The 68,294-nt window shown below is 43.8% G+C and overlaps 1 protein-coding gene across 1 annotated transcript; it reads left to right on the top strand.

Annotated features, from left to right (window-relative positions):
- Nucleotides 1-24,115: 24,115 nt before the first annotated feature.
- Nucleotides 24,116-43,280, top strand: LOC108800201 (zona pellucida sperm-binding protein 3-like). The gene is made up of 9 exons (XM_018572159.1): nucleotides 24,116-24,298; nucleotides 26,212-26,324; nucleotides 29,284-29,387; nucleotides 29,461-29,638; nucleotides 29,713-29,833; nucleotides 29,913-30,004; nucleotides 33,319-33,467; nucleotides 34,338-34,456; nucleotides 42,594-43,280. The coding sequence occupies exons 1-9, from the start codon at nucleotides 24,143-24,145 to the stop codon at nucleotides 43,278-43,280; spliced, it is 1,719 nt and encodes a 572-aa protein (XP_018427661.1). The 5' UTR covers nucleotides 24,116-24,142.
- Nucleotides 43,281-68,294: the final 25,014 nt, after the last annotated feature.

Genomic DNA, 68,294 nt, shown 5'->3' with positions numbered 1-68,294 from the left:
GGCGGTCTGGGTCCGTCTTTGCGGTTGCAGAGGGTGAATCTTCGGCGTTCACTGTTGCAAACAGTAGGACGCCGAAGATTCGTTTGGCCGCGTCTTAAGGAGCCTCGTGCGCCTGCGCCAGGAGGAGGAGCCAAGGGCCGATGTGCGCGTGCGCCGGAGGGAGCCGCTACAGCCCGTTGTGCGCATGCGCGGTCCCGGATCGTGATCCCGGGACGTAACGAGGTAGGATTCTTACACCTACATGAATACATTCCTAACATTTTACTATATATATACTGTGTGTGTGTGTGTATATATATTGTGGCAATGTAAGCCAATACCACGGTGTTAGGTGGCCTCAAAGTCACCCAGGGTTCTCAGCCAGAGGGGCTGAGTGGCTCCAGGAAGACAGTACGTGTACCAGGAGAGAACTGCCTTTTCAGTTATTTCCAGGTTGTCTGGATCATAGTTGGGATCCTGGAGCCAGGAGATTTCTTAGAGCTCTGGGTGGGATGAAATCTCCATTCCTGGGTCCATGCTTTGGTAGTGACCAGCACCTGATTGTGCACCTGTGTACATCCTTCATGAAGAGTGTGCTGGGATGTGTTCAGGGCCCCACCTGTGAGTCAGGAGAGCTCCACCCTGGGGAGTGTTGGAGTTGTGTGCGTGCAGGGAGCACACGGACACAGACCACCTCGGGTGCATGCTAGACGCACACGGAACAGCCAGGGGTGGCTGGGAGAGGTCAGGAAGGTCGGTGACCCGAGGACCTGCGGTATGCTTCCATTGTCTTTATCTTTGTATTATTTTTAGGGCTAAAAATAAAAATATTGATTTTTGTTTTTTGTTTTGATTTAAGTAAATAAGAAAATTTGCAAATAATTCATATATGTTACTTGCTACAGAAGTTGGTGAGTTTAGCTTTAGAAAGGTTTCAGAAGGATGGCCTACTCCTATGCTGTGAAGAGACCTGAATAGCAAAGGTCTAAGAAGGGACATCCTCCCTTCCAGGTAGCAGAGATGGATGCCCCTTATCTACAATATTAGAGGAAGAGCAGAACTAGTGCTGGGCTTCCTTATTAGAAAGCCCAGCATCCCTGTATAGTGTGTTTAATTATAGAAAAACAAATAATGAAACAACAAATAATGAAAATACATAAACCATTGTACAAATAAAAAAAAAAAAAAAATACATTGGTCAATATGTATATTTCTCTTTTCTCAATGCATTAGAGAGCCCCTCACAACTAGACTGAAGACTCATGCTCAAAATAAACCAATACAGAATGAAATATTAAATATCAGGGGCTGTTTTTATTTTAAGGACTTGTACAGGACCGGATTTCCCACAAGGCCAACCGGGGCCTGGCCTTCGGGCAGCAGGGTGTGGAATCTCCCGACGCCCGAGACATGCAGTTCCGGGCACCGGGCGGGTAGTTGTTTTCTACATTTAGCCCTGCTTTGGGCAAGCAGGGCTCTTCAGAGCATAGAAGTAGGCCATCCTTCTGAAAACTTGGACAAGCAGGGCTAAATGTACAGAGGGGAAGCTGCCGCTTGTTTTGTACAAGTGATGTCGGCGATATCGCCAAGATCACTTGTATACAGCCTGCATACAGGGGGGCTCATTGAAGAACCTGGCTGGGGGGAACAGCAGAGAGAGTAAATCCGGCCCTGGACTTGTTGACACATCATATTATGCATAGGGAACAGACATGTCATGCTCTTTCCTTCACAGGAGCGCGATACGTCACTTTTGGGGTATCTCTCCGGGCTTGCAGTAATGGAATAACATAATTAAAGAAAAACATCACATTAAAGGAGAACTATGAGGGGAGAGATTTCCACTCACCTCATAGTTCTAGCCGACATGTGACAATGAGACTGTCACAGGTCGGCTCAGTAGATCGGGAGGTGAGCGAACACATACCGGCGTTCGCTCACCTCTCGATCCTGTCACGGCTCTCTGCCGTGACAGGGGGAGGGGCTGGATTCCCCTCTCCCCGCTCCGATCTGCCAGCGCTGACTGGCGGAACGGAAGGGGGCGGGGGGCTGTAGCTTGCGGTATACTGAGCTTAGGGTAACGGGAGGACGCTAGTTTGTGTCCTCCCGTTACCCTAAGGAGATCTATGGGGAAAAACACTGACCCCATAGTTCTTTAATCTGAGCTTTATGTAATCCACAACAGCACGCACAGACCACCTCACAGGGTCAGTAGAACTGCATTATGAGTGTTCTTCCTGCTGTAAAACTTTCATCTCCCTGCTTCCTGAATCACCAACCACATTCAGACCTCTGGGGAAGGCGCAAATCTGCTTAACAGAGATAACAAACCCCTTAGTATAATATCTTTGGCATTTTTTTTTTAATAGAGTGTATCTAAAAATGTAACAACAAATAAAAACACTGTAGATTGCAAATATATACAGTGTGAAAAAAAGTATCTAAAAATTTAAATCTAAAAGAGTCACAAGGGGAGTGCGGGGGTGCGGCCAGCACCCAGGTGACACCATTGGAGGGGTGACACCAAAATGACTGACAGTCATTTTGGGTATCACCCCCCCTCTGAAAAGTCAGGCGCTCGGTCATGGACCGAGCGCCCGACAGTATCAGGAGAGAGGAGGGGACCCGGTGGTACCTTATCCCACCGGGTGACGGTCCCCTCCTCCCTCTGACGGCGTCCATAACTAAGATGGCCGCCGGCAGGTATCAGAAGATCGCCGCGCCCGCGCGATGACGTCATCGCGCATGCGCGTTGTGACGTCTCGCGCATGCGCGGTGATGCTTCGGTGACGCGGGTGTCAGCCAGGCTCGGGACGCCCCTGATATAGCGCCAACAGTTTGCGCAGCGCTTTACAATATAAGGAAGACATTTCAATCACAATATAATTCAAGACAAGATGGTGAGGAGGGCCCGGCCCCTGAGGGCTTACAATCTGTTTAAGTTGGAACATTATGAAAGTAGAACTATGACTTTCCATATTACAAAATCTTCTGCAGCACTTACTTATAAAGCATCTGCACTCCCTGGATTGACAGCACTGCCTCTGTTCCTGAAAACTCCCACCATGAGCTGCTGTGTCTGGTAGGCCTTGAGTGTGAGCCACAAATGAAGGAGAATTTGGCTCAGGCAGGGGAGGTAAAGGAAGTTTATTGTTTAATTTTTATCTTGCTGTTCATATTTACTTGAATTAAAAAATGGTTAAAAGTTTACTTATTTTTAAAGGTGTTTCCACCAAAAGGTTTCCATTGGGTGGAGCCTGGCGGGCTAAGCCAGCCCCTAGTTTCTTATATGTCTTGGATACTCCAACAGTTTGCTAATGTACACAACTGACCAGAGGATGATGGTAATGAGGTCTGGGCACCCTGGGCACATTATTTTAAATGTGTTATTACCTTGTTCTGTTTTGGTAATAATTCTGCCATTTAGCTCGCTTTCCAAATGGTCTATATTGTTTTAGATTTTGAAATGATCCTACCAATTCCCCTGCAATTCACCTTTTAGTGAATAAACCTGCTATTTTGAAAATATTGTGGAAAAATAATTTCTGTAGCACAAAAATGTTTACACGAGTGGGGTTTGTGGGTGGGTGAGGCTTGTATATGGGCAGAGCACAAGGGGGCCCCATAATCTTATATTGCCCAGCGGCCACAGGCATTGTCAGTCCGCCCCTGGCCCTGTTTCCGTGCCAGGTTTTTCCCCCTGTCCAAGGTGCTTACCTTCCAGCCTATTGCAGGTCTGCAGCTAATCTACTCTTGGTCTCTCCCGTATAGAGCCAGTTCACCTGTTGCTCAGGGCAACAAATCAATTTACTAGCTGCTGAACCCCCTGTTTTCCTAGTGTTCACCCTTCATGGTTCTGGAGATCTCCAGTGCTTCCTAGGTTCCTTCCTGTGGGTTGTCTGAAAGGCCTGCTTTGCTGAACTGCTTTTGTGTTCTCACCCCCCAGCTCTTGAGTGTCTGCTCTATGTTTCTACCGGCCTCTCCTGTGTCTCAGCACTTGGTATGAACGAAAAGCCCGCACCCGAGAGTTTATAGAGGACCAACAGGTGCTCTTCATTGCCCCAAACCCCCAGAACAAGCTGCAGTCCACCTGGGAAGGCCCCTATCGGATTCTTCGGAAACTGAATAACACTAACTACACTCTTGCATTAGATGACTGAGGAAAGTGACAAAAGACTGTTCATGTAAATATGATCAAGGAATACCATGAAAGGAGCCTACCAATCCTTGCTATTTGCCCTCAGGTCGCTGAGGTGGAAGGGGACACTCTACCAGATCTTCTAGAAACCACCTGCAACCAAGCAAATGTAAGCAAAGTCCCGCTGGGCCCACAACTAAATAAAGGGCAACAGGAAGACATAAGGCCTATCCTCAACCAGCATGGGCCAATTTTCTGCTCACTGCCCAGAAGGACTACAGTGGCCACCCATCACGTGGAGACCTTGGAGACCCAACCTATCCAACAGGCCCCTTATCGAGTCCCCGAATCTGTCCAAAATACTATTAGAATGGAGCTGGATGAAATGTTAAAATTGGGAGTTATTCAGCCCTCCAGGAGCCCCTGGGCCTCCCCTGTTGTCCTAGTCCCTAAAAAAGATGGCAGTATAAGATTCTGCGTGGACTATCGGCGCCTCAATGACCATACTGTCAGCGACGCTTATCCCATGACCCGTATCGATGACTTGCTCGACCGTCTGGCTGGGGCCCGGTATGTCACCACTTTGGACCTGAGCAAGGGCTATTGGCAAATCCCCTTAACAGTAGAAGGTAGGGAACGCTCTGCCTTTATAACCCCCTTTGGGCTATATGAATTCCTCAACATGCCATTTGGAATGAAGAAGGCCCCTGCCACTTTTCAGAGAACTGTGGACCAACTTCTGCACAGCTGCTAAGACTTTGCCTGTGCTTATCTGGATGACATTGCCATCTTTAGTGAGACCAGCATGTGAGCATAATTTTAGAAAAAAATTCTGGTGCCAACCTCACCGTCCGACCAGATAAGTGTCAGATAGGAATGGCAGAGGTACAATACTTAGGTCACCGAGGGGGTAGGCTTCGCCCAGAGCCCGCTAAGATAGAAGCTATTAGAGACTGGCCCATTCCGCAGACTAAGAAACAAGTCCTGGCGTTTCTGGGAACTGCTAACTACTATCGAAAATTTGTTCCTCATTTCAGCACAATAGCCAAACCCCTGACGGACCTCACCAAGAAGACAATGCCCCGAATGGTAAGGTGGACCCCGGCCTGCCGAACATCCTTCGAACAGCTGCAAGATGCCCTCACCCGTGACCCTGTCCTAGCAGCACCAAACTACAAACGAAGATTCATTGTGCAGACTAACGCTTCTATGCATGGCCTGGGGGCCGTTCTCAGCCAAGTAAACGAGGATGGGGAGGAACACCCTATCGCCTTCCTTAGCAGGAAACTACTAGACAGGGAGGTGGCCTATGCCACCATTGAAAAATAATGTTTGGCTGTGGTATGGGCACTGAAGAAGTTGCAGCCATACCTGTACGGACGTGAATTTACTGTAGTGACTGACCATAATCCCCTCACTTGGCTTAGTCGAGTTTCAAGGGACAATGGACGCTTGCTGCGGTGGAGCATAGCACTACAGCCTTACAACTTCACTATCCAATATAGGCGAGGTGGCCAGCACCAAAATGCAGATGGGTTATCCCGTCAGGAGGATCGGTAACCGTTAGGGGTGCCTGGCCCATGTACCAGCCAGGTGACCCATAAGGACCCCTGGCTGGTACATGTTTAAAAGGGGAGAGGGATTGTAGAGAGGGGGGCCCCTGGCAACCCTGAGACCATTTCTCTGCTCCCCAATCCTCCCCAGCTCCTTGTGGGTTTCCCCTTCCTGGCTTTGATCTCGGAGACAAAACCAGAAGATCAAACCTGCAGACCTGTGCTGGAGACTGAGCACTTCCCCCTGTTTCCCCTCCCCACCTCCTGTTGACTTTCAAAGGCAGAAGTCTGCAAATCAAAACAGCAGGGGGCCTACACACTGGGCACCGAGTTAAGACAGTACACGTCTGCTGTTTCCCTCCATTCTATCCTTCCCAGAACAAAGGACACATGAGGGGGGTGGGGTTAGGTGCTCAGCAACAGCCTGTGTACTCCCCCTTCCCTCCCCTCTCATGCCGGCCCCTCCCGGGACCTTTGTAAGTGTTGGCGGGAAAGCTGCATGCTCTCTTCCTCGCTGACTGGTGGACTAGAAGCTGCGCTGAGGCCGGTCTCTGTCTGTGGATTCAAAGGGATACTTACTTAACCCTGCCTGTTCTGCTCCACTGCTGCTGTGAGGCCTGCTGGGATCTGTTGTTCTACCCTTACTGGATGTACTCACACGGTGCCTTGTTACCTGTTGGATTACCCCTTGCTGCACCTCTGACCTCTGGACTACTAGCATTGTGACTCTGGATCTACTCCTTCCTTGGCCCGTTGCCTACCTTCTGGGTTGACCCTCCCTGTGGCCTGCAACCGTCCAGGTCCTAGCCCCGGGCTTTGTACCTTGCTTTGTATACCTGAATTCCCCAATAAACACCCCGCACGCCGGGTTCCGTGTGATTTGCCTCGTTGTATTCTCTCTGCGTTCCTAGATCGTCACACCTGTACCAACCTATCACACACCCCTTCCCCTGTGTTGCAGTAACCTGTATTCCTGAGTCTCCATGCAATGCACGTTCCTCTGTGTGCTTCTCCTTGTGTATCCTGAGCCACTGTGCAATGCATGTTACTCTGTGTGCATCTCCCTGTATATTACATAGTTAGTCAGGTTGAAAAAAGACACAAGTCCATCGAGTTCAACCTATCTTTGTGCCACTGGTCTGACAGGTGGTGTGATATCGAGGATGTAACTGTCCACATTTTTTTTAACTTTAGGTACTTTAGTTGTCAGCTTCTGTCATCACCCTCAGGCGCACCTGCCATCTGCAACCTGTCAGACATGTGTCACAGAGTCAAGTTAAGTGTTCCAAATCTTCTCCTCAGATCTGCTACAGGTCTGATAGAGGGTGGGCGGAAACAGAAGCCATGAACTGCCAGAGTGCCCAACCTTTGCGGCCTTGGGACCCAGGGCCCCGTGCTAGTGACACCCATACTTGGAAGATATAGCAAGCATTCTTGAAGGAAATTGAGCCCAAAACTGCAATATTACATTGTAAGGGTGCTTAGCCACCTCTCTGCTCATGTTTACTTATATAATAAAAATGGATACAGGTTTATAAATAGTTATGCACATAAAATAATGTTTCCAATCATCTCCTAAGGTCCTATTTATGAAGCAGCTATCTCGGTCAATCCTTGTTTATTATTCCTTTTCTTGTTGTGCCATCATTCCATGCTATATGGCTGTTTTCCCGATGAGTCTGAAGACCAAGTTTTTTGTGTCTTCATTGTCCTGTGCATGTACCCCTAGACACATATCAGAACTCAGTGGCCTCAGCAGTTTTCCCTATCCATAATATGGGGCTATCATAAGTCTAAGAATCTTGGTCATCGAAGATTTGTCCTGCATGACCGATGGAACGTGAGTTTCTTTTACTTATTTCTTATTTTAAATGGCTAGTTCACCAAGAAGTGATGTTTTAGTTACAGATGGAACCTGGCGGGCTAAGCAATTCATTGTCCATAACTGACAAGGAGATGATTGCTTAACAACATAAGAATTTTTATTTGCCTGAAAGGACCTGTCAACCCAGAAGTAACATTCAGGTTTCTGATGTGTTTTGCATACTCTAATGGCAAGATCTCCCTGACATAGTTCCCAATTCTACTGCATAACTCCTAAATTAGATCAAGCCCACCTGCAAGTTTTGGGTGTTCCTGCCCACATTTATATATTATTGTTCTAACATCTCTTGTTGTATTCGGAGACGGAGAGAGTGCTCCAACAGAGTCCCCAAGAAAAAAAAAACTGCTAGGTGATCTCACATCTACATAAACCTGCAGTATCAGTTCTGGATAGACTGACCCTGTATGTGGCCATTTCCGTAAGAAATTAAGCTTGGAGGATCTCTATTTGATTGCCAGGTGTTGAAAATGTGAATGTAATTTGCAATGGCCCCTCTAATATCTTGGTTCCTCAAGGTGTAGATCAGAGGGTTGAAAAATGGAGTCACCAGTATGTATAGTAAAGACAGGTTCTTTCTTGTATTGGAGGAACTGATTGTTGGAGAGAAAACATATATAGCCGCCAAGCTTCCAAAGTACAGACACACTACGGTGAGATGGGAGCTGCAGGTAGAGAAGGCCTTCTGTCTCTTGATGGAGGATGAGATCTTCAGGATGGTGTGGAAGATGGAAATATAGGTGCCTGTGATGAATCCAAATGGACAGACAAGTAGAGGGGTAGACAACATGAAGGTTACCAGCTTAGTAGAAGAACTATCAGAACATGAGAGTTCTGAAACAGGACCAATGTCACAGTAGAAATGATTGATGGTATCTGGACCGCAGAATTCCAACCTAGATAAGAAACCAAATAGTACAAGTGACAGCGTAAATCCTGCTGACCAACATAATGTGACAATCTGAAGCTGAAGGCGAAATGTCATGATGACAGTATAATGTAATGGCCTACAAATGGCCACATATCGGTCGAAGGACATGGTGGATAGCAGCAGGCACTGAGTGATGGTACATACCACTAGCAGGTAGAAATGGGTAAAACATCTTTTCATGGACATTTTTCCACCACCTACCAGTGTCAGCCATAACATACCGGGCAGAAGATTGCTGGTGAAGAGGATGTCAGACAAGGACAGCTGGGTCAGAAAGACATACATAGGAGAATGAAGAGTCTTGCTGACCGTAACCAAGATGATAACAAGGCCATTTCCTGTTAGAGTCATGATGTAAATGATCAGAAGGAGGACAAAAACTAGAATTTTGAGATCATGGAGGTCTCCGAAACCCAAGAGGAGAAATTCCGTGACCGCCGTCTGGTTCTTCTCCACCATCACCTGGAGAGCCCAAGACAGCAGATACAAAGGACTTAAACATTTGTTTTAAATAAAAGGCAGAATAGTGGGAAATCTGTGAATTATGGACAAAGAGCACAAAACAGATTTTACTTTGTACTTATTTTTAAAGAAATGTTTGAAATTTGCTTTAATATAAAATCATGTCACTGAGTATGTTTACTTAAAGTGTATTTACACTTTTGCTTCTCCTTGTGTATCCTGAACCACTGTGCAATGCATGTTCCTCTGCATGCATCACCCTGTGTATCCTAAACTAGTGCAATGCACGTTCCCCTGTGTGCGTCTCCCAGTGTATCCTCTGCCATCGTGTACAGCCTTGGTTCTCAACTGGTGGGTCGTGATCCAAAAGTGGGTTGCAACCTAGTGTTCAGTGGGTCGCCACATGCCTTCTGCTTTTCTAGGTGAGAGACACCTTGGCCTTCCCCTAGCGCAGCACCATCAGTTCTCGTGCCGAGCAGCCATTAAAAATATGCTGCCCGCCCCTGCATATCAACTTGAGGTGGGTTGGGCTGGAAGTATGGCCACAAGGGAGCTCCATCTATACACGCATTGCTTAGGTGCTTGGACTGGAGTGACATCACATTCTGGCTCCCGGCACCACTACAGGGTGCTCAAGGGAGAAATATACATTGCCGAGCAAAGCATTGCTTTACGTTTTTGCCCAAACACTTACAATCATCATGTTTCATTACAGCTGCTTCCAAGTCTCTCAGCTCAGCTTCCCTAAACTTCCTGTCCAGCTTCCCTAAGCTTCCTGTCCAGTACAAGATCACAAAGGACAGAGCAGTCTCCAGCAACTGTTCATCTACTAGCTTTGAGAAGGAAGGAGGGAGGAAAGGGGGCCAGGGGGAAGTATCTTGATTTGATGTGTCTCTGTGTTTGTGGAGACACATACAGCCTACTAGCACACACAAGAGTGACGGCATAGCACTCTGCTTGAGAAAGGAGTCTGCTCTAAAACAGGAAGTCGGGACCAGAGCTCAGGGGACCAGCTGATTCTGCAAGAAACTAAAACTTTTAAACATCATTGTAAGTGATTTTATCAGCATTTCAAATAGATTCAAATCCTTTTGACTTTAATATCTCTTTAAGACTTGAATGCAGAAGCCAGGATTGCAATCCTTTAACCCCTCACAGCCCTCCCTAACATTACAAAGAAGGAAAAGCGAGTAGAAGTTTTACCCTTAAGAAGCCAAGAATCCCTAAACCAAGTAAAAACTATTTAACAATTTAAAGAGGCATTTTAAAAATATATTTTTAGCCTGTGGCATGTGAATAGGAATGGGTAACAATAATAATAATAATAATAATAGCTTATTGAGGGTATGGACTGATGTGAATGTGCAAATATCTAAAGCGCTGCGTAAATTGTCGGCTCTATATAAATTATAATCGATTATGTCGATTAGTTGTTGCAGCCCTACATCTGAGAATGTATTATATCTTCTTTTTCTTCTTGCATTCTTTTATCTTTGTATTAAATGCAGGGCTGAAAACTTAATTTTTGAAATATTTTATTTATTTTCAGTTAGGTAAATATGAAATGTTGTAAATAAACATTTCATATCTATTATCCATGGTGATGTTTCAGTGAGATTGATTACTGCTTTGTTGTTAGGTGACCTGCATAGGAAAGGTCTAAGAAAGGATTACCATTCTACGAAGAGGTGAGTAGAGATCTGGATGGTGGGAGGCCGGTGGATGTGGTATATCTGGATTTTTCCAAAGCTTTTGACACGGTACCACATAAAAGCATAATACACAAGCTGAGGTCGATGGGCATAGATGAAACGGTGTGTACATGGATAGAGAACTGACTACAGGAACGTGTCCAGAGAGTATTGATCAATGGCTCTTTTTCAGCTTGGTCTATGGTTGGGAGTGGCGTGCCTCAGCGATCTGTGCTAGGCCCCATACTATTTAACCGGTTAACTAATGATATTGAGGGAAGGTGTCAATAGCCATGTTTCCGTTCCGTTTGAAGACGATAATAAAATCGGCAGGGTAATAGACACGGACTTAGACACTATAACATTACAGGATGACCTGGATAAAATAGAGGAGGAGGCAACTATATGGCAGATGAGGCTTAATGTCGATAAATGTAAAGTAATGCATTTTGGGGTTAAAAATAGGCAAGAGGAATATACATTAATGGGAACTCCACTAGGGAAGTCATAAATGGAAAAAGATCTGGGGGTCATGGTAGATCACAGATTGAATAATAGCTTGCAATGGCAGTCTGTGGCAAACAAAGCGAGCAGAGTTCTGTCTTGTATTAAAAGGGGAATGTACTGTAGAGACAAATCTATAATTTTGCCACTTTATAGATCTCTGGTTCGGCCTCATCTGGAGTCTGCGTTCCAGATTTGGTCACCATTCCACAGAAAAGATGTCCTTGAGCTGGAGAAAGTCCAGAGAAGGGCAACTAAACTAATTAAGGGGATGGAGGACTAAATGTCAGGGACCATAGCACCTCCAGGTGGCACTGGAACTTGGTCCTGCAATTTCGGTGCCCACCTGCAGGTGTCTCCAGGCAGCCAGGGGCTGTCAGGTACCAGACCACCACTGGGTGGTGCTGGAATCTGCAATTCCGGTGTTCACCTGTGGGTGTCTCCCAGATGTCGGCAATCAGTCTCCACCTGGTGCTGGCCTGGGAGGGTATTTATCCCCTTCTCACCGTGAGGCTGGTGCCTCAGTATTATCTCCCTGACCTGTAGCCTGTTGCTTGTACCCTGTTACCTCCTTGTACCCTGACCCCCGACTCCTTCCCTTGAGGTATCCTGATCTGTAGCTCCCCATGTTCACGAGCCCTGTTATTGTCTGTCTGTGATTTTGCTATTTGTATTTAGTTTGGCTATTTTATGTTACTGGTGGGTGTTGGCGGGGTTGTTTATGTTTATATGATTTTGGTATGTCTAATAAACTATAAGTTCATAAGCATAATCTGGTGTGGTCACGTATTTGGTCCTCCAGTACAGATACCTGCATGCGGTGTGGGGACACCCGTGCACGATATCCTGACACCAAAGCTATGAGATGAGGTTACTAAAGTTAAACTTGTTCACGCTAGAAGTGAGGAGATTAGGCGTGGACATGATTTTGATGTACAAAATGTTTAGCGGTGATAGCAACATCAGCAATAAACTGTTTACTGTAAACTCCCTAACAAGGACTAGAGGCCACCACCTAAAACTGGTGGAGAAAAGATTTAACCACAAGGAGCGCTTACATTTTGGAACTTGCTGCCACAAGCAGTGGTTTCAGCAGAGAGTATTGAATCATTCAAAAATCAATTAGATACCTTCCTCAGAGACCGTAACATACAGGGGTACAGGTACTCTTAGAAACTAGACCACACAGGGACTCGTGTACACACATACACATGCACACACACACACACACACACATACAAAGGTTGAACTTGATGGACCTGTGTCTTTATACAACCTCAAATACTATGTAACTATGGACACCCCTCCCATGCAGGAAACCATCTATATTTCTTTTTTGTAAGAATAGTCAACAAGGGCAGAACTAGTGCTAGGCTTTCTTATTAGAAAGTCCAGCATCCTGGTGTAACATATATATATTTGTAAAATAAAGATTTTTTTAAATAAAAAGAATGAAAATATATAAATCATTGTATAAACTTTCAAAAAAGATATATAAAAATTGGCCATCAGTGCATTAGAGAGCCAATGACACTTGGGCTGAAGACTCATGCTGAAAGTAACCCAATATAGAAATAAATTGTAAATAGCAGGGGTGGTCTTTATTTTAAGGACATTATATATTATATTTTGCATAGGGAACAGACATTTCCTTCAAAAGAGCACAATACGTCACTTTTGGGGTATCTCTCTGGGCATGCAGTGATGGAATAAATTAATTACAGAAATAAATCACAGCAATCTGGGTTATCTGTAATCCACTCCATCAACAGCCCACACAGACCACCTCACATCCTTCATCAAGAGACAGACGTCCTTCTCTACCTACCTCACTTTACAGGGTCAGTAGAACGGCATTATCAGTGTACTTCCTGCTATGTAACTTTCATCTCCCTTCCTCCTGAATCACCACTCACAGTCAGACCTCTGAGGAAAGCATGCATGATGGTGATGGCAAACCTCTAAGTATACTATTTATGTGTCTAAAAATGTTCCAATGAATGAAAGCCATGTAGATTCCCCCCAAAAATGTAAGTATCCCAAAAGGTGAAAATAAATGCCTTAAAAATATAAAATTTAACACCGATAAAAAAAAACAACAAGTGAAATCTACATGTGGAAAAATGCCAAAGTTTGGAAGTAGCTAAAAGTGGAGTTTTTCTGTGTGACTATTAAGATATTCAGCTAATAAAGAAAAAACAAAAACATCATATATAGGAAAAATATCAAAACATATAACAGTAAAATAAACTTATGTATGAAATTAAATTCAATTGTGTACACAATTAAAATAAACGCATTAAAAATACAATAAACAGAACTGTCACCTGATAGATATTCCTCAACCAAATAATTTCAAGTTTATTTTTGTACCTGTTATATCAGCATCTGGTATCATAGTAAATCTTATCCCTGTTCTTCTCCGTGGTTTATATTCATGTCTCTTACAGCCAAGGGAATAAATCCCCTGAAATCAGACAGAGTTGATTAATCATTGTGTATTGTCAGAGGACTGTTACATACAGACACTGCACTCAGGAAATAAACACATTAATATAAAAAAAAAAAGAGGTCTATGTTTTATGAACATTAATTTGTATATAATTGCCTTATTTTACATGCACATACTTTATTGTTCTTTATTGTTCATTATGTACTATAATAAAGCAGAATAGTGTAGATTAATTTTAGCTTTCAAGAATGTGAAAAATTTAGGAAATCCACCACAACATTTCCCTCAAAATGTATCTACATCCGAAGATGTGTTTAAATTGTAACAATATTAAAGTAGAACTATGGCATCCCAGTAAAAAAAAATATATCTGCTGCAGCACTTAAAGGAGATCTATTAGGTGAGTGATTTCCACTCATCCTCAAAGTTAGAGCTGACGTGTGACGAAGAAGCTGCCACAGGTCGGCTCTATCGATCGGAAAGTGAGTAGAAACATGCCGATCCGCTCACTTATCGATCATTTCCCTGCAGTGAGCGGTGACTGCCAGTCACTGCTCCCCGCAGGGATTCTCCCCTTCCCGCTCCTCCTGCACTGAGTGGAGGAACAGACAGGGGAGGGGGCGGGCACAGCTGGCTCTGCTTCTAGATAGACAAAGCCATCTGTCACTCACACAGCTGGGTGGATCTCGACAGTGATGTCAGGATCCATTCCGGCTGCGGCACTCACAGTATATCGCGGGCAATAGCCTGCGATATACTGAGCTTTGGGTCACGGGAGGAGGTTATTATATGTCCTCCCTTGACCCTAAAGAGAACTATGGGAAAAAACACTTACCCCATAGTTCTCTTTTAATTATAATGCAACTGCACATTACCCTCTGTAAAGTCTCACAAATGCCTGTTGATCCTGCCAATGAAGTTCACCTAATGCAGCTTCCTGTAATGAGATGGCGATGATGCTGCACTGCTCCTAAATTCAGAGCAGAGTTGTCACCCTAAGGTAGGCTGGGTGTCACATATCTGGTTGGAGACCGGTAGTTGAGGAGGCTTCCCTTGTGGCTCGTGTCTCTCAACCCCGAGGACGGGGGCAGAAAGTGAGTGACAGCGAGGTGCCAATGGTGGTGTGGGACACTGTGCTGGATAGAAGTCCAGGATCGGGATCAGGAGTGAAGCTGAGGTTAGGCTGAGCGGGCAGTGAGGTACCGAAGCAGTAGACAGGAGCGAAGTCAAGGGAAGCCAAGGAGTCAAAACCAGCCGGGCAGCAAAGTACAAAAACAGGAGGCAGAGGGAACAGGCCGAGGTCAGGAGGCAGAGGAAACAGGCCGAGGTCAGGAGGCAGAGGAAACAGGCCGAGGTCAGGAGGCAGAGGGAACAGGCCGAGGTCAGGAGGCAGAGGGAACAGGCCGAGGTCAGGAGGCAGGCAGCGATGGGGTAGTCAGGAGCAATCCGGGTTAGGCACAAGAATGCAGGTGATTAAAACAAAGTGGCAGGAACACATGGAACTTGCTGAGGATCATCCAGCAACTAGGGATATGGCCGGCTCATTTATATAGGCCCACCTGTTAGAGGGAGAAGCATAATTTCCTGTGCGCCAGAGGTGAAGTGAATAACATTGATTTTCTCATTACAATGGCCCCTGGAGGAGGGTGGAACAAAAACTATTTTCCTGAAGTTGAAAGAGGAAAAAAAAATAGGCCAGCAGTAGGATTTGAGCGTCTTTGACAAGAGCCAATTGTGATGTCTAGATCAATGGTTCTCAACCCATGTAACCGCTGGTCCCACATTTGTCTTTGGTCATTAAGTCGCGACCCAAGCCGCACTGCAATGGAACGCACTGCATTAGGGTACCGTGCGTTCTGGTGCGGGCCTACGAACTGTGGGTGGGAGGCAACTTTGGGGTACCATTCACGCAACACACCTCCCACACCAGAGGGCATGGTAGGTGCGATTACGTGGTACAGCTCGTTAATCGCACGGGACTGTGCGATTATTGCACTGTACTAGTGTGAATGAGCCCTCAAATACACTGACATACATACCACATCAACCACAGACACAATCACACACTCACAGTTAGACATTCTCAAACACACACATACACAATCCAAAAAAAGTTTAATTTAAAAAAAAAAAAATGTAAGGTTCACCCAGTTTCCCTACCTTATGAGAACTGGAGTGGATCCTCAGCTTGGGGTCCAGTGTGGGCTGGTGTGCTGTGACGGAGCTCCATCCATATGTGTATAGCTTGTACAGCTCCCTTGTGTGCCCTGTAGAGGTGCCGGGAGTCAGAATGTGATATCACTCCCTTCCAGGCACCTCTGCTGGACACATAAGGGAGCTGTAAGCAATGCACGCATGGATGAAGCTCCTTCGTGGCCATAGCCCCATCCTATCCCACCTTAAGTTGACACTCTGTACTAGGCAGCATGTTTTAATTGTTTTTTGGCACGAGAACTGACCGGGTTGCGCTAGGGGGAGGCTGAGGAGCCTTTTACCTAGAAAAGTGGAAGGCATGCGGTGACTCACTTTTGGGTCACAATCCACCAGTTGAGAACCAAGGGTCTAGACGACCAAAAGTGATCCAAGGAAGGAAAACTGGGGAACATCTGTGAGATGTGCTGGAAAAACAAGTCGGATCCATTGAGGCCGATCACCTCACAACACACAGGACTTAAAAGATCTGCTAATGACAGCTTGATGCCAGATACCACGGCATACCTTCAGAGGTCTAATGGAGTCCATGCCTTGATAGGTCAAGGCTGTATTGGTCAACCCAAAAGTGAGATTTCAGTGGGCTTGTAGTTTCTTATGTGTCTTCCATACCCCGATATTGAGATCTTCCTGAAATAATTCCTAAATCTCTGCCATAGTTTTCTGACTCTTTTGGGTGTTTCTGCCCACCTTTGTATGTTCCATCAACTCCTATTGCATTTGTAATATACAAAAAAATGACAGGAAGAATGAGAACCTCTCACAATGGACAGAACACGTGTGCAGTTCTGGGAAGTGATAGGAAATTAGGAAATGCCCTCTTAGGCAGTTGCTACCAGAGCAATTGTCCTCTTTGGAGTACAATTGTTCTAGTGACATCTGTAAATGTTGAGATTTGCCATCATTATATGTCTCGATGACAATCTACCCAAGGTAAATCTACCCTGAGTAGATGAAGATAACCATAAGAACTTTTCAAACTGAAATGGCCTTGTTTTTGGAACACACTTCCGCTTTCTCATGAATGTATGAAAGGAGGGGAAAAAGGAGACATTTAAGGGATCTAGTATTCTAAAAAGATCAAAAATATATTTTTTTTATTGTGTATCAACAACCTTAAAATAAATATTACACAATCAAAAGAGTTTGCAGACATTAACATATCCAAGTTGTGGATACAACATTGATACAACAAGTATATCCAAATATACACTTTATTGCCAAAAATATTGGGACACACCTCCAAATCATTGGATTCAGGTGTTCCGTGACATTTCCTTGCTACTAAATATTCCACGGTCACCTGTTACTGGGGTTATAACAAAGTGGAAGCAACTGAGAACAACAGCAACTCTGCACAGTGCGCAGAAGTTGCCAACTGTCTGCAGAGTAAATAGCTACTGACTTCCAAACTCCATGCGGCCTTCAGATTGGCACAACAACAACAGAGTTGCATGGAATGGGTTTCCATGGCCGAGCAGCTGCATCCAAGCCTCACATCACCAAGTGCAATGCAAAGTGTGGGATGCCGTGGTGTAAAGCACGCCGCCACTGGACTCTAGAGAAGTGGAGACGTGCTCTCTGGAGTGACCAATCACGCTTCTCTGTCTGGCAATTAGGAAACTGCGAGCCCAGCCTTCTCGTCCAACATCAGTACCTGACCTCACAAATGGTCCAACATTCCCATAGACACACTCCTAAACCTTGTGGACGCCTTCCCAGAAGAGATGAAGCTGTTCAGCTCACTTTCCAGTCTAGTTCTGTTGTCCTAGATTGTTCCCTTCTCCTGCCTTCTCCAAACTCTTCACCCTTTTGTGAACAACCCTGTAAATGTACAAGTCTACAATATATTATATATACACAGAAGCCCCAAAGATCCCTGAAAAATTATTTAAAAAATTGAAGTTTCAATAAAAATTAAATAAAAAAAGTAGAACAAAAATTTTAAAGTTTAACACAAAATATAAAAATTTAAATTATATGTTATAAATTTTGTTTAAAGATATACATTTTAAACACAAAGAATTTGAAAAGTAAAACTTACTTAAAACTTGCTCTTCCCTTGATGTGACTAAAGGTGGAGTACTCCTCTGAGCCGGTCTGATTATCCAGATATATAGTAATATATCCATTCACCATTTTTAGTGGAAACATGAAAAAAAAAAAGAATAATTTTAAACTCAATAAGAAATAAATAAAAAATAAAACTAATTTGCATTACAGGCAATGAATGGCATTAAGATTACGCCGATGATCCCTTGAGTAAAATGTTTCTTTGTAAAATATCTAGATGTGTTATACTTGGCATAAGAGCATCAAGTATGATAGTAAATTGTATCCATGTTCTTCCCAACTGTTTATATTCCTGTCCCTGAGAGCTAAGGAACGCCAACTCTACGAGGGAACGCCAATTCTAGTAATGAGACAGAATTGATTAATCATCAGCGGACGGTTACATGCAGACTCTATTGACGCGCTTAGAATATAATATTGCATAAAAATCCTTCCTGTAGTAACTTTATACAGAAATTAGTAAATGACTGATTATCCTCCCGATCTACTGAGCCGACCTGTGACAGTCTCATTGTCACAGGTCAGCTAGAACTATGAGGTGAGTGAAAAGCACTCACCTCATAGCTCTCCTTTAATCTCACATGTATCTTTTATTCATTAAAACAATGTATAAGACTGCTGGCGATCTGTCGATAGTAAAAACTTATCGAGTTGTGGGACCGCATGACTTCCGATTTCCTCTGTGCAAACCTCGTAGTTCTAAGGAAACCGGAAGTAATGCGGTCCCAGAACTCGATAAGTTTGAACTTTCGATCGATCACCGGTAATTTAAGTTCTGAAGTCTGAAGTCTAAAGTTTTTTTTTTTCATTTTAAAAGTTCAATCTCACCTCAACTCCACTGATCAGGACCTGTGAGGTGAGAGACCGCTTTCTCCGACGTCCATAATGACCGCGAGAGCACAGGGAGCGAATGAAAAGGCTGGAAAAAACAAATATACAGAAAAAAATATGTGAATTTGGCTCCAAATACCGGCCCCAAGTGACGTTAGCAATCGCGTCACGACTGACTCTCTGCGCATTCGCAGTAGCCTTCTGCCCACACCCCACCGCCAAGCCGCACACAAACCGACCTGAAGGAGAGGGTGAGAGCTGAAGGATCCTCATGATGCAGGTACCTGAAATACACCCCCGACCTGCCGGCCATGTCAGTGGGATAAGGAGGGGTGGTATGCCCATCTTGCGGCCCCCATCCATCCGATGACGCTCCTCCAGGGGACACCCTTGCTCGGGGGCAGAATCTTGAGGACTTCCCAGGGAGAGAGGCTGAACTCCCCTGTGGCTATAAAAATAGTGAAATATGCTGTATCTCTGAACTAGCAAGACAATACCCTGTCCTAGGGGGACAGGAACAAAAAAGACTGGGGAACTCGGGCGTAGGAGGGGCTTTTATAGGACAGGGAAGTACAATTCAACCCTTTTGTTCCTGTCAACTAGGGGTCGGAGGACTAAAACCCATTTGTCAGTGCTGCCATGGATATGAACAGGAAAATTAGGACATTCACCATAAGAATATTTTTCCCAAAATGTATACCCATCCATGGATGCATAATGTCTGAGTTACCATACAAAATCTCAGGGGGAACTAAAGATAAAGTACACTAGACCTGTGCACTGCCAAAAAATTAGTTTCGTTTTAAATTCGGATTTGTGTTATTTCGTTTTTCGGGATTCGGGTGTGAAAGTCAATTCGGATTCGGACGAAATTCATTAGCGGTAGTTCGTTCGAACGTTCGTTTTGGTTTCTTATTCGTTTCGTTCATTCGTTCGTTCGTTTGCAGCAAAGTGACATTTGAGGGGGAAAATGTTTTTCTTCAACGGACGAAACGAATAAGAAACGAAAACGAAACGAACGTTCGAACGAACTACCGCTACCGAATTTCGGAAACGGAAATTCGGATTCGTTTGCATTCGTTATATCTGTAATTCGGATACATCCGAATGTCCGAATTTCCGAAAATTCGTCCGAATAGCAGAAATGATGAATGAAAATGAATCTGAATTTCCCAAAAGGAAATTTCAGACGAAATTCGTTAGCGGTAGTCTGTACGAATGTTCGTTTGCGGATGAATTTTCGTTGCAGCAAAGTAACACTAATAAAACAAAAAAAAATGTATGCCACTTTGCTGCAACGAAACGAAAATGAAACGGAAATTCGTACAGACAACCGCTAATGAATTTCTTCCGAATCCAAATCCCGAAACGAATGGACTTTTCCGACCCGAATCCCGAAAAACGAAATAACGCAAGATCTGAATCAAAACGAAACTAAACTAAACTAATTTTGTTGCCGGTGCACATGTCTAGCCACTGGCCACAGGTCTCCAAGTCAACTTCTCAGAGCCTCCAGCCATCAGCTACAACCTCCTTCAGAGAGTGTGAAACATTAAGAAGGGATCCCGATGGTCATCAGATGTGACCCATTGCAAGGATGAAACCAGTAAAATAATTATTGTGGCTTTAGCCTTTGGGGCCAGGGCAGAAGGGAGATGATTTATACTGGAATCATCTTAAAGCAGATCTGAAGCCAAAACTGTTTTGGCTTTAGTTGTGGATAGAGTAAGGGAGGGTTACAACCTCTGTTAGCTTCTTTTGCCATCTGCAGATAGGGTAGATTTCCCTTCCTGTCCAATAGGCACAACAGGAAGTCTGGGGAAATCCATCCAAACTGAGGGACATCCCTAGTGGTCAACTAGGTCCCCATTGGAAGATTTCCCACCTATTCCTCTTCTGGTGACAACCCAACATTTGGGATCTTATCAGGGCCGGTGCTAGGATTCTTGCCTACACAGGCAAGGTGCATTTTTGCGCCCTCCCCGACCCCCTGTAAAAACAAGGCATTTTGACAAGTACTTGTACTTGTCAAAATGCCCCGATGTTTGCGCTATGGTTTTTTTTTTTCCACTTACCTTCGGCGCGGGAGAGCAGCGGCGAGTCAGCGCTGGTCCGGTGGGAGGAGCTCCAGGTGGGGTCCTAATTTAGCTGGCCGGTGACTGCCTGAGGTGCCGCGCATGTCGGGATCCTCAGGCAGTCGCCGGCCAGCTAAATTAGGACCCCACCTGGAGCTCCTCCCACTGGACCAGCGCTGACTCGCCGCTGCTCTCCCGCACCGAAGGTAAGTGGAAAAAAAAACATAGCGCAAACATCAGGGCATTTTGACAAGTACAAGTACTTGTCAAAATGCCCTGTTTTTTCCGCCCTCAGGCGGCCGCCTGACTTGCGGTAGCGCCGGGCCTGGATCTTATTCACTTTCACTTCTCATTCTTTTACAGGAGTAGGGGTAAAAACTATGGGTTTTACCTCTACTCCTGATCTATCATTCTATCTATCTATCTATCTATCTATCTATCTATCTATCTATCTATCTACAGTAAACTCTCGGTTATCTAGTATCTCTTATCTAACCAGAAAAAAATCCTCTGTGTACTCACTGTTCTGCTGATCTGAGACTATTTGTCTTAATTTGCTTTGATTACTGCATACTGTGCTCAGTTCCCGGGTCTGTACACCTGCTGTGCCCATTATGAGGGGTTCCCAGCATCCCTGTGCTGAGTTCCCGGGTCTGTACACCCGCTGTGCCCATTATGAGGGGTTCCCAGCATCCCTGTGCTGAGTTCCCGGGTCTGTACACCCGCTGTGCCCATTATGAGGGGTTCCCAGCATCCCTGTGCTGAGTTCCCGGGTCTGTACACCCGCTGTGCCCATTATGAGGGGTTCCCAGCATCCCTGTGCTGAGTTCCCGGGTCTGTACACCCGCTGTGCCCATTATGAGGGGTTCCCAGCATCCCTGTGCTGAGTTCCCGGGTCTGTACACCCGCTGTGCCCATTATGAGGGGTTCCCAGCATCCCTGTGCTGAGTTCCCGGGTCTGTACACCCGCTGTGCCCATTATGAGGGGTTCCCAGCATCCCTGTGCTGAGTTCCCGGGTCTGTACACCCGCTGTGCCCATTATGAGGGGTTCCCAGCATCCCTGTGCTGAGTTCCCGGGTCTGTACACCCGCTGTGCCCATTATGAGGGGTTCCCAGCATCCCTGTGCTGAGTTCCCGGGTCTGTACACCCGCTGTGCCCATTATGAGGGGTTCCCAGCATCCCTGTGCTGAGTTCCCGGGTCTGTACACCCGCTGTGCCCATTATGAGGGGTTCCCAGCATCCCTGTGCTGAGTTCCCGGGTCTGTACACCCGCTGTGCCCATTATGAGGGGTTCCCAGCATCCCTGTGCTGAGTTCCCGGGTCTGTACACCCGCTGTGCCCATTATGAGGGGTTCCCAGCATCCCTGTGCTGAGTTCCCGGGTCTGTACACCCGCTGTGCCCATTATGAGGGGTTCCCAGCATCCCTGTGCTGAGTTCCCGGGTCTGTACACCCGCTGTGCCCATTATGAGGGGTTCCCAGCATCCCTGTGCTGAGTTCCCGGGTCTGTACACCCGCTGTGCCCATTATGAGGGGTTCCCAGCATCCCTGTGCTGAGTTCCCGGGTCTGTACACCCGCTGTGCCCATTATGAGGGGTTCCCAGCATCCCTGTGCTGAGTTCCCGGGTCTGTACACCCGCTGTGCCCATTATGAGGGGTTCCCAGCATCCCTGTGCTGAGTTCCCGGGTCTGTACACCCGCTGTGCCCATTATGAGGGGTTCCCAGCATCCCTGTGCTGAGTTCCCGGGTCTGTACACCCGCTGTGCCCATTATGAGGGGTTCCCAGCATCCCTGTGCTGAGTTCCCGGGTCTGTACACCCGCTGTGCCCATTATGAGGGGTTCCCAGCATCCCTGTGCTGAGTTCCCGGGTCTGTACACCCGCTGTGCCCATTATGAGGGGTTCCCAGCATCCCTGTGCTGAGTTCCCGGGTCTGTACACCCGCTGTGCCCATTATGAGGGGTTCCCAGCATCCCTGTGCTGAGTTCCCGGGTCTGTACACCCGCTGTGCCCATTATGAGGGGTTCCCAGCATCCCTGTGCTGAGTTCCCGGGTCTGTACACCCGCTGTGCCCATTATGAGGGGTTCCCAGCATCCCTGTGCTGAGTTCCCGGGTCTGTACACCCGCTGTGCCCATTATGAGGGGTTCCCAGCATCCCTGTGCTGAGTTCCCGGGTCTGTACACCTGCTGTGCCCATTATAATTTGGCCCCGTAGCTGTCACATGGTCTGATATGGCTGTGCTCACACGCTTGATAATGTACATGTTGTACATTTTACAAATTTAGGTATTTCCAGGCAAGAACATGGAATGCCAATGTGGGTGATGTCCATCCAGCCTTGAGATTTACACAGCTCAGACAATGCATGCCATAACCCTATGTTAAAAACGCCTGAGACTGGAAGCATGTTTACAGCACAGTATGGATTCAGCTTAAGGACCCATTCACACTGACATGAGGCCTGAATACATTTGTTAATGAGCCCTGTACATGCGTCTACAGACATAAAACACACAGGGCAAATATATTATAACACTGCTGTTTTCTGTTGAGCGCGTTCATGGAAATAGATTGGTGCGCACCTCATAGTGCATACAACGCACATGACAGGGGACTCCCCAACAGGTACAGAACACTTAAATGAGCCCTAAGCCTCCCATGAGGCATTGCAAGGCACTGATGGCCACAGGCATGACTTCCAAAAGCAGAGGTGATAGGATTTGTAGCTTCACCGCAGCTGGAGAACCGTGGTTGCTTACAGCTAGTACATGCTGATAGTGCAGCTCACTCCATGCGGTGCCATTCGTTCCATCCGTTTTGGGGATAATTTGCTACTTTCATGGCATTTTCCTGTCTAGCTCCAGTTGAATGAGGTGACTGCCAGCAAATGGTCAAAATCAACCATGTAACTTAGGCCTATGCTGAGTGAGCCAGCCATTTGGGTGTGGTAATGATCTGCCCCAGCTGGGGGTATTACTTGCTGGTGGGAGGGGTATATATATATGGCAGATCACTCTTCCTTCATCCTTGTGCTGTGGCTCTTGTGTCCAAGATGGGTCTAGGTTTGAGGAATTGCTGCAGTTGGCTGGTGCTGGTGTCTCTGGTTTATAGCGTGGAATGTGGCTGTGCTGGCGATTGTGGTTTGGTGAGACAAAGGCGCCAGTCAGATTGGTGGAGGAACTACCAGCAGGTTGTACCTCGCCAGAGGTCTTCTCAATGGGGATCCAGAGGGCTTTACTGGGGAGGTAATCAGGGTGTGCTTGGAGCTTTCAGAGGTGGGATTCAGAGGGGTTCATCCGGTGAACGTGGCTTTCCAACTGGAGATTCCCCCATCAGCCTTCAGTGTGAAGAGGACACCATGATGGTCCGTGTCTATAGGAATTTTTATGGGACTGGAAAGCTAGTGAATCCTTCTGACCTGAGCCTTGGACCCCAACGTTGCAAGCCAGACAGCCAAAGTACTGAAATGGTGGTCTTCCAGGTTAAACTTCAGGACTGTGGCAACGCTGTGCAGGTAATCTCTACACTTTAACATTTCACATCCTGGTTTCATGAATGTTGTATTTCAGTGAATGCAGTGACACCCATAGCATAGCACAAAGTGAACCTGTAGATGGTCCCTATACAATACTCTGTCCACACAGGCTTCAGCTGGTATGTGCACAGCAAGCTTTGAATAGCTTTCTTGAAGCCTCTACAGCACACTGTTGCTCTGCTCAGCCTATGATGAGCACATATCTTCATGGGAGTGCTGACTGTCACTTTAAACAAGTTGCTAGCAAGCAGGCGTTTGGTCTTCACTTACTGCATGCATTTGTGGTCTGTGGTTGCATTAGTCTTGGTGTTGCTGCCAAGCAACTGGGGTTCTTTGGCCAGTAATGGCAGTGCCTGTATTTACACAGTGCAAGGAGACTCTATCCTGACCCTCCATAACTGACAAGCTTTCAGCTGCTATAAAGGTGCTAATGACTCCAAGTCGGTTGAACTATGCAAGGCCTACCGCTATCTGCAGCCTGGGTTCAACTTGTGGCTGCGCCAGCCTGTTATCTTCTGCTCAGGCTACTGCTGTCCTGCCAGCATTTGCTCTTTCATGGCTGCTCACTCACCCAGAGGCTTCACAACTGTTGATGTTGCGCTGACCTGCCAACTCTAACCCAGATCTGAGCAGCCAGCACAGGTTCTTGCTGTTAGCAGATCCTGTTAGAAGAATGCTCCAAGCTACAATGCTGAATCACTTGTAAAATGGCCACCATGATCCATTGGGTTCATGTATGTTGAACCCAATGCAATACAGTGGATGGTTCGCTTGGAGATGCTATACCACCTTAGTCAATAAAGAGATTGACTGGGCATTATACTGGAGTGCGAGTGACTTTTTGCTGGTTTTATGTGATAAAACAGAGGGCACATGAAAAGCAGTGAGGGTCTATCTAGGAATGAGCATCAGAAAAACGGAGGGTTTGGCTGGGACTCGACTGGCTTTACACAGCAGGGGAACTTGCCAATTGTGGCTCTACATTACCACTAGGTGTCAATAGATGCACAATATTGATACCATAACCACCCTATAGTAGGTGGGACATGATGGGCACCATAGCTCTTGGCGAGGTGAAGATCAACCATGGGGGTGGGACAAGCAAGTACAGGGACAAAACTACATATACCAAAATTATGATGGGGAGGGTGCAGTGACCTCCCTGCTGTGAATCTAAACAAACTACAGTATGTCTAAACCAATGAATGGTTTTAGTCGGTACATTACTAGGTGCCGGAGCTTTGGGGCAACCGTGCGCAAAAGTCTACAAACTTTTTTCCTTCTGATGCAATGCTGATTTGCTTTTCTCTGGGGCAGTTGGTGCAACTAGAATGCTCCTAGCAGAAATGTTGGATGAAAAGACCTTGTCTAAAATCAATTTATCTTGGAGCAACATTTCTTGCTCTGAATTCTGCTTTTGTGGTGGATTGCCCTCAAGTGGGGACCAGTGGCCAACATTTAAGTAAGACGCGGTTGTGCTAGGGAGTGGACACTTTCCGGAGTATCCATTCCCTTTATGTTCAGAGGCACATTGCAAGAGGCAATCCTTTATGGAAATAGACACACTGTGCAAGTATTTCAACTCTTTTCAGCTTTAACCTGCTTGTGGGGTTTTTTTTTTTTCCTTCTGTACCAAGGACTTTATAGGGGATGAGGCTATTTCCAAAAGTGACAAGACCTGTCCTTAGATAAGAGGTCTATTATTCATCTAAAAAAATGTAATTATTGGGCTGTTCTGCTCATTGACCTGAAGAGGTGATCAACATGTAAATCCTTATCAGCGTGTTTGCTAGGTGACTAGTCCTTCTGGAAATGTGGAGGTCAAAAATGTCTGGGTTCCAGGTTTCTCTGAAGTAGAGCTGCTGTCTAATGTTCTGCTTTTCTCAGCACAGATGACTCAAGACTGGGTGATCTACACTACCAACCTGACCTACAGCCCAACCTCCTTGATTCCAATCATCAGAACCAACCCTGCAGTGGTCCCCATAATTTGTTACTACTACAGGTGAGTCTACAATAGGGGTGCAATTCATGTCCTAACCAGTTTCCTCCTGGATGGAGGTTATCTGCCCTTTGTCCCATTCAAGGTATTTCCCTCCTTCTGTCCTGTAGATACAGCAGGGAGTGAGTCTTTTCAATGAGGCATATCCTCTTTGATGTCTCTGGGATCAGGTTCACGCAAAGGTTCAACTTGCTGGACATGTGTCTTTATTCAACCTCATACTATGGTGACCCACTATTGGCTGTATCCTTAGCTTTGTATCCTGTACCTATAATCCAAGTTCTTCTACTGCAGTGATAAAGAAAGTGTAATAGTTGGAGGATCAGCAGTGACCATTACTTATTACAGGTATTTATATAGCGCCGACAATTTACACAGCACTTTACATAGTTACACATTCACATCAGTCCCTACCCTCAAGGTTGGCCCTGTATGTATGTATGTGAAATAGGGACCTTAGATTGTAAAATCTAAGGTCCCTATTTCACATGCATACATACAGGGCCAACTTAGGGCGGAGCCAATTAACATACCAGCATGCCTTTGGAGTGTGGGAGGAAACGAGTACCCGAAGGAAACGCACGCAAGCACAGGGAGAACATGCAAACTCCTTGCAGATAGTGACCTGACCGGGATTCAAACTGGGGACCCCCCAGTGCTACAAGGCAGAAGCGCTAACCACTATGCCACCTTGCTGCCTATGATAAAGTTTTTATGCAACTTCATGGCTTTAGAGCACCTTATGGTAAAGATCACAGGCCTAATTTTTTGTCAATCTGGAATCTTTACCATGTCCTTTTGGTGCTGGGGTGATCATGCTGCCAGTACAACTGGTCCTCAAGTCCATTTTTGTACAAATATGCTGCTTTTGCATGCTTGACTTTTGAGGTATTTATAGGCATGCTTTAGGGATGTGTTCTCTATTCTGGCTTTGCTATCTTGAGTTCCTGTCCAGTAACTGGAATGGAGCTTTCATCCTTCATACTAGCTAGACATGTGCACGCTACAAAATTTAATTTCTGATGGATGAATTTGTTTTGTTGGCGAAATTAGTTTTTTTACTTTCAAACTAAATCCATTTGTTTGCTATCAAAATGCACTGACAGTTGATTACAGCTCTCAGACCCAAGATAGTATGGAGTACTTGCAGTGAATTAGGGCTAGTGCTAGTTTAAAAAAAGGATCTTGGTCATGGCGGTAATCTTAACTGGTGTATTTGTTACTGTGTCTGAGTGCTGTAGTAATTGAAGAAATTAAAGGATAATTATGAGACGAGTGAAAAATCACTCAGCCTCATAATCTCAGCCAACCTGTGACAATGAAACTGTCACAGGTCGGCTCAGTAGATCGGGAAGTGAGCAAACACATACCGGCGCTCGCTCACTTCTCAATCTTGTCCCTGCAGAGAGCCGTGACTGTCACTTACGGCTCCCTGCAGGGATTCCCCCCTCCCCTGTCCGATCCTCCAGCGCTGGTACAGCTGGCTCTGCCTCTAGATAGGCAGAGCTAGCTGTCACTCACGCAGCTGGGCGGATCCAGACACAATTGTTGGGATCCGCTCCGGCGTCTCAGTATACTGAGCTTTGGGTGACGGGAGGACTCTAGTTTGTGTCCTCCCGTTACCATTAGGAGACCTATGGGTAAAAGCCTTAACCCCATAGTTCTCTATGTAACTCGAAGCCCAAGTGGAAGTGTTAACAGCTGATCACAGTATGAATTCCATGCTGTGGGAGAATTAATAAACCACCACAGAAGAAAACAAGACAGTCAGGGCTGCAGGAAGACTTGCAAGCAGGGGTTAAAGGTGAACTATGAGGAGTGCTTTCCACTCACCTCATAGTTCTAGCCGACCTGTGACAATGAGACTGTCAAAGGTTGGCTCAGTAGATCGGGAGGTGAGCGAACACATACCAGGTTCGCTCACCTCTCGATCCTGTCGCGGCTCTCTGCCGTGACCGGGGGAGGGCTGGATTCCCCTCTCCGATCTGCCAGCGCTGACTGGCGGAACGGAAGGGGCGGGTACAGCTGGCTCTGCCTCTAGATAGGCAGAGCCAGCTGTCACTCACACAGCTGGGCGGATCCCGTCATCTACGTCGGGATCCGATGCGGCGTCTCAGTATACCGCGAGCTGTAGCTCGCGGTATACTGAGCTTAGGGTAACGGGAGGACGCTAGTTTGTCCTCCCGTTACCCTAAGGAGAACTATGGGGAAAAACACTGACCCCATAGTTCTCTAAGTAAAAGTTCTCCTTCAGGTCCACCACTGTGCAGTGGTTGGGAGCAATAGTTGGCCTGCTATTGGCTTTCAAACTTCAATAGCAGGCTGCTATTGCACCTACTCACTGCCTGCTGCCAATCTGCAGAGCAGCAGGCCTGAAGGAGAACTTTCCCTTTTTGACCTGATTGACAGCAGGCAGTGGACAGGTGCAATAGCCAGCCTGCTATTGGCTATTGCAATAGCAGGATGGCTATTGCACCTTGTTGTAAAATGTATCTAAATTAACCCCTACCAATACTAGAGTAGCTGTGATCACTTTAAATATTAACATAACATGTATCCCCCCCAAATCAATATTGTTCCATGTTAACTAATCAATATGATTGCCAAGTGTGTGCCGCCTAATTTGGTGATTTCCACCACCATTCCCATTTGCAATCAATGTCATGCGAATCAATACTAAGGGGAAAAACCTCATATGTATGCAATTCAGTGCAAATATATCCACAGTAAACGCTAAGGTACAACAATTCATGACTTCATTATTGTATCAATTCAGATATTACTGATTCCTATTAATCTAATCGACTTTCTGTAAATTCATCAATCTATAAATATGATACAGGAGTTTACACAATTCATCAACCTATAAATGGTCAATTCCTCATGTGCCAGGGATTGCAAAGTGACTAGTGCAGAACCATAGGCAAGAGACTGTAATTCCTGACTTGTTTTCTCTGTATAGGCATGCTAATGTGAGTCGTGAGCCCATTAAGCCAACATGGCTTCCATTCAGCACCACAGTGTCTTTAGAGGAGAGGCTGTCTTTCTCCTTGCGGCTGATGGCGGGTGAGTTAAGTGAGGAAGAGGTTCAGGAGAGGGAGTTGTTTGGACTTTAATAATCCCCTTTCTCTGTCTACAGAGGACTGGAGTGGCCCCAGAAGTTCTCCCATCTTTGAGTTGGGACAAATCCTCTACATAGAGGCCTCTGTGGATACTCGGAACCATATGAATCTGATACTGTATGTTGACAGATGTGTGGCAACTATATCTCCGGATATGACCTCTGCTCCTAGTTATGACATCATTACAGACAATGGGTATGTTCCAGTGGTTGTTTGGGGATGGGGTCCTATAATGACCCCACTTTCATCTAACAGGCAATGTTCTGCAGGTGTCTGGTGGATGGAGTGCAAGATGACTCCTCTTCAACCTTCATCGCTCCAAGGATCAGCTCGGACAAGCTCCAGTTCACAGTGGATGCTTTCCGATTCCTAGGAGCAGATGTGTCTCTGGTGAGGACTACTTGAATTTGGTTGAAAACAGTTGGGTGCTTTGTAAGAACGGATAACTGATTTAACTTTCCAATTCCAGATTTACATAACCTGTTTCCTGAGAGCTGCTGCAGCCACACAGGTCCCTGATTCCAGAAACAAGGCCTGTTCCTACAACAAAGTCACAAAAAGGTAAGACTATTAAAATGGTTGTCGGTGTGTCCACAGATTACTGCAATGTAAATGGTAGAAAGTCACTTGCACTCCAAAATCCCACCCCCCCCCCCCCCCCATGTTTGTTGGAGTTTTCCAGTCAGGAGTGCAATCGGGATCAATTCTGTTCCATAGATTACTGCACTCTCGCCACAGCCCCTGCTTCTGTGAATCTCATGTTTAATGTAGATCAACTTCTGCATAAGAACTTGACATGGCAACCAGTGATTTGGAAGAATGACTTTGTGGACCAATAACTTCAGACTCCGAACACTGGTGGCTTCCTAAAACAAATGGTGTAATCGGCTAGAAATATTGATCAATTGTACAGCCTATCTTGGGGTCTCTTAATGTATATTGGTTTGGGTGGAAAATATTAGATTTGTGGCCATGATATCCACACCTGAGATCCCCAGGTACCAGTATGGTCAGCATTATGGGTATGGTGCCCTGCAATTTCTTTTTGGAACTAATGGGGGACACCTTGTCCGCTGTGAATTGCCCCCTTTAAAGGATAAGCTGTGATGACACCAGGTATGCTGTTCAGCACCTAATCTTGCTTCCAAAACTATATTGTGGGTAATGGCTGGTACCAAGTAATTCAACACTCGGAAAATAGGGCCTGGAAACGTTTTACAAATTCAGTTTTAGGGTTCCTGGGCACATCAGTTCTCTGGCAACTTCTAGCGATCTCAAACCCTTAATGATGGCACATCATTAAGATGAACCCCTCCAACAGATGCATCACCAGAAAATTCTTTAGAGAAGGTCTTCTGCTGAAATGGTTAAGAAGTTGTTTTTTTTTCTGAAGTCCAGAGTCATTGCTTAATCCCAAGAAACCTCAATGATACCTTGTTCTTTAGAAACTTTTAGCTTTTCAAAGGGTAGCTTGAATCCTAAACACCATAGTGATTTTAACAGTCGACTGTTCCTGCCTCAGTGGCAGCTGCTACAATTGCATCCAAAAGCTACCATGAACTGTGTGGACATATGTACAAAAGTATTGACCTAAGTGGTCTTCAACTGGTCAGATTCTAATTGCCTACATTCCTTCCAACTTTTTGGGATGTCCTCTAGCATATGTAGGAAGGGTAAAGTAAACCACTATGGGCAGGCTGTTTCTTTTCTCCACTACCTTTGTCTTGTGTACACTTGAACACAACTGCAGAAGCTAGTTTTAGACAAATTGAAGTCAAATGGTGTATGTGTAACTACACAGAAGACCATAAAGGACAGACGTTCCTTCTATAACTGAAAGCAATGCTTCAATTGCAATATTCATTTATACCAGATTTTCTTTCATCAAAATTAATCTCTGAAAAGGACATCTAGTGGCTCTCTACTGAACCTAGAACTTTTATAAAACCTATACTTCTAGTTGCATTTGGTGGGAAAACTCCTGTATCCCAGTCTAAGCTAGCCCAGTGGCAGAGCCTTTTAGTACGTCTAGACAAAATGTTGGCTAGTGGAGAAGGGTAGAGCTCCATTAGAGATTTCTCTCCTCCTTTCAGTGACTGCCCTTTCACTAGACATGAACTGAGGGGAAAGTCTGGAGCAACGATGGATAGCAAATATGACGGAGGGGGGTTTGTTTTCCATATCTGACTAATGGTCTTTATTGCTGTCACTTTTTTGATGTCTTGCTTTGCTACAATTGCCACTTGGACAGTAAACCAGGTTAAGACTGTGGAGATCTGAGAAACCAAACAATGAGTTTTGAGCATTCTTGGTCCTTATTAAAACTATCAGGACATGCATAAAGCCGAGCTTCAAAATTATGCATTTAATTCCCTTACCCCTGGATAGCCTATTTTGCTGCAATACTATCCAAAAGCGACTGCCCCTCTTCCAGTCAGAATGACACCCAGCCTCATGCAAACTTCTGTGGACAAGGGACATGTCTTGACCCTTGGCCTCACCCGGGCTACAGTATAGCCATTAGCCAGTCTAGCATACACAGGTCACAGCAATAGACTGTGCACTAGCATTCTATTCCACTCCCAGAATGCCACTGGGAGAAAGACATGAGGACCATTTTAAGGAAAGTAGAGAATTATGTACTTCAAGATACTGAATTTGGCTATAAAGCATCCTTCAGCACCACATTGGTCTAATACATCTCATAATGGAAGCACCATTGAGTCTACATCCCTTCCATCAGGGCCTTGGGCATCATTCCCACCAGATGAAATAGTGCACTTAAGTTTACCACAACAAGGTTTTTTTTCACTTTCACAAGTTAACTACTAACTACTTTTCACCAGTTTCAAGTGTACCCTTTTTAAAATGTATACAAAGGAACAGATTGTTTCCGCAGTGGGCTGTGCAAGGACCCAGTGGGGAGAGAAAAGGGGGCTTTTTAGAAACCAGTCCAGACCTCGTATATAAAAGTCTTAAACATTTATTCACTAAATTGTTGTATACATAGTTTAGAACCAAGAAATAAAGTACAAAATCATGTCATCAATAAAAATATATATCATTAATAAAAATACATATTGAATATGCAGGTTCACCGTTAGGAATCATTCCAGGGATACAAACAGTAACTTCACACGCGGCAAGAGATCTGGTCTATATATGTCCCCTTAATAGAACTTCATGACCCCCTAAGTGTACCTCACCGGCTGCCCGTGATCCCTGAGGAGTATAGCGTGCTGTTCTCCGACGCGATCCCTCCATCTATTGTTGTTCGTGGCGGTTTACCTTCGACAGAATCAACCTCCTATATGATTTTGTTGCAGCTGCTTCATGTCATCTAGTTTTTGTTGCTTTGATTATACATCTGGCGAGGACATACATGAATACAGTTCTCCCGGAGATCTGCCTTCTTTCCCCTGAAGAAGCCCCTTCTGGGGGCGAAACATGTAGGGACCTATAGGAGCGTTTATATCATCTGAAAATAAGTTACCGTATATCTCGTAACCGCACGGTACTGTCACCTAACGGTGAACCTGCATATTCAATATGTTTTTTTATTGATATATATTTTTATTGATGACATGATTTTGTACTTTATTTCTTGGTTCTAAACTATGTATACAACAATTTAGTGAATAAATGTTTTTCTAAGACTTTTATATACGAGGTCTGGACTGGTTTCTAAAAAGCCCCCTTTTCTCTCCCCACTGGGTCCTTGCACAGCCCACTGCGGAAACAATCTGTTCCTTTGTATCCATAACCTGGGGTGTGAAACCTCCAGCTCCTCTAGATGCTATTTGCAACACACGCCTGCCAATATTATCCCTTTTTAAAATGTAGACTGTGATACTGACAATTGCTATTATCTCTAGCTGGTTTGCAGTTGAGGGCCCCAGCCCTGTCTGCCAGTGTTGTGAGAGGCTCACCTGCCTTCCTACAGCTGTTATACCACCGATGTCTGCAGGAGGAAGGAGCCGGTTTGGAAGACCAAGATCATTTGGGAAAAGGGAAGCCTTGGATGGTGAGTTTAACCTGCAGATGCTATATACGGTAATGGTCCAACTGTAGGTGAGCTTTAGATGGGACTCCATGGATGGGGAGTGAGGCTGCTTCTTGCACTAGCTTTGGGGCCTGTTCAGTGTTTTTGGTTGTCGTGGTTTCTGCATTCCCATGAGTCTATAGCAAAACCTGCATGAAGGAGGCCTATTGGATGTCTATTTCTGAATCGTCTCAAACTGATGCCATGGAAAAGGCCAAGTCCTGTCAGCAAAGGCCCAAAGCTATGAACTAACATTTTTTTTTAAAGGGGAAAGTATCTTTATGGAGCACATCGGGAAGGGCAGGGGGGTTGTGTTTTATTTTTAAAAAGTGAGTTGTCCCAACAGGAATTGACTTTATTAGGGATGCCCTACTATGATTTCCTTCTGATTACAGGAAATGAAGGGGAATGCCTAACTTGGGTACAGATGTGGGGTGGGCCCTAAAGGGAACCGGCTATGGCCTATGACTAAAGGTTGCACTTAGAACCTCTCCCACCCCACCGCAGAACAAGTTGTGAACTGAAGTACGGCTGGCAATGTAGGGAGAAGGCTAGAACCCTGATGGTTCATATTGCTGCTTGTGTCCCCTATGGGGTTTTTCACTATCTTGTCACGAGACTAGAACCAAAAGGATCTTCAAAAAGATTTGGATAAAAAAATTAATCTGAGGTTCTAACCCCCACCCCATTTGTTCAAAAGTATTGGTTGAAGTGACAGTTTAAAGGACCCCATGTTCTATAACTTTCTGCACACTTAATAGGCGAATCATTGATTGTAAGCTTAATTGCACAGAAGTGTATATATAATCTGTATATGCTTCTTGACTACACCCATGTTTTTCTCTCCTACAGAACCCAACTTGGAGGGACAAACTGTGACCACGCTTGGACCTCTGCTTGTAACTGGGCCAAAACAAAGACTTGTGACACTTTCAGTGAAAAAGGAGGAATCTGCTCCTGTGGAGCTCTGGGTATTGGTGGCTATTGGATGTCTCAGTCTCCTTGCTGTCCTTGTATGTGTAGTGTTCATCAGGCGGTCTCTGAAAAAGCCACAGCATGTGTTTGTGGTCAAATAAAAAAACAATTCTCTTCAGTCTGGTCTATTGCTCTTTTATAGATGGCATAATGTACCTCTATTTCCTATAGATTGGGGGTTTAGTAAGGAATCTGAACATGTGCCTATCGAGTCTTGTGCTGGTGAGGTTTCTCCAATATGTTTGATGGAAAATGTTGGTAGTCTACTTAATGTGGACAGAACTTGAGGCTTTGTATTCTATAGGGCCTCAAGACTACTGAGAAATATATCCAATGATGGCAAACTAGTACGCCCTCCATTTGTTCTGGATTTATTATACAGGATTTGTATAGCTCCAATAGTTTGCACAGCACATAATCATCGCAATACAATTCTCAAGACAAGATGGGTAATGGGTGCCCTGCCCATGAGGGCTTTACAATCTAAAAGTGAGGGGCAAGTGGTGCATGAGGAGGTTTTAAGGCGGTAGATCCACCCCCATCCTGTGTAGTTGTCCTCATCAGGAGGACTTTGCCCTCAACAACTAATGGAGCAAAAAATGATTAGAATCTCCAACAGGGGTAGACCAGTGTTGCTTTTATTTTTGGGGTATGGTCTGAGGCTACAATTTAGTTCAGTTCTGTGCTGAGTGACATTTATGTAACAATTTTCATGTATGAAAACTTTTTTTAAAGTGACTACTCCAGATTTAAATATTAAAAATGCACTCAAGCACCTTAACAATTCTGTATCACTCAGCTGTAGATCCCCAAATCATTTTTTGAATTGTAGTGATGGGCCGAACACCCCCTGTTTGAATTCTTACATGAGGAATGTTTGTATTCAAACTCTTAACGCAATGCAAGTCTATGGTGGTAGAACATTGAAAATCAAATGTCACCATTTTGAAGCCTTGTATGTAATTTATTGGCCATAAATGTATGGGGATCTGGGTACTGCCAGACTAATCAATGAAAAAGAAAAAAAAAAACTTAAATACTGTTTTAAAGGAGCACTGACTTTAACATCGCTTAAAGTGAAACAATAAAGGAGAAATTCCTTTTAAATATTGTCAACCTGCCTGCTGTAAAGTGGCGGATCTGTACAATGTATAGAACCTGCCGCAGCAACTTTTTTGTGTTCTGTGGTCAGGTGCAATCCCTTTGCCAATTAGGGCTTCACAAGGTGCATTGCCTTGGGTGTTCAGCGGTCGAACACCCTTAGTTTGTGTTCAGTGAACTAGAGACATCAATGTTTGAGCCCAACACTACTAAATTGGTGCTGACGCTGTCCTTCTTTCTGGAGGGGGACTACTTTTGTTCCCCATGGTGTGTGTGTGTCTCCAAGATCATTCCTGGGATGGGACTACAATCTCATGTTTAGTAATTTGTACTGAGATTATAGACCATCCCGGGAATGATCTTGGAGTGCTGACGCTACAACACACACAGGGACCATGGGGAACAAAAGTAGCCCCCCTCCAGAAGGAAGGACAGTGTCAGCCCCAATTCAGAGATTTGAACCCATGGGTAGGGTCCCTGCACTGCCACAATCTTAAATATCTCTTTTAGAGGTTAAATGGAAGTTGTGTTTGAACGTTTATACAATCTGCTTATGGTTGTTGCCTGTTCTTGTTCCTCACCTCCCTTTAAAGGAACGATGTGGAGGGGGTAGCCTTATTTTTTTTGCCCATAGGTCTCTTCAGGGTCACAGGAGGACATATACTAATGTCTTCCAGTGACCCAAAACTCAGGGTATATAGCAGGCCGTTGCTTGCTAGATGTTGAGAGCATAGAGCCGTAACAGTACTGTCTATCACCCCCCACTGGCTAAAACTGTGGCCTCCTCCCCATCCATTCCTCCAGTCAGTGCTGGAGGATCAGAGGGGGTAATCCCTGTGGGGAGCAGTGACTGGCAGTCACTGATCTCTGCTGGAGGATGGTCAGGAACTCTGTGGTCTATATTAGCTGACTTCCCGCTTAATAGAGCCAACCTGGGACAGCTTCAGTGTCACACGTGGGCTTGAATTATGGGAAGGAGGATTTTTTACTCGCCCCATAATTCTCCTTTAACCAACTAACCCCCCCACACCAACAGCCTAATGAAATAATAAAAGCCTTTCAGTCACTACTTGCCTTATTTTACTCCTGCTCTTACTCCTGCTCTGTCATCTCTCTGTAATGCAGATCATAGCTTGTAGGAGGGACCAACAGGATCCTGGATGTAGCTTTTGGAAAATATCACACCACCCTGCATCGGTATTCCCATCAAGAACCCTCAACCCTGATGCAAGCAATTGGCTGCTTCCTGGGGAGGAGTCATGCAAATTTCAAAATGCCTTGATCCTTAAGGTTCCTGGGTGTCCTCCAGCCAGGAGCTGAGGTGTGCTCTATCTGACTTGCTACAGCTTCTAATGTACATCGTGAGAAGCTCAGTGTGCAGTGACATCAGAGTAAGCCATTTCAGTCCAGGAGAAGATATTCTGACTGATTGTTGTAGTGATTTATCCCTTCCTGAGACCTCTATGCCTGGCCTGTGTAAGCAGATATAATCACTGTGGACAATCCTTATCAGCTGAATTCACCAAATACACTTTCATACACGGAATGCTTTATTGTATGCAGCAGACAACAGGATACAGCAGATTAATGAACAGACAGTATTTGAAGGTCAAGGATGTTTCCAAACTAGTATATACATGTGATCCTGCTATAGGCAGCCATGACACTAAGTGACTATTTGGAGAAGGGCGGTACATTACATACAAGGGGAGGGAGTTCAGAAAACATGGCGCAATAATCAAAATGCTCACAAGATGGCAGTAATAACCAGCGATACAACTGCTGTAATACATGGCTTAAGGAACATTAAAGGAGAACTAGGAGGAGTGCTTTTCACTCACCTCATAGGTCTAGCCGACCTGTGACAATGAGACTGTCACAGGTCGGCTCAGTAGATCTGGAGGTGAGCGAACACATACCGGCGTTCGCTCACCTCTCGATCCTGTCACAGCTCTTTGCCGTGACAGGGGAGTGGCCGGATTCCCCTTACTCGATCAGCCAGTGCTGACTGGTGGAATGGACAGGGGAGGGGGCGGGTACAACTGGCTCTGCCTCTTGATAGGCAGAGCCAGCTGTCACTCACGCAGCTGGGCGGATCCAGATATAATTGTCAGGATCCGCTTCAGCTGCGGCGTCTCAGTATACAGCGAGCAGTAGCGGTGTAGTCTTACATAAGACTACAAAAAATATTTAAAATGAGCCATTTCTATAAAAGTATACATAAAGACAAAGCTTTGGTAGGAAATGGGTAAAGATTTATGTCGCGGTTCTAGTTTGCGGTGTCCAATTTTGGGGAGAAATACCTTTTTGCTTCTCCCATGGAAGCAACAGGATTTAAGAGCAAATCCACCCCAAAAAAGGGGATATCTACTCTGAGACAGGTGTTCTGGGCAAAGTAAATTACTCTTGCACTGGGGGCAAGGGTTACCTGCCTGCTCATGCCCAGGGTACATTCCTTAACGTTAATCCTGGTGAGACATAGGCATGGATGGATACATGGACAGCAATACAAAGCTTACCACGATTACGACCGTTCCCCACGTCACCCAAACTAAAAAATAACAAAAGACATTTAGATGTTCTATTTGGTTTAATTGTGTTTTGTCTTTTTCTATTCTTTGACCTTCTTATCAAACAAACGTAATATGTACAAAACCACAATATATTCTGTTTTAAAACCAGCTTTGCCTAATTGGTCTACGGACAATTTGCCACCATTACTTGGTGCGATGGGATCCCCCGGGGCTTTTACTCCCTTGGTTCTGCATCTGGAATATAAACTGTCTGAAATGAAATTAGACTTCACTATGAGCCTGCAAGTGATTACTCCTGCCAGGTATCAGATCTACGGACTCAATGTAACATTATTTATCCTGAAAAATTATCACTACTGCTTTATTAGCCTTTTCTAATTGCCGACTGAACGTCCAAATCCGCTAAATACATTCAAGGTGCATCCAAACAAAAGGTGAGCAAAGTCCTGCAGTTCTTTTTCTTTAGAAAGCAGCCACAGACCAAGTAATAGTCTGTCCCCTGCCAGTGTTCTACAGAGAATATTGTCTTAGATTGTTGTATAAAAAAATAAAGCCCTCTAGTGTGATCACACGATTAATTGAGCCGACACACACATCTCCAGATAAGCAATTCCTACTTTCTTGACTTAGCTCACACTTTTCTGACCACGCATGCACCTGGACCAGTGGCGGACCTAGGGAACATAGGGCTCTGGTGCAAGATTATTTCGCACCCCCCCCCCCCAACCCATATCCCCTGCAGCAACTAAAAATACAATCTGCTTATGGTTGTTGCCTGTTCTTGTTCCTCACCTCCCTTTAAAGGAACGATGTGGAGGGGGTAGCCTTATTTTTTTTGCCCATAGGTCTCTTCAGGGTCACAGGAGGACATATACTAATGTCTTCCAGTGACCCAAAACTCAGGGTATATAGCAGGCCGTTGCTTGCTAGATGTTGAGAGCATAGAGCCGTAACAGTACTGTCTATCACCCCCCACTGGCTAAAACTGTGGCCTCCTCCCCATCCATTCCTCCAGTCAGTGCTGGAGGATCAGAGGGGGTAATCCCTGTGGGGAGCAGTGACTGGCAGTCACTGATCTCTGCTGGAGGATGGTCAGGAACTCTGTGGTCTATATTAGCTGACTTCCCGCTTAATAGAGCCAACCTGGGACAGCTTCAGTGTCACACGTGGGCTTGAATTATGGGAAGGAGGATTTTTTACTCGCCCCATAATTCTCCTTTAACCAACTAACCCCCCCACACCAACAGCCTAATGAAATAATAAAAGCCTTTCAGTCACTACTTGCCTTATTTTACTCCTGCTCTTACTCCTGCTCTGTCATCTCTCTGTAATGCAGATCATAGCTTGTAGGAGGGACCAACAGGATCCTGGATGTAGCTTTTGGAAAATATCACACCACCCTGCATCGGTATTCCCATCAAGAACCCTCAACCCTGATGCAAGCAATTGGCTGCTTCCTGGGGAGGAGTCATGCAAATTTCAAAATGCCTTGATCCTTAAGGTTCCTGGGTGTCCTCCAGCCAGGAGCTGAGGTGTGCTCTATCTGACTTGCTACAGCTTCTAATGTACATCGTGAGAAGCTCAGTGTGCAGTGACATCAGAGTAAGCCATTTCAGTCCAGGAGAAGATATTCTGACTGATTGTTGTAGTGATTTATCCCTTCCTGAGACCTCTATGCCTGGCCTGTGTAAGCAGATATAATCACTGTGGACAATCCTTATCAGCTGAATTCACCAAATACACTTTCATACACGGAATGCTTTATTGTATGCAGCAGACAACAGGATACAGCAGATTAATGAACAGACAGTATTTGAAGGTCAAGGATGTTTCCAAACTAGTATATACATGTGATCCTGCTATAGGCAGCCATGACACTAAGTGACTATTTGGAGAAGGGCGGTACATTACATACAAGGGGAGGGAGTTCAGAAAACATGGCGCAATAATCAAAATGCTCACAAGATGGCAGTAATAACCAGCGATACAACTGCTGTAATACATGGCTTAAGGAACATTAAAGGAGAACTAGGAGGAGTGCTTTTCACTCACCTCATAGGTCTAGCCGACCTGTGACAATGAGACTGTCACAGGTCGGCTCAGTAGATCTGGAGGTGAGCGAACACATACCGGCGTTCGCTCACCTCTCGATCCTGTCACAGCTCTTTGCCGTGACAGGGGAGTGGCCGGATTCCCCTTACTCGATCAGCCAGCGCTGACTGGTGGAATGGACAGGGGAGGGGGCGGGTACAGCTGGCTCTGCCTCTTGATAGGCAGAGCCAGCTGTCACTCACGCAGCTGGGCGGATCCAGATATAATTGTCAGGATCCGCTTCAGCTGCGGCGTCTCAGTATACAGCGAGCAGTAGCGGTGTAGTCTTACATAAGACTACAAAAAATATTTAAAATGAGCCATTTCTATAAAAGTATACATAAAGACAAAGCTTTGGTAGGAAATGGGTAAAGATTTATGTCGCGGTTCTAGTTTGCGGTGTCCAATTTTGGGGAGAAATACCTTTTTGCTTCTCCCATGGAAGCAACAGGATTTAAGAGCAAATCCACCCCAAAAAAGGGGATATCTACTCTGAGACAGGTGTTCTGGGCAAAGTAAATTACTCTTGCACTGGGGGCAAGGGTTACCTGCCTGCTCATGCCCAGGGTACATTCCTTAACGTTAATCCTGGTGAGACATAGGCATGGATGGATACATGGACAGCAATACAAAGCTTACCACGATTACGACCGTTCCCCACGTCACCCAAACTAAAAAATAACAAAAGACATTTAGATGTTCTATTTGGTTTAATTGTGTTTTGTCTTTTTCTATTCTTTGACCTTCTTATCAAACAAACGTAATATGTACAAAACCACAATATATTCTGTTTTAAAACCAGCTTTGCCTAATTGGTCTACGGACAATTTGCCACCATTACTTGGTGCGATGGGATCCCCCGGGGCTTTTACTCCCTTGGTTCTGCATCTGGAATATAAACTGTCTGAAATGAAATTAGACTTCACTATGAGCCTGCAAGTGATTACTCCTGCCAGGTATCAGATCTACGGACTCAATGTAACATTATTTATCCTGAAAAATTATCACTACTGCTTTATTAGCCTTTTCTAATTGCCGACTGAACGTCCAAATCCGCTAAATACATTCAAGGTGCATCCAAACAAAAGGTGAGCAAAGTCCTGCAGTTCTTTTTCTTTAGAAAGCAGCCACAGACCAAGTAATAGTCTGTCCCCTGCCAGTGTTCTACAGAGAATATTGTCTTAGATTGTTGTATAAAAAAATAAAGCCCTCTAGTGTGATCACACGATTAATTGAGCCGACACACACATCTCCAGATAAGCAATTCCTACTTTCTTGACTTAGCTCACACTTTTCTGACCACGCATGCACCTGGACCAGTGGCGGACCTAGGGAACATAGGGCTCTGGTGCATCTCTGGTGCAAGATTTTTTCCCCCCCCCCCCCCCCAACCCATATCCCCTGTAGCAACTACAAAAAAAAAAACAATTTGGAAAAATGGCATTGTTGTATAAAGCACAGCTGAAATCTATAGAACAGGTGCCATTATGCAATGCAGAATGGGACCTGCTCTATAGAACTACAAATACCAGCGGTACTTTATACAGCAATGCCATCAATTGGGCTACAAAAAATGATAATTTTATTTAATAACTTACCTTCACCTCCTCTGACTGTTTTCTGGCGGGGGTGGCTGCAGAAAACCACCCCAGTGTGTGTGTGTGTGTGTCCATCTCAGACAGCGCGCCCGTGCACTCAGACGGCTGCTTGCTGGGTCCTCACGGTCGAGGCCCAGGGCTGCCCCCTGAAGTGCCTGCAGGCTTTTTTTTAATGCTCGGCTTCCCTCCACAGTATCAGGCGGCCGACGGGCCCCCTCGTCTCTGCTAGGGCTGTGTTTGAATGGATACTGGCCCCCCACCCTGTAGGCTCAGGCACCGGTGCGGTAGTTCCGCCATTGACCTGGGCCTTGTCTACAAAATGCCATTCAGTAGAGATCAGTTAGTGCTAGCGGAGCCTGGTACTAGTTTCTAGTTTATTGCAGAGGTTACAAAAGGTTTTGTTTCAGTAGGAAAAGATACAAAATGGCCTCAAAGGAAGAGTTTCACGTATATGTTCTTTCACATTTACAATATTGTGAGCAAGTGCCCTTTTCTGCAGCATGCTGGCTTTTCTAATTTGAATGTGGCCGCTTTCTAAGGAAAACAAACAGCCAGGGGCGCATTTATAAACAATTCACAGAGCCATTTGTCCTGCAAAACTGCATGCACATTTGTTTTGGATGAAGGCAGAAACGCACGTTATTAGCATTATTTATTTCCTGGTTGAATATAATATCAGGTAAATACTGCATTATGGCCACTAGATGGAGCCGAGCAGCATAGGAAATTAGTGTCTATTAGTCTTTCTATCTATGAAGTTTCTTTTGTTACTATTTTCTGAGCACACAGTTGTATTATCTTTCTTTCAGCAGATTGTCGGATACTTTTGGTATGGTGTCCAAACAATGGCCAAGAGGAACCAAACGTTGCTTACTGAATTTCTACTCCTGGGATTCGGAGATCTTCAAGACTTTAAAATTGTCGTTTTCACCATCTTTCTGATCATTCACGTCATGGCATTAGCCAGCAATGTCCTTGTTACCTTGGTTGTGTTCATCCGGAGTCTTCACTCTCCCATGTACATCCTCATTGGTCAGTTGTCCTTGTCTGAAATCATCTTTACCAGTAACATTGTGCCCAACATGCTGTGGTTGATACTGGTTGGTGGTGGGAAAGTTTCCATTGCCCGGTGTATTTTCCAGTTCTTTTTATTAGCCTTTCCAACTGTGGCCCAGTCTTTACTGTTGGCTTCCATGTCCTTTGACCGATATGTGGCCATATGTAAACCATTACATTATGCCAGCATCATGACCTTTGGACAGCAAGTCCAAATAGTTACCTGTTGCTGGCTGTTGGGCTTCACAGTGGCCTTTATACTATATGTCTTATTAGACAGTTTACAATTCTGTGGACCAGACAGTGTCAATCATTTCTACTGTGACATCTCCCCCGTGGTGGAACTTTCATGTTCAGAAAACCCTTCTGTTGAGCTGGTCACTTCTGTCTTGTGTTTCCCTTTTATTGTTTGTCCACTTATGTTAATCATGGCCACCTAAAGCTCCATCCTTCACACCATCCTAAAGATCTCGTCCACCACTGGAAGACAGAAGGCCTTCTCTACTTGTAGCTCCCACCTCATCGTTGTGGGTCTGTACTATGGAAGCTTAGGATCCATATATATTTTCCCACCAAACAAAAGTTCCTTCAACATAAACAAGAGTCTATCTTTGCTCTACACCCTGGGGACCCCTTTAGTCAACCCTCTAATCTACAGCTTAAGGAACCAAGAGATTAGGAGTGCTGTTAGCAAATTTATCAATTTTTAGAACAACCACCTACCAACTAATGGAAAAGAGTTTATATACAAATTATAATGTGTTTGTATACAGTCCATATTATGTCATTAGGTTGTACATACATTAGGTCTATATGACAAATCATTATCCTGAGAGTTGTATTACAAAAGAAAACGTAGGCATGTAAAGCAACTATTTATGTAGATATCAAATTGTGTAAATTTTCTTCCTTTGGATGGAAAAAAGTAGTAAGTACCTTTCAATAAAAGTTTGGCATACTGTAAAATGAATGTTTTCAGTCAGAAAACTGTGCCATGGTGTACACACACATCTAAAAATAAAAGTTTATCATAAAAATAAATAATTGTTCTCATATTTTGACAAAATGAATGTTCCATCACATCCAATTTAAGAAAATAATTTTTAGAGTCAACATATAGATTTGTTGAAAGAATCAAAGTAGGAAAGTCCAGGCCTATTGCAGAGAATTCCACTTTTAAGAAATTGAGAAGGGGGTTAGAGGGGGTAAGAAACATTGACTACAAGGAACTGAAGCTTTCAGAAGAGAGCCAAGCATGGGCATATTGTACCCATGGAGACCATACTTTTAGGAACTTTCTTATATTCTCGTTTATGAAAAAACAAACAATGTGGTGTCAGGTGTTTGTGTAGCTTAGCAAAGGGTTTCAAACTTTACATGGACACAGAAAACAACTATAGGTCTATGTACAGTACATCTGAATGGGTCTGTGTGTCTGTATACTCTATTGGATTTCGCTCACTGCTATCCAAAGCCACATTTTTTTGTTTTGTTTTTGAAATGTGTACAACACTTTTTTTTAAGTGTACTTTTTCATCTGAATAAAAGAGGACACTTAAAAAATAGTGTTGTACACATTTCAAAAACAAAACAAAAAATGTGGCTTTGGATAGCAGTGAGCGAAATCCAATTGAGTATACAACTTTTACCTACTGGTAGAGGGTGCAAGGCATTATGGGTCAAGATTTCTCACCCCCCTTTGGCTACCATGATTAGACTGTGCTGTGTTGTGTGAGGTATTTTGTTATAAGGGTGGAGGCACCCCCCCCATGTACCCCTAACCTCCTTCAACAACCACAATGGGCCCTTGCATGAGCCCACATTTGTGATCCTGTTGCTAGCTCATCAGGAACAGGAACACCTTACTGGCCAACAGTCATCTAAAAATGAAACTTTATCATAAAAATAAATAATTGTTCTCATATTTTGACAAAATTAATGTTCCATCACATCCAATTTAAGAAAAACATTTTTTAGAGTCAACATTCAGATCTGTTGAAAGAATCAAAGTAGGAAAGTCCAGGTCTATTACGGAGAATTCCACTTTAAGGGCTTGTTCACAAGATGTCTGGATTCTATCCAGACCAGAACAGAAGTGTATTCTTGCTCCACTTTTGATGAAGACCGGAAGTGACCTCAAAGCAGGAATCTGCACACTGACAGCCCCCCCCCCCAAAAAAAAAATTAAACGCGTCCGTAATGCGGTAAAAACACATCAAAAACGCACTGCACACCTTTCACCGCGTCTGCAGATCTGCTCCAGATCTGGACCAGAAAATGTTGTGAACAAGCCCTTAAAGAAATCGAAGAAGAGGTAATTCCAGAGGGTAAAGTGGGTAAGATACATTGTCTGTAAGTAGGTGAAGCTTTGAGAAGAGAGCAAAGCAGGGGCATATTGTACCCATGGAGACCATACTTTTAGGAACTTTCTTATATTCTCGTTTATGAAAAAAACAAACAATGTGGTGTCAGGTGTTTGTGTAGCTTAGCAAAGGGTTTCAACCTTTACATGGACACAGAAAACAACTATAGCTCTATGTACAGTACATCTGAATGGGTGTGTGTGTACAGATGAAAGAGTGCCCTTAAAAAAATTGTTGTACAATTTTCAAAAACAAAACAAAAAATGTGGCTTTGGTTAGCAGTGAGCGAAATCCAATAGAGTATACAACTTCTACCTACTGGTAGAGGGGGCAAGGCATTATGGGTCAAGATTTCTCACCCCCCTTTGGCTACCATGATTAGACTGTGCTGTATTGTGTGAGGTATTTTGTTATAAGGGTGGAGGTACCCCCCCCATGTACCCCTAACCCCCTTCAACAACCACATCGGGCCCTTGTGAGAGCTCACACTTGTGATCCTGTTGCTAGCTCAGGAACAGGAACAGGAACACCTTACCGGCCAACAGGGCAGAGAATCGCTTACCTGATTCCATGGGGTCGCTTTCTTGCTAACAAGTGATATTCTGCAGCATTCCAACAGGATGAGTAAATCACCTTGGTCATCCAGGACAGCGAGGGAGCAACACTGTAGAAGCAGGTAAGTATGTCCTCTGCACATTTTAGCAATCCTGTCACTAGTGAATTGTTGTCAGCAACAGGGGTGCAAGGGTGCCATAGGCCTAAAACACACACGCACATATAATACATACAGTACATTTGGGATTGATACAGTTGTGATTGATAACACAACTATCCAAACCTCCCCTCATGCCAAGGTCCTATGTGTCATCCTTGACTCGGACCTCACCTTTCTTCCTCACATCCAATCACTATCCAAATCCTGCCGCCTTCACCTTCGTCACATCTCAAAAATACGCCTATAGTATGTACATTTTGCCGTGTTAATATTATCAGGTTTGTATGTTTGTAGCATGGTCATTTATACTTATAACTAGCTTACTCATATATCCTTTTCATGAAAATAATTTATTTATAATTGTTGTCACATGATGCAACCAAAATGCAAGCCCACAACCTGATGGTGTCCTGACTTGACTAATGTAACACTCTTGTCTGTGACTTACCAGAAATTAGACTGATTCCAATGCAAGCCATCTTGAGCTCCACCATTTAATGCATCCACCTATTTTATCCTTTCTCCAAGCATGCTTTTCTCTGCCATTTTCTCCACCATCTGCCACTTATAAAAAGGATTTACTTCAAGTGTCTAAGATGAGCCTGAAAGTTCTCCACAATCTGGTCCCATTCCAAACACAGCCTCCTCTCTCCAACTGACCTTCTGCTCTCCTCCACCCCCGGCACTTCTTATACTCCTGCATTCTAGGACTGTATGTGGCTCTTTTTTTGTTTCCTGGAGATTCTTTCCACACAACGATTTGCATTTTCCAACCATTGCAACTGATAAACACTCCCTTAAAATTCACTTCCTCAGAAAAGTATGAAATCAAAGCTGAAACATAAACCCAACATTTTGAAAGTGCTGCAATCGAAAAATTTGACAGTACCATAAGGAGCAATGATCTGCCAAACAATAAAAAAAATCACAATACTTTTAAGATACCTAATAAAACCATTATGAAAGGTCACCTTTATCCACATACTTTAAAATATAACCTTCAGTATAGTATATCAGAGAACATCAATCATATACATCAAACATTTTACAATGAATGTTGTATCACCTAAATGAGAACTATGGGCAACCTTTTATTTTTTCCATAGTTCTCCTCAGGGTCTTGGGAGGAGATATACTATGTCCTCTGGTGACCCAAAACTCAGCATATAGTGGGATATTGCCCACTGTCGAGATCCACTCCCCTGGCAGATTGACAGCTCTACTATTGACGTTAGCTGTTGTTAAGGGAGAAAATGCGGTCCTCTGAAGTATTACCAGGGTATCCTACTAACCCCAAACCCTCTCTCCTGTTGAGCCTACAAATAAATACTGAAAAGAACCTATGACTCGAACCTGTTCTGTTCCGGAGTGTCGGTGGTGCTAGATCTGAGAAAGGGGGCCGGTGGCTGGCGAACAGGTAGGAGAGCCCAAGTTCATATTCAGCGGCTCCTTCGGGGGGTGAGCGATACACATGTATGAAATTAAATTCGGTTTCTATCCATCAGGGAAGCTTGTTGTTCATGATAGTGTAGCCATCAATGCAATCTCTTGAACAATGTACTTGTAAAGGAATTCTCTTTATACATATACAGTATATGACCATCCAATGATGTGAAGGGCAACAACAAATCCCAATGATACTGTAACAAGGTTATACTCTCCTGGTAACAATATAAACAGCAAAAAGTCGAATCCAATGACAAACTTCAATGTTTAAAAGTATAATGTTAATGATTGTATATGGCATCAGTTGTCATTAGTTGTGCACTTCTTAAATTGACCGTTGAGCTGCCTATCAGGTCTTCAGCAAACATGGGCAGAACTGAGAGGGAGTCCAATGGTCAACTGGAGGAGTGCACAGGGTGGGCTTACAACAAGTGCTTCCAATTGCAAGGCAGTGGCTTAGTTTTGTCACCCTGATACAGGAAGTGATGTTACTGGCAGGATCTCCAGGTACGGAACTTTGCAATAGATTCACTTAAAATTATTAGATTATGGCATAATGCCAAACATGCTAAAGAATGGATTTTGGGTTTTCATACACATTAGGACTGGTGTCTCTGCAATATGAACCAAATGAAGATTAAGACACAACAACAATCCCCTTAGCGCCAATATAACATTTACTAATTAGGCTTCTAACAATAAATCATGATTCATTCCTCTGTCTGGCCCTATAGGGATTTTATCCTCTTGATGGCAAAAAATGAATAAAAGCATCTTAACAGACATTGTTAACATTTATTATCATATGAACAGTGACACTGCTTGCTCAGGTAATAATTGAAAGAAAATATTTACTTCTTTACTGGAAAAGTTGGTACTTTGCTTTATCAATTGTTTATCTTGTTAATACCACAAATCTTAAAGCGTATCTAAATCCCAAAAAAGAAAAATGTCATATATTGAAGCTTAGCAGTCCATGTGCCATGTGGTGGCTGCATTCATTTTCATAGTTCCTGTCCCTTTGTGGCTACACTTCTGCTTCCAATCTATCTATGGAGGGAGCCAAGCTAGACTTCACACAAGCTGGCCTGTGTTCTTCCCCACTACATGATGTACACAACCAGCTCCAAAAAGACATGGTTTTGGGAATGGGGTGTGGAGGAACTAGAGTGTCCTGCACAGAGCCCTGACCTCAACCCTATTGAACACCTTTGGGATGGATTGGAATGAAAATTGTCATCCAACATCTGTACCTGACCTCACAAATGGGCACAAATTTCCACAGACACACTCCAAAATGTCTTGGAAAGCCATCTCAGAAGAGTGGAGTTGGCTCCATAAAGATATGGTTTGACCAGTTTGGTGTGGAGGAACTGGGGTGTCCTGCACAGAGCCCTGAACTCAACCCGAACACCTTTGGGATGCACTGGAACACTGATTGTAAACCAGGTCTTCTCATCCAACATCAATACCCAACCTTACAAATGGCCGCAGATTCCCACAGACACAACACAACATCTTGAAGACACAAAAAGAAGAGTATATATATAACATATGTGCAGTTGAGTGAATATTAAAGAGCTCATGCCTGAAAAGTGTTCTTTATGCCCTTAGTAATCAATCAGAATCATTGTTTTTTTCAACTGCAGAAATGACAGATGAAAGTTGATTGATAAAAGCAACAAAAATATTTCTTTCTAGCATACTTTTTATACATGAGCTCCTAATTTGTTCAACATCAGCAGAGCTGCAACGAGAAACATAAAACAAATCTAAAACCTAATTTAATTTTTTAATATGATGATATACAGTATTTGGGATGGGATGCCCAACAAGCTCATATAGGTGTGATGATCAGGTTCCACAAACTTTTGGCCATTTAGTGCACACAAACCTAAGTGGGTTAAGTGAGCTGCTGTCACATCAATCAACTAATCATGCGCCAACAAAAAACTATTTTTTTTAATTTCCTGGGACCATGATGGGGTATTCTATGTCAGTACAGCTTCACTATATTAACTGAGCCAAGTAAACACTTTCTACTTTCTAAGTAAATTGACCCTGATGGACCCACCTGGATTCAGCTTCCAATCATGCTATACTATATTCACTTCAGCCCGACTGTAGGAGGAGCTTTCTTCAGGGGACAGAGCAAAATAATGTGGACCCTTTAAGAGCTGTCCCCGAGCAAAAACAGATCAGTAGTTTGGAGAGCAAGGCAGAAGAGACGCCAGCCTCACATTTGCCACAAAGAAGCAGCGACTGTGCTCTTAACAATTTCTCCAATAAAAATGATATACAGTTACATTGAAAGTTGTGTGTGACTTCAAAATTATAGGACATGGGGTTTAGTGAGCTAAGTTATAGATTAGAATATATTATGTGTGTATCTTTATCCCTCTCTCTCTCCCTCTCTGAAATTACTTTTGACACAATTTGTAACCTTGTTTTGTCACATTTTTAGATACTTTTGTTATGCTGTCCAAACAATGGTCAAGAAGAACCAAACGTTGCTTACAGAATTTCTACTTCTGGGATTCGGAGATCTTCAAGACTTTAAAATTCTAGTTTTCACTGCCTTTCTGATCATTTATGTCATGGCCTTAGCCAGCAATGTTCTTATTGTTACCTTGGTTGTGTTCATCCGGAGTCTTCACTCTCCCATGTACATCCTCATCGGTCAGCTGTCCTTGTCTGAAATCATCTTTACCAGTAGCATGGTGCCCAACATGCTGTGGTTGATACTGGTGGGTGGCGGGAAAGTTTCCATAGCCCGATGTATTTCCCAGTTCTTTTTATTAGCCTTTCCCGCAGCGGCCCAGGCTTTACTGTTGGCTTCCATGTCTTTCGATCGATATTTGGCCATATGTAAACCACTACATTATGCCAGCATCATGACTTTTGGACAGCAAGTACAAATAGCTGCCTCTTGCTGGCTGTTGGGCTTCACAGTGGCCCTAATACTGTATGTTTTATTAGACAGCTTACAATTCTGTGGACCAGGGACTATTAATCATTTCTACTGTGATGTCTCTCCTGTGGTGGAACTTTCATGTTCAGAAAACTCTTCTGCTGAGCTGGTCTCTTCTGCCTTGTGTTTTCCTTTTGTTGTTTGTCCATTTATGTTAATCGTGGCCACCTACAGCTCCATCCTTCACACCATCCTAAAGATTCCGTCCACCACAGGAAGACAGAAGGCATTTTCTACTTGTAGCTCCCACCTCATGGTTGTGGGTCTGTACTATGGAAGCTTAGGATCCATATACATTTTCCCACCAAACAAAAGTTCCTTCAACATAAACAAGAGTCTATCTTTGCTCTACACCCTGGGGACCCCTTTAGTCAACCCTCTAATCTACAGCTTGAGGAACCAAGAAATTAGGAGTGCTGTTAGCAAATGTATCCATTTTTAGAACAACCACCTACCAGCTAATGAAAAAGAGTTTCCATACAAATTATAATGTGTTTGTATACAGTCCATATTATGTCATTAGGTTGTACATACATTAGGTCTATATGACAAATCATTATCCTGAGAGTTTTATTACAAAAGAAAACGTAGGCATGTAAAGCAACTATTTATATAGATATGAAATTGTGTAAATTTTTTACCTTTTGAAAGTACCTTTCAATAAAAGTTTGGCATACTGTAAAATGAATGTTTTCATTCAGAATACTGAATTTTCAATTTTAATACATTTTTATTAAAATTTTTTTATAAAGGGAGTTACAAACAACCGTGCCATGGTGTACACACACATCTAAAAATAAAAGTTTATCAAAAAAATAAATAATTGTTCTCATATTTTGACAAAATTAATGTTCCATCACATCCAATTTAAGATTTGTTGAAAGAATCAAAGTAGGAAAGTCCAGGCCTATTGCAGAGAATTCCACTTTTAAGAAATTAAAACACCTGTGCATTCTAACTGCTAAAAAAAACCATTCTGACCAACTGGATATCTGCCCTGCCCCCATCTTTCTCTACATTTAAGTCTAAACTACTCCATCTCATGCTAATAGACAAATTAGATACAAAGTTTAACCATTCTCGCACCAAACTATTCTTCCAAACATGGAAATCTTTTTTGGTGTCTGAACTGTCTATGCATCAATTACGGGAGGTTATGACTATTTTCCAACACTCTTCATGGTATTTAACGGAAAAACTGAGTGGCTCCCTGTGACCCCTAGACGTCCTTTAACATTCCCCCTAGCACACTAGTTCTCACATGAACCATCTCACACATGGCCCCGTCACTCAATCTTGGTAGACTCGTACATTAAGCACTCCACGATACTGATTATAAACTCAATACACCGATAATTTATTTTCTTAAAATCTTTTCTATAACAACACCCCACTGTGCAAAGAAGTCCCAGCCCTAGATACCCCCCAAACAGTCTTCTTGACAAACCCACATATTTCCACAACCTCGGTTTATTGGTTAGTTCTGCTCAGTTGAGTTTCGATGTTTGAATTCCATGTTATACTAATAAGTTACCCTGTACCAAATGCATCTTCTTCTTCTGGTACAGGTTCCTGTACCTACGACAATGTAACCTCATTTTCTTACCAATGTAACCACTATGTATCCCTGAGTGATTCAGGTTGTCTGTATGACTTCCTTTCTTATTATAACCCAATAAAAATGTACATGCAAAAAGAAATTGAAGAGGAGGTTTGAGGGGGTAAAAAACATTGACTACAAGGAGTAAATTCAAGCCCATACCCTGATGGTGTCCTGACTTGACTAACGTAACACTCTTGTCTGTGACCTACCAATAGTGGGATATTGCCCACTATATGCTGAGAGTAACGCAGCCGGGATGGATCACGACAATGCTGTCGAGATCCACTCCCCTGGCAGATTGACGGCTCTCTAGAGGCAGAGCCAGCTGTGTGCGTCCCAGTCAGCGCTGGAGAAACGGAGAGGGGAGGGAGGAATTCTTGCGGGGAGTGGTGACTGATAGTCACCGCTCTCTGCAGGGAGAGGATCGGGAAGTCAATGATCAGCAGTATGTGTTCGCTGACTTCCCAATCAATAGAGCCGACTTGTGACAGCTTCTTTGCCACGGGTCAGCTTGAATTATGGGGATGAGTGTTTTTCATATACATGTGTAGCGCCCTCTAGTGGTCACTACTAAATTTAGTGTATATCTGGACTGTAATCAGTCTACTCTAGATGCTGTTTATTTAGAGTTCTGCATTCTACAGGTGTCCCTGTGTTTGCTGGATTGATTGCTCCTCCTGTTGCTGGGTAGAGGACTCAGCAGACAGTGATGGAGGATCCATCCTCAGACTGTGACTGTGTACTTGACCCTGACCAATCCCTGAGTAGGATGACTCAAAGGTATGGTTGAGTGCAGGTGATAAAAGGTTTGGGGACACTGTGCAGAATTCTCTTCCCTTCAGGGGGGCTCTCCCTAGGAGGTCTGTGTGATGCAAGTGACTGGCCTGGGCCTCAGCACATGGCAGGTGCTGGGGACCTAGAGGCCTAGGATACTACGGATGCTTTGCTTGGGCCTCCGAAAGTGGCAGGTGTTGGGGGGCCTAGAAGCAGAAGATTCTACTGGATATCTGGTATGCACCTCAGCTGAGGGCCCAGAGACTTCAGATGCAGCTGAAAGGAGTCCTGATGGAAGCTGGGCTGGAGGTGGAATCTACTTGTCGAGGAGTGTCGCAGAGGAGCTGGGGAGAGCTACCGTCTGGAACCCTGTAAGAGATCCTTCACCCTATTCCCAGGTGCTTGCTTTATGAGTCCAGAGATAGCTCTTTTTCCTTCAAGGTCCTGGACTATCCTGGCTGTTCGCTGTGCTATTCACATTATTGGTCGCTCTGACAGGACCACGGTACTATTGACGTTAGCTGTTGCTAAGTGAGAAAACGCAGTCCTCTGAAGTATTACCAGGGTATCCTACTAACCCCAAACCCTCTCTCCTGTTGAACCTACAAATAAATACTGAAAAGAACCTATGACTTGAGCCTGTTCTTTTCCGGAGTGTCGGTGGTGCTAGATCTGAGAAAGGGGGCCGGTGGCTGGTGAACAGGTAGGAGAGCCCAAGTTCATATTCAGCGGCTCCTTCGGGGGGTGAGCGATACACATGTATGAAATTACATTCGGTTTCTATCCATCAGGGAAGCTTGTTGTTCATGATAGTGTAGCCATCAATGCAATCTCTTGAACAATGCCCTTGTAAAGGAATTCTCTTTATACATATACAGTATATGACCATCCAATGATGTGAAGGCCAACAACAAATCCCTATGATACTGTAACAAGGTTATACTCTCCTTGTAACAATATAAACAGGAAAAAGTCTAATCCAATGACAAACTTCACTGTTTAAAAGAATATTGTATATGGCATCTTCTTAAATTGGCCGTTGAGCTGCCTATCAGGTCTTCAGGAAACATGTGCAGAACTGAGAGGGAGCCCAATGGTCAACTGGAGGAGTGCACAGGGTGGGCTTACAACAAGTGCTTCCAATTGCAAGGCAGTGGCTTAGTTTTGTCACCCTGATACAGGAAGTGATGTTACTGGCAGGATCTCCAGGTACGGAACTTTGCAATAGATTCACTTAAAATTATTAGATTATGGCATAATGCCAAACATGCTAAAGAATGGATTTTGGGTTTTCATACACATTAGGACTGGTGTCTCTGCAATATGAACCAAATGAAGATTAAGACACAACAACAATCCCTTTAGCTCCAATATAACATTTACTAATTAGGCTTCTAACAATAAACTCTGATTCATTCCTCCATCTGGCCCTATAGGGATTGTATCCTCTTGATGGCAAAAAATGAATAAAAGCATCTTAACAGACATTGTTAACATTTATTATCATATGAACAGTGACACTGCTTGCTCAGGTAATAATTGAAAGAAAATATTTACTTCTTTACTGGAAAAGTTGGTACTTTGCTTTATCAATTGTTTATCTTGTTAATACCACAAATCTTAAAGCGTATCTAAATCCCAAAAAAGAAAAATGTCATATATTGAAGCTTAGCAGTCCATGTGCCATGTGGTGGCTGCATTCATTTTCATAGTTCCTCTCCCTCCTGTCTCAACTTTATCTATGGAGGGAGCCAAGCTGGACTTCACACAAGCTGGCCTGTGTTCTTCCCAAATACATGATGTACACAACCAGCTCCATAAAGACAGGGTTTTGGGAATTCCAGAGCCCTGACCTCAACCCTACTGAACACCTTTGGGATGGACTGGAACACTGATTGTAAAGCAGGTCTTCTCATTCAACATCAATACCCAACCTTACAAATGGCTGCAGATTTCCACAGACACAACACAAAATCTTGTGGAAAGAAGAGCCCAAGAAGTGTGGAGACTGTTTTAGCTGCACAAATTTAGCGTGTGTAAATCATTAATGCTCATGGTTGGTGGAAAGGGGATGTCCAACAAGCTCATATAGATGTGATGGTCTGCAGGTGTCCACAAACATTTGGCCATACAGTGCAAATCTAGCTTAACACTAATAAACAAAGGAAACAGCAAGCTACGGGCAAGGGTTAAGCAAACCTTTCTAAATGTGTTCTTCCATCAGCCGAGCTGCAACGAGAAACGTAAAAAAAATCTAAAACCTCATTTAATTTTTTAACATGATGATATACAGTATTTGGGATGGGATGCCCAACAAGCTCATATAGGTGTGATGGCCAGGTTCCACAAACTTTTGGCCATTTAGTGCACACAAAGTGGGTAAAGTGAGCTGCTGTCACATCAATCAACTAATCATGCGCCAACAAAAAACTATTTTTTTTAATTTCCTGGGACCATGATGGGGTATTCTATGTATTCTATGTCAGTACAGCTTCACTGAGCAAGTAAACACTTTCTACTTTCTAAGTAAATCGACTCTGATGGACCCACCTGGATTCAGCTTCCAATAATGTTATATTATATTCACTCCAGCCCAGCTGTAGGAGGAGCTTTCTTCAGGGGACAGAGCAAAATAAAATGAACCCCTTAAGAGCTGTCCCTGAGCATAAACAATTCAGCAGTTTGGAGAGCAAGGCGGAAGAGACACCAGCCTCACATTTGCCACAAAGAAGCAGCTACTGTGCTCTTAACAATTTCTAAAATTTGGTGGTTTGAACATTCGCTGATAACACACTAGACTCATCAACGTTCAGCACCCTATAAATATGATCTACAGTTACATTGAAAGTTGTGTGTGACTTCAGAATTATAGGACATTATAGGACATGGGGTTTTGTGAGCTAAGTTGTAGATCCGAATATAGTATGTGTGGGTATCTTTATCTCTCTCTCTGAAATTACTTTTGATACAATTTTTAAACTTGTTTTGCCACATTTTCCGATACTTTTGTTATGCTGTCCAAACAATGGTCAAGAAGAACCAAACGTTGCTTACAGAATTTCTACTTCTGGGATTCGGAGATCTTCAAGACTTTAAAATTGTGGTGTTCACCATATTTCTGATCATTCACATCATGGCCTTAGCCAGCAATGTTCTTGTTGTTACTTTGGTTGTGTTCATCCGGAGTCTTCACTCTCCCATGTACATCTTCATTGGTCAGTTGTCCTTGTCTGAAATCATCTTTACCAGTAACATTGTGCCCAACATGCTGTGGTTGATACTGGTGGGTGGCGGGAAAGTTTCCATAGCCCAATGTATTTTCCAGTTCTTTTTATTAGCCTTTCCCGTAGGGGCCCAGGCTTTACTGTTGGCTTCCATGTCTTTCGATCGATATTTGGCCATATGTAAACCATTACATTATGCCAGCATCATGACTTTTGGACAGCAAGTCCAAATAGCTGCCTCTTGCTGGCTGCTGGGCTTCACAGTGGCCCTAATACTGTATGTTTTATTAGACAGCTTACAATTCTGTGGACCAGGGACTATTAATCATTTCTACTGTGATGTCTCTCCTGTGGTAAGACTTTCATGTTCAGAAAACTCTTCTGCTGAGCTTGTCACTTCTGCCGTGTGTTTTCCTTTTATTGTTTGTCCATTTATCTTAATTGTGGCCACCTACAGCTCCATCCTTCACACCATCCTAAAGATTTCGTCCACCACTGGAAGACAGAAGGCCTTCTCTACTTGTAGCTCCCACCTCATCGTTGTGGGTCTGTACTATGGAAGCTTAGGATCCATATATATTTTCCCACCAAACAAAAGTTCCTTCAACTTAAACAAGAGTCTATCTTTGCTCTACACCCTGGGGACCCCTTTAGTCAACCCTCTAATCTACAGCTTGAGGAACCAAGAAATTAGGAGTGCTGTTAGCAAATGTATCCATTTTTAGAACAACCACCTACCAACTAATGGAAAAGAGTTTCCATTGGTTCCACATTATAATGTGTTTTTAAGCTGTACATATTAGGATCTAAATGACATAGCAGTATCCTTAGAGTGTTATTATAGCAGAAAACGTAGGCTTGTAAAGCAACTATTTTGTTATGTAGATATGAAATAGTGTAAATTTTCTTAATTTGAATAAAAATTTGGCACACTGTAAAATTAATATTTTAATTCAGAATTCTGCAGTGTTAATTTCGTCGACTAAAACTAAAGCTGGGCAGACACCGCTCTCCAAGCTCCAATCTGCCGTCTCCCTTGTGCACAGCGCCCACGTGGTCGACCCTCAGCCTGCTACTGCGCATGCGCAGACTGCCCAGCGCTCTCATTCAGAAATCCTGTGCATGCGCAGTAGCAAGCTGAGGACCGATCACATGGGTGCTGTGCACACGGGACACGGCAGATCTGAGCTTGGAGAGCGGTGTCTGCCCAGCTGGCCGAGGGACTGGTACGGTAATGACTGCTGGTAAGGATCTATGTGAGGGGAATGATTTGTCTGCAGGGTGGGAGTAATGTCACCATATTATCAGATTTGTTTGCCGGCTTCCCGGCCAATCAGCATTGAGCTGGCCAAACAACAGGGAGCCAAGTTCCTGGGTCCATCTTTCCCTGCGGCACTGCTGTTCAGAAGAAATCTCCCTCTGAACTGAAGTTCAAGTATCGGGGAAGGTATTGGAGCATTTGGGCGAGTACTAGTAGTCGCCCAAATACTCGGTATCACCACCGATACCGATACTAGTATCTGTGCATCCCTAGTTAATATTATCAGGTTTGTATGTTTGTAGCATAGTCATTCATACTTATAACCAGCTTACTAATATATCCTTTCATAAAAAAGAATTTATTTATAATTGTTGTCATATGATGCAACTAAAATGCAAGCCCATACCCTGATGGTGTCCTGACTTGACTAACGTAACACTCTTGTCTGTGACCTACTAGAAATCAAACTGGTTCCAATGTAATCCATCTTGAATTTCACCATTTAATACATCCACCTATTTTATTCTTTCTCCAAGCTTGCTTTTCTCTGCCATTTCCTCCACCGTCTGCCACTTATAAAGAGGATTTCCTTCAAATGTAAAATAAACCTGAAAGTTCTCTACAATCTGGTCTTAATCGAAATACAGCCTCTTCTCTCCATATAAACGGTAAAAATGGCGAGCGCACAACTGATGTGGAATGTGGTAAAAGAATTAGATATATTTAAAAACAATTTTAATGTTAGAACAATTTAAAAAAAAATGTTTTAAAACAATTTTGAAACAATGTTAAAACAATATGGGGTGAGCAAGCTTCTTATTCAGGGGGAGGAACCCTGTAGGCATATGAAAGAAGGAGGGTGGAAAGAAGCGCTACAACCCTGGGATTTTTTTTGGGTAATACAGATAAAAACTTTAACATCAATATGTGACTGAAAACTCACTGTTTGGACGGACAAGAGGAGGTCTCTTTGTCAAGCCAGAAAGGGTTTCACTCGAGCGGGCGGGATGAGTTTTCAGTCACATATTGATTTTAAAGTTTTTATCTGTATTACCCCAAACAAATCCCAGGGTTGTAGCGCTTCTTTCCACCCTCCTTCTTTCTTCTCTCCATATGACCTTCTCCTCTACTCCACTCCAGGCCCTTCCTCATACTCCCGCCTTCTAGGATTTCATATGTCTCTCCTATTTTCTGGAGCTTCTTTCCACAAAACAATTGGTGCTTTCCAACCATTGCAACTGATAAGCACTTCCTCATGAAAGTATGAAATCAAAGCTGAACCATAAAACCAACATTTTGAAACGGCTGCAATCAAAAAACTGGACAGTTCGATAAAGAATAATGATCTGTCAAACAATAATAATAAATCACAATACTTTAAAGATAGCTAATAAAAGCATTATAAAAGGTCATCTTTATCCCCATACTTCAAACTTATAACCTTCAGTATATAATATCAGTGCACATCAATCATGTACATCAACCATTGGACAATGGATGTTGTATCACTTAAATATTTTCACATTTGGAGTAACACTGGACAGTGTTTTCTTATAAAGAAGTTCCTCATGGAAATACATTTGGTTTCAGACTATCCATCAATGAAGCTTGATGTTCATCATAGTGAGCCATCAAAGACTATCCATCAATGAAGCTTGATGTTCATCATAGTGTAGCCATCAAAGACTATCCATGAATGAAGCTTGATGTTCATCATAGTGTAGCCATCAAAGAGTATCCATCAATGAAGTTTGATGCTCATCATAGTGTAGCCATCAAAGACTATCCATCAATTAAGTTTGAAGCTCATCATAATGTAGCCATCAAAGACTATCCATCAATGAAGCTTGATGTTCATCATAGTGTAGCCATCAAAGACTATCCATCAATGAAGCTTGATGTTCATCATAGTGTAGCCATCAAAGACTATCCATCAATGAAGCTTGATGTTCATCATAGTGTAGCCATCAAAGACTATCCATCAATGAAGCTTGATGTTCATCACAGTGTAGCCATCAAAGACTATCCATCAATGTAGCTTGATGTTCATCATAGTGTAGCCATCAAAGACTATCCATCAATGAAGCTTGATGTTCATCATAGTGTAGCCATCAAAGACTATCCATCAATGAAGCTTGGTGTTCATCAGAGTGTAGCCATCAAAGACTATCCATCAATGTAGCTTGATGTTCATCATAGTGTAGCCATCAATGCAAATTCTTGAATAATGATCTTGTAAATGAATTCTCTTCATACAGTTTATTCTCATGGGGCCATCCTATAGTATGGTGGGCAAAAACAAATCCCAATGATATAGTAACAGGGTTATGCTCTCCTGGTAACCATATAAACAGGACCATATTCACAGTCTAATCCAATGAAGAAACTTCAATGTTTAAAATAATAATAATTATTATTATTATACAGGATTTATATAGTGCCAACAGTTTGCGCAGCGCTTTACAATATAAGGAAGACATTACAATACAATTCAAGACATGATGGTAAGGAGGGCCCTGCCCCTGAGGGCTTACAATCTAAAAGGGAGGGGGAAGTGATAAATGAGGAGGGAGCTGTGTGGGGATGAATTGTTTGAGAACGTGATGGTTCAGTGGTTAGGTTGAGGTGGGATCGGCTTCCCTGAAGAGATGAGTCTTTAGGGAATGCCTAAAGACAGTCAAGGTGGGCGACAGATGGACAGGTTGGGGTAAAGAATTCCAGAGGAATGCGAGAGACTCTAGAGAAGTCCTGGAGGTGAGCATGGGAGGAGTTGACAAGGGAGCTGGAACGCAGGAGGTTTAGGGATGAGCGGAGCCGACAGTTAGGGTGATACTTTGAGACCAGGTTTGAGATATAGCCGGGGGCAGAGTTGTGGACGGCTTTGTAACTGATTGTTAATATTTTGAATTTTATCCTTTGGGCTAGGGATGTCCCGATACCGATGCTAGCATCGGAATCGGGCCCGATACAGGGCATTTTGACAAATGTACTTGTCAAAATGCCCCGATGCCTAGCGCCGAAGCTTGCACTGTTTTTTTTTTTTACCGTCCGTAGGGTCCTTTTTACCGTCCTCTGGGCAGGCTAGAGGAGCGTCGCGTCACTGCTGTGGGCGGCGCTCCAGGTGGGGTCCTAATGTGGTTGGCCAGCGACTGCCCAGAGGACTCCGCCTGTAGCTCCGCCCACAACAGTGACGCGACGCTCAGCGCCGCCGCCGTCCTCGAAAAGGAGAAGCATTTGGCACCTCGTGAGGCACCTCCATTGAACAGGCAAGAGTGGGTAAGTGCCTGTGCTGGGATGGCAAAGAAGACAGTCAGTAGTTGCTCACAATAAGGGGTCCTCACTGTCCCTATGTGTATGCACCATGGGTATCAGTACCGTCAAGCACCCAGGGCACATGCCCACATCCCTGGGTGCTCAGGCTGCTTCCACCCACTGTTGATCTGTGGAAGTGGGTACAGAGGAGAGCTGGAGTGAGGGGGGGCAGAAGTGCTGAGATGTGGACGGGGATTTAGAGATGAGCTGTGGCTGGGTGGTGAAGAGGTGAGGTGTGAATTGTGGTGCAAAGGTAAGCTGTGGCGAGGGGGAGCAGAGTTAAGCTGTGGACAGGGGGTATAGTGGTAAGCTGTTAATGAGGGGGCAAAGGTGAGCTCTGAATGAGCGTTACAGAGTTTAGCTGTGGACATGGAGTTCAGAGGTGAGTCAGATGTTTTTTTTTTAAATGTCAACTGTCCCTTTAAGAAAAAGTATCGGTAATTGGTATCGGCAAGTACATGAGGGCCAGTACTTGTACTTGGTCTTAAAAAAGTGGCATCGGGACATCCCTACTTTGGGCTATTGGAAGCCAATGCTATGTTATTAATTACACTGTATATGGCATCAGTTGTGCTCTTCTTCAGTTGGTCATTGGGCTGCCTGATAGGTCTTCAGGAACCACCTGCAGAACTGATAGGTAGCCCAATGGCCAACTGGAGGAGTGCCCAGGGCGGGCTGACAACAAATGCTGCTAATTGTGAGGCAGTGGCTTAGCCTGAAACAGGAAGTGTTACTGTCAGGATCTCCATTTAGGGAACTTTGCAACAGATTCACTTAAAATGATTAGTTTATGAAAACTGTATACTTTGCTACTAAAACTATATACAGCGAGGCAGGATGCCAAACATGCTAAAGAATGGATTTTGTTTTTTCATACACGTTAGGACTGGTGTCTCTGCAAAATGAATCAAATGATGATTAAGACACAACAACAATCCCCTTAGCTCCAGTATAACATTTACTAATTAGGCTTCTAACAATAACTCATGATTCATTCCTCTGTCTGGCCCTATGGGGACTTTATCCTCCTGATGGCAAAAAATGAATAAAAGCATCTTAACAGATATTGTTAGCAGTTATTATCATATGAACAGTGACATTGCCTTCTCAGGTATTAAATACATTACAAGTGGAAATATCTACTTCTTTACTGGAAACGTTGGGACTTTATCAATTGCATATCTTGTTAATACCACAAATCTTAAAGCCTATCTAAACCCAAAAAGAAAAATGTTGTATATTGAAGCTTAGCAGTCCATGTGCCATGTGGTGGCTGCATTCATTTTCAGAGTTCCTGTCCCTTTGTAGCTACACTTCTGCCTCCACTGTATCTATGGAGGGAGCCGTGGTTTTTACACAAGCTGACCTTTGTTCTTCTCCACTACAGGATGGATGGGAATGGTAGATTACACAAAAAGATAAGGTTCCTTGGGCTTTCATTTCAGCTCATGACATGTGACAAAGACACGGCTTTTCTGACAAGATCGACAGGTACTTTGTGTCCTTGCTGACAATGTTCTTAGTCTGAAAAATGAAACCTAATGCACCCACCACATCTAAGGATCGCTATGCTGCAATATATTACATTTTAGTTTTTGTGTTTATATACACTTTAATGTTGGAAATGATGAATAGGAAACATCAGCTACACTTCAAGTGAACATTATTAGGCTTATTTAAAGAGAACCTATCAGTGAGAGAAGACCACCTGAACAGGAACTAGCTCACAAATTAAATTAGGATAATTTACTAAAGGAGCAGAGAGTTTTCACTTTGCGTAATGAAGCTACCCTGTGTGGCCGAATGTTTGTAGACACCAGATCATCACAACTACCCCTATAGCCAAAGGTAGGCAAACATCCATCTAAATGATTTAGTTTAGGTTTTCAGTGAAGGGTACTGTTAATGCTTCAGAACACAAAGACAGTGTAGACAATTGTGCTCTTCCATCCTTGTGGTAACAGTTTGGTGAAGGTCCCTTCCTGTTCCATCATGACTGTGCCCTTGTGTACACAACCAGCTCCTTAAAGACATGGTTTTGGGAACTTGGTGTGGAGGAACTAAAGTGCCCTGCACATAGCCCTGACCTCAACCCTACTGAACACCTTTGGAATGTATTGTAATGAAAATTGTAAACCAGGTCTTCTTAACCAACATCAGTACCTGACCTCACAAATGGCAACAAATTCCAACAGACACCCTCCAAAATGTCTTGGAAAGCCATCTCAGAAGAGTGGAGTTGGCTCCATAAAGACATGGTTTGACCCATTTGGTGTGGGAAATGGAGTGCCCCCCACAGAGCCCTGACCTTAACCCTACTGAACACCTTTGGGTTGGATTGGAACACTGATTGTAAACCAGGTCTTCTCATACAACATCAGTACCTGACCTTACAAATGGCCACAAATTCCCATAGACCAAACACAAAATCTTGTGGAAAGAAGAGCCCAAGAAGTGTGGAGACTGTTTTAGCTGCACAAATTTAGCGTGTGTAAATCATTAATGCTCATGGTTGGTGGAAAGGGGATGTCCAACAAGCTCATATAGATGTGATGGTCTGCAGGTGTCCACAAACATTTGGCCATACAGTGCAAATCTAGCTTAACACTAATGAAGAAAGGTAACAGCAAGCTACGGGTAAGGGTTCAGCACACCTTTCTAAATGTGTTCTTCCTTTCTCAGGACACAACATATATGCAGTTGAATGAATATTAAGGAGCTCATGCCTGAAGAGTGTTCTTTATGCACTTAGTAATCACTTAGAATCATTGTTTTTTTCAACTGCAGAAATGACAGATGAAATTGATTGATATAAGCAAGAAAAATATTTATTTCTAGCATACTTTTTATACATGAGCTCCTGATCTGTTCAACATCAGCCGAGCTGCAATGTGAAACATAAAACAAAAATCTAAAACCTAATTTCATTTTTTTAACATGCTGATATGTTTGGATGGGATGCCCAACAAACTCATATAGGTGTGATGATCAGGTTCCACAAACGTTTGGCCATTGTGGAGAGTCTACCTTGCTGAGGGCTAAAAAGGGGTTAATTTAGGAGGGCAGATACTTCCCCTACAGCCCTTCCTGATAAAAAGGGAACACAGGTGAGAGGAGTGGGGAGCTGAGAGACACACAGAAAGGTCTGTGTGTGTGGCTGCTCAGACGCCTGTGGACGTCATCTAGGTGAGACCACCAAAGCGCACTAAGCTGTGCAGGATTATTGAAAGACTTTTGCTTTATGCTTGCTGTTTACTGATGAAAGCCTTTTACTGTTTGTTCTGTTACCGTTGGATGAAATAAAAGCTGCTTATTTATATTGGACTGTGTTGCAGACGCATGTGTACCCCTGGGGTCCCCCACACCATATAGTGCACTGCACACATAGCTAAGTAGGTAAAGTGAGCTGCTGTCACATCAATCAATTAATCATGTGCCAACAAAAATCAATTTCTTTCATTTCCTGGGACCATGATAGGGTATTCCATGTCAGTACAGCTTCATTATATTAACTGAGCCAAGTATATAGACCCTGATGGACCCACCTGGATTCAGCTTCCAATTATGTTATACTATATTCCCACCAGCCCGGCTGTAGAAGGAGCTTTCTTCAGGGGGGCAGAGCAAAATAAAATGGACCCTTTAAGAGCTGTCCCCAGGCAAAAACAGTCCAGCAGTTTGGAGAGCAAGATCCACAAAGAAGCAGCTACTGTGCTCTTAACAATTTCTAAAATTTGGTGGTTTGAACATTCGCTGATAACACACTAGACTCATCAACATTCAGCACCCTATAAATATGATCTACAGTGACACTAAGATATGTTTGTGACTTACGAATTATAAGACTTAAAAAATACAATTTTAGCAAAACGAAGGTGAGCTTAGTGGGCTAAGTTGTAGATTAAAATATAGTATGTGGGTATCTTTCTCTCTCTCTCCCCATCAACCTTCCTCCATCTCTCTCTCACTTCTCTCTCCCATAAACCTTCATCCATCTCTCTCTATCTCTCTCTCTCTCTCCCCATCAACCTTCCTCCATCTCTCTCTCCCATAAACCTTCCTCCATCTTTCTCTATCTCTCTCTCTCTCTCTCTCTCTCTCTCTCTCTCTCTCTCTCTCTCTGAAATTACTTTTGACACAATGTTTAACCTTGTTTTGTCACATTTTCAGATACTTTTGGTATGGTGTCCAAACAATGGTGAAGAGGAACCAAACGTTGCTCACAGAATTTCTGCTCCTGGGATTCGGAGACCTTCAAGACTTTAAAATTATCGTTTTCACCATCTTTCTGATCATTCACGTCATGGCCTTAGCCAGCAATGTTCTTGTTGTTACTTTGGTTGTGTTCATCCGGAGTCTTCACTCTCCCATGTACATCCTCATTGGTCAGTTGTCCTTGTCTGAAATCATCTTTACCAGTAACATTGTGCCCAACATGCTGTGGTTGATACTGGTGGGTGGCGGGAAAGTTTCCATAGCCCAATGTATTTTCCAGTTCTTTTTATTAGCCTTTCCCGTAGGGGCCCAGGCTTTACTGTTGGCTTCCATGTCTTTCGATCGATATTTGGCCATATGTAAACCATTACATTATGCCAGCATCATGACTTTTGGACAGCAAGTCCAAATAGCTGCCTCTTGCTGGCTGCTGGGCTTCACAGTGGCCCTAATACTGTATGTTTTATTAGACAGCTTACAATTCTGTGGACCAGGGACTATTAATCATTTTTTCTGTGATGTCTCTCCTGTGGTAAAACTTTCATGTTCAGAAAACTCTTCTGCTGAGCTGGTCACTTCTGCCTTGTGTTTTCTTTTAATTGTTTGTCCATTTATGTTAATTGTGGCCACCTACATCTCCATCCTTCACACCATCCTAAAGATCCCGTCCACCACAGGAAGACAGAAGGCTTTCTCTACTTGTAGCTCCCACCTCATCGTTGTGGGTCTGTACTATGGAAGCTTAGGATCCATATATATTTTCCCACCAAACAAAAGTTCCTTCAACATAAACAAGAGTCTATCTTTGCTCTACACCCTGGGGACCCCTTTAGTCAACCCTCTAATCTACAGCTTGAGGAACCAAGAAATTAGGAGTGCTGTTAGCAAATGTATCCATTTTTAGAACAACCACCTACCAACTAATGGAAAAGAGTTTCCATTGGTTCCACATTATAATGTGTTTTTAAGCTGTACATATTAGGATCTAAATGACATAGCAGTATCCTTAGAGTGTTATTATAGCAGAAAACGTAGGCTTGTAAAGCAACTATTTTGTTATGTAGATATGAAATAGTGTAAATTTTCTTCATTTTGAATAAAAGTTTGGCACACTCTAAAATTATTATTTTAATTCAGAATTCTGCAGTGTTAATTTCGTCGACTAAAAAGTTTTGTCATAGTTTTCGTCATCAACACTTTTTCAGGGAGTAAAACTAAATAAAAACTAAGTTATGATGACTACAATGATAACAAAAATATATTGACAATTTAGTCGACTAACTAAAGCTAGACTAAAATGTTAGGGAGAAAAGATTTGGGAAGAGATCCAATCAGAACTAATCTCTTTGGACTTCCAGTTGCGGTTTCATAATAGGTAATATGCGCAATGGCATTACAACCAATATGGTTTTTTATTTTAATATTATAGAGTTGCACTTCTGCTTGAAAGAATGAAGAATGTCCTATGCAAGTTGTTATAATGAATGCAGAGCTAATTACTGGCCCTTTGTTGAAAATACTCAATATTATTGTTTCTTGATAAGACTTGGTTTAATCTAATTTTAAGATAAAGACATGTTATATATCACAACAGTTGAATCTGTGTCTGTTGCATGTTCAAAATCTTAATACCATAAGTAGTAATAGGTTAACAGATTTTTATTCCAGGAGTATATAATGAGATTGGAAATTCTAGACAAAATGTTCAATTACTCTTTAACTAAACCCACTAGATTTTAGTCAACTAAATCTACTGTAGATTTAGTTGACTAAACTCTTATGATATTTAGTCGACTTAAACTAAAAACAATTCAGATGACTAAAATATGACTAAAACTAAATCGAAATTTGCAGTCAGAATAAACACTTCAAGCAACTGTGCCATGGTATACACACATCCAAAATTAAGATCTTACCATAAAAATAAATAATTGTTCTCATATTTTGACAAAATGAATGTTCCATCAGATGCAATTTAAGAACAGAATATTTAAAGGGTTATTCACTGAAGGGTGAAGTGTTTGGAGAAGGCAGGAGAAGGGAACAATCCAAGACAACATAGCTGGCCTGAAAAGTGAGCTGAAATGGAAAAATTTTCCACTTCAGCTATGTTGTCCTAGATTGTTCACTTCTCCCGCCTTCTCCAAACACTTCACCCTTCAGTGAATAACCCTTTAAATATTCTGTTCTCAAGGGGGGCGTGGCCGGCATGTGAAGGAGACAGGACGCGTGTGAGTGAGCTCCGCTGCCCTTACCTCGATCCATCCGACTAATCCATCCTTTTGGGGGACTTTCCTGCTGCTTGGACCGCTGGGGGAACAGTGCTGGAACTCCGCTGGAGTATGCCCTCGAGATCGGGCAAGAAATCCTCCACATCCGTGAACAAGCGCCGCAACCGCACGGAACACGTGTCCCTCGCCGGCCATCTTGCCTGAATCTCCCTCTGCACGTCTACAGGTGGTGAGTGAGACGTCCGCGCTCATGGATGGGGAATTGCTGGTGGCTCAGGAGGGGCTGGCCCCATCGCCCACACGGGAGTCTGGGCACCAGCCAGAAATACAGACTGCTGCTATCCTGACAGCTATAGAGGCTAGTAGAGTGGCACTCACTACGAAAATAGACCATCTTGCGGTCGAATGTACACTCATCCGCAGTGACCTGGATAAATTTAGGGGGCGCTTGTCTGAGGCTGAGCATAGAGTATCGGGCCTAGAGGACACGGTGGGGGAGCATACCACCTCCATTACTGAACTGCAACGCATGGTGCACACATTGTCTGCGAGAGCAGAAGATGCTGAAAACAGGATGCGCAGAAATAACATCCGCATTATAGGCCTTCCGGAGGGTGCAGAGGGTGCGCACCCAGTACAGTTTGCGGAATGCCTCTTTAAGAAGGTGTTGGGAATGGCGGAAGTTCCCGCCACGTTTGTGGTGGAGAGGGCGCATCGAGTGCCTGCTGGCCGCCCACCCCCGGGGGCTCACCAAGACCCTTCCTGACGAGATTGCTGAATTATAGGGACAGAGACGCTGTGTTGGCTGCGGCCCGGAATTCCCCTGATCTGCATCATTAAAATACAGTAATCCGCTTGTAACTGGACTTTTCGGCAGATGTGCAGAAACGCAGACGTTCCTTTCAGGATGTCAGACGCCGCCTTAGGATTAAACGTCTGCAGTACAGCATGCTCTTTCCCAGTAAGCTGAGAGTTCAACATGAAGGAACCGTTCAGTTTTTTGAATCTCCGACGGCAGCATCGAGCTGGCTGGATAGGATGCGATGAAGAGATGCAGTTGACATCCTAACCTGAACGCTCTTTATTTTGGATGACTTCGGGGATCCGAGGCTGTAACAGTGACTGAGACATTTTGCTGTCGGCCTTAACATTTCATGCTCAGGGGTGGCGGGGTAAGGGGACACCCTGCCCTTGTTGTGCTATATATTGCATTTCTGTATTTCTTGTATTACTCAGATTTTGCTCCATTGCATCATTCCTACGGTTTAATGCCGGCACTGTACTATATTGAGTCCCCTTGTACACCATTATGAGGTGTGGGAAAGATGGAGGCTCCTCA

This window comes from Nanorana parkeri, unplaced genomic scaffold, assembly GCF_000935625.1.
Source record: "Nanorana parkeri isolate BGI_ZX_2015 unplaced genomic scaffold, ASM93562v1 scaffold1954, whole genome shotgun sequence".
Classification (NCBI taxonomy): Eukaryota; Metazoa; Chordata; class Amphibia; order Anura; family Dicroglossidae; genus Nanorana; species Nanorana parkeri.
This window is presented reverse-complemented; position numbering and strand designations above follow the sequence as displayed.

Excerpts from the sequence above, each read along its gene's own strand:
- LOC108800201 (XM_018572159.1), top strand. The coding sequence starts at position 24,143 with ATGATGGTCCGTGTCTATAGGAATTTTTATGGGACTGGAAAGCTAGTG. Across the intron at positions 24,299-26,211 it reads ACTGTGGCAACGCTGTGCAG|ATGACTCAAGACTGGGTGAT; the intron begins GTAATCTCTACA and ends TTCTCAGCACAG. Across the intron at positions 33,468-34,337 it reads GAAAAGGGAAGCCTTGGATG|AACCCAACTTGGAGGGACAA; the intron begins GTGAGTTTAACC and ends TCTCTCCTACAG.